A 72,089-nucleotide genomic window follows, 5' to 3' on the forward strand; every position below is an offset into this window, starting at 1 on the left:
AATTGCACCTAGATTCTTCTTCTTCTCAACACCTCCCCCCCCCCGTTGCCCCCTGAAATTTACTTACTTAAAAATTCCATAGTTTGAGAATTTCGTATGTGAAGATAATGCTTTTTGGTGAGATACACCCCGATCTCCACCCCTCCTCTCTTACTTTTCCATTTTTATGGTTGTGGGGTTTGAAGCCAGGGCATGGCAAATGCTCTTCTGTGGAGCTACCCCTCCTCCTTATACCAGTTTCTGAACTGTAATTCAGTTCTTTGTGTATGCTTTAATATTTAAACTTGAAATACATTTTGCCCTATGGTTCATTTGATTTGAAATTTTATTCAAGTGTGCAATGTGTATTTGTAAATCCTATTATGTAGTTGGTACTCAGCTGAGCATTGGGAGAAAAATGAGGCATGGAAGCTTGATCTTCCTGAGTAGATGTTCTCTGTGTCTATTTAGCAAGATCCCTGGGGCAGTTGCTAGCAAGGAGAATTAAGGTGCTGTCTGGGCTCTTCTAAGCAAATTAAAGTGAATACAATTCAAACAGTGCCCCCTATCAGGTCTGTATCTGGATTTTATTTTTATTCTTTGATCTTTGGAGGCCCACCTCCCAAATATATAGATGGAGCTATATTCTTACTTATGAATGTCTGGCCTTAGCTTGGCTTATTTCTAGCCAGCTTTTCTTAACTTAAATTATCCCATCTCCCTTTTCCCTCTGGGCTTTTTCTTTCTCTATTCTACATACCTTTCTTATTTCTTACTCCAAGGATGGCTATTTCGCTGGTCCCTGGAGTCCTCTCCTTTTCCTTTTCTTACTCCTCCCTCTTTACTCATTATTCTTTCTTATTTATTCTCTCTGCCCATCAGCCCTGCCTATTTCTCTCTCCTGCCTAGTTACAGCCATTCATCTCCTTATTGGACCAACCAGGTGTTTTAGACAGGCAAAGTAACACAACTTTACAAAGTTAAACAAATGCAACATAAAATAATGTAACACATCTTTACATCATTGAAAAAATCCTACAGCATAAAAGAACATAACACATCAATAATCCACAATGCAAGTCTCAGGATGCAGAATCCAAGCAAGGGAGAGATATGTACATATTGATATGAAAAGGACATTTAGAACTCTGGGGTTCAGAAATCACCCAGACAGAGATTGGTTGGCTAAGTCAAGGCGAGTAGCTGCAGGCAGGCTGAGTGTGGAGAGGGCATGTTTATAGAAGGGGGAATCACTGCTCTCCGTGCTCAAGATGGGGTGTGGCAGAAGCCTGCCAGGGTAGACACTTGAGGGGAATTTTTGACCCACACTAGCCTTTCTGCTGTTGCCTATGGACACTTTCCTATGTCTTGTAGATTTCTGGCAAGCAGATGTCTCTCTTGGGTGTGCTTTAATATCCATGCCATCACTCCGTGCTTCCCAAATTGGCAGATTACAAAGTTTCCCACCACAAGCATTAACTGGAAGGGCTAGTTGTAGACACATGTGTCAGAGTCAATCCTGGATGTGCTGATCTCAGGAGGGACTTAGGATTCCAGGTCCTCATCAAGATGTCCAGGAAATCTTTAAAATTACAGTCCAGGGTTTGTGAAATGGCTCAGCGCTTAAGGGCACCTGCTGTCAAGACTGATGACCCAAATTCACCAGAACCGGTGTAGAGGAAGGAATCAATTCCTGAGAGTTGCCCTCTGACCTCTGTAGTTGAATGCTTTTCTTTGTCCCACTGGTTCCCCTGGATTAGTTTCTCTCCCATTTGTGGGTTTGCAATCATTTATGAAATAATCACTCAGAGGCTAATATTATATATAATTGTTTGGCCAATGGTTCAGACATACTACTGGCTGGCTCTCTCTTATTCATTAACCCATTTCTATTAATCTGTGCATTGCTATGAGGCTGTGGCTTACTGGTAATGCTCTGACATATTACTCCTTTGGTGGCTACATGGAATCTCTCTGGCTCTGCTTTCTTTATCTCGGTAACTCTGTATTTCCCTCCTAACTATATTCTGCCTGACCATTGGTCAAAACAGCTTTATTCATCAACCATACAAACAACACATATTCAGGGTATACAGAAGGGCATCCCATATTAGACCACCACAGGTGTGCTGTGGGATGACACCTCCAAAATAAAAATAAATAAATGAATAAAAAAAATTATATCCATGTTTGAGAAAATGACTGCAATCCTGTTACCAACTTCAAAGCTGCACACTGGGAATCTTGAAAGAAAAACAAATCCCAAATTGTTTGTTAGACCCTAGTCACAGTGACCTAATCAAACAAAGAAAAACAAAGTAACAATAAATGTAAGCTAGCAATCATTAGGACACTATGATAAATAATTCAAACATTATAAAACTCTTGGACATTTACTTGCCCTTTCAACAGCACCATATTCTCTATAGCCTCAGAATATTGATTCCACTGGGAAATCATAGCTGACCTCATTGCTGTTGTTTCCCTAGTTTTAAGATGCATGCCCAGAACATGGTGTTAGAGCAAGGGGTATGATTAGTGATGCTGGAGGAGGAGGTGAATGACAGCTTGCTGGTCGGGAGGGGGCCGCATGCTCTTGTTTCGTTGGGGCTGTGTTTACCAGTTCATGGCCAAGTTAAGAGTAATCCACTGAGATCAATTGGAAAATGGAGCTCTAGGCTCCCCTTAGCTGGAAACTTTGAAAGACTGGAGATAGACAATTCACACCAGGGCTCTTATTTGTTCCAGGAACTTCCTGAGCAAATGTGAAGTCCTTGTTTTTGATCCCACAGGAAAAACAGTTCACTTTTACTGGAGAAAGTGGCTCCTCAGTTTGTCAAATTATGGATACCACATTTTGGGGATCATTGAGCTAGAAGGTATCAGAGATACTAGCTGTCTCACCCTCTTTCTGTTTGTCCTAACTCAGCCTGTTCTGGGAACTAGCACACATGAGCTTTGAGATGCCTCTGGAGATCATACTTTTTATCCTCGGGTGTGAATGATGGCTTGCCTCTGCCCCACAGAGATGTGTTTTGTGAAATGCATTTCCCAGGTTTGATCTTTCTGTGCAAGTCACTGGCATGGATCAAGAATATTCGGGCTCTCTGTAAGGGTAGTTTCCTAGTACAAGGAACAGTTGGCCTCTTCTTGCCTCCTTTTCCAGCCACAGTCCTTAACATTGATCAGTAATGGCAAGGGCTCCAAGTTGCCACAGGCAGTTAGGTGTCAGACCTGGGATCAAGACTTTGGATCAGACCTGGTCCTTTATCTTCTTATTTCCTGTCAGACCTAATATGGGTCACCTGCCCCATTGGCAAATGGTCCTACGAACAGGCACTTTAGAATGTGTGTGTAACTCTGTACAACAGGCTGTATTGTATGTCAGGGATTCTGGGTCACATAAGTAAAAAACAAGTTGTGAGTCACTGTTCTGGACCCGTGGCAGCTGCACATCTAACCCTAGATACCTTCCATTGTGTGGTGTGGCGCAACTCACCCACCCATGGAAATATGAAGGAGCCTTGAGCAAGTTTCCTCTTGCAGAGGGTTGCCACCATTTTCTAGGTCTGTCACTTTCCAATGGGTCACAGGATCTTCTGGATGTTCTCCACTAGAATCTAATGACCCTTTCTCCTGTTTGGAGAGGCTAAGGACATCAGTTGATGTCTGTGCATATGGCTGGGGGATGTTTGCCAATATCTTCTATTTCAGCTTGATTTCTGCTGAAGACAAAAGCCAAGGCAAGGGTGAGATGAGATGTTTTTCTAGAAGCCTATCTTTGGGAACAGAAGAGTAGGAAGGGACAAAAGCCTCCAAAGAGTGTGCTGTTAAATTGGTCATTCTGTGGGCAGCAGGACATTTATTCTCTTTGGGGACCCTTTGTAAATACAAGGAGTTTGATGGGTTCAGTACAGAGTATTTGATTAGACAAGGTATGGAATTTTTTTTTTTTTTTTGGTCAAAACAGGGAGATATCAGCATCAGGGCCAGACATTGTGGTAAACGTCTCATAAAATTAACTTGCTTACTGTCAAAAGCTGAATGGGCAAAGAATATGTGATAGATACACATACAAGTGTTATTCAGCTATGAAAAAGAATGAAGTGGTATTTTCAGGACAATGGATCAAATAGGAAACTGTCATGTTAGGTCTTACAATCCAGACAGAGCTAAAAGAAAGCTGTTGGATGATTTCTTTCATATGTGGAAGAAAGAAGATAAGGGAGGAAGAGGGAAGGAAGAAAGGAAGGAAGGAGAAAGGAAGAAAGAAGGATGGCCTGAATGTTGAAGATGGGCCAAAGGTAAGGGAACTGGGGAGACAGAAAGATAAGGGATGTAACAACCATGATAAAAGTATGTATAGGAATGCCATTAATTCGAGCCTAGGGAGATATCACAGTGGCAAAGTATTTGACACATAACCACGAGGACTTTGAGTCCTGATCCCCAGAATTCATGAAAGCTTGACACAGCAGCTTGCGTCTGTTATCTGAATGTTCCTATTGCAAGATGGGAGGTGGAGGCAGGAGAATCCCTGGAGATAAGCGAAAGACCCTCCTTCAGACAAAGTGGAAAGTACAACCAACCCCTGAGATTGTTCTCTGGCCTCCATGTGTGCTATGGCATGTGTTCGCTTCCCCCTCACACCTTTTTCTCCCCCTCACTCTTTTACAAACGCACACATGCATGCACACACGCACACACACACACACACACACACACACACACACAGAGAGAGAGAGAGAGAGAGAGAGAGAGAGAGAGAACATATATACACAATAAGGCAAAAGAAATACTGATTTTCGCAATTAATGTACATTAAAATTATAATGGAATTACATGGTCTAAAATATCTACTGTGCTAAGTCTGAGAAACCTAGAGAGTATGCCTTAGAATTGTTGCCCTGATGGACCATGATAGAGGAGCATCAATCAAGTCTCACCCACCTTCGATAAGAGTCCACTCTGAGGATGAAGATGAGTGCATATAGCTAGGCTGCACTTGTATTATAGCCAAGCGGGCTTCTGTGGTATTGAAAAATTCAATTGAGACAGAAAAGCAGAGACACTACAACACGTTTCAATAGGACAATGCTTGCTTTAGTGTCAGTGCCAAGTGGGTGTGGCAAGTTATAGTTTTCTTAGTTGAGTAATGATTCTGGGATTCTGTAGAATTTTGGTATAACTGAAAATTCTGTGGAACAAAATTAGCTGTAATTTAACTCTGGCTATGGATATAGCTAAAGACTGGAAATAGGGTGGGGTTGCTATCTGACTCAAAAGTCCAAAGCCCTATCTCTACACCAAGATCAAATCCAGCCTTCAGTACTTGCCTTTACTAAGATAATGGACCTTTTCTGACTTATCTAATGCAGATGTGTGCGTGCGTGCATGCGTGTGTGTGTTGTAACATTAGTAGTTCATGACATTTAGTGAGCATTAGTTGATTGGCAATTGTCATCAGCCAGGGGATTTTGTAACATTAGTCTACCTCGTTTCCCCCTCTTTCATTGGTACCAGGCACAGGAGTTTCAGTTCAGTTAAAAAATATTTATTGAGCTCATGTTGTAAGGTGCTGTGGCTGGCTCTTGACCAAGATCTCAGTAATAATAGGAGTCTTCTATTTCCTCTGTCACCTTCTCTGTTTTTGCACTGGCTATTTGTATGTTTTTGAAATGTAAGTAATGGATACAAGGATATATGCTTGTAACTCCAGAACTTGAGGGCTTCTATTTTATTTTTTTCACTTTTAAATTTAAATTTACTTGTCAATCCCAGTTTCCTCTCCCTCCTATCCTTCTCTGCCCCCCATGATGCCGTAACCCATCCCCTTTCTGCTCCTCAGGGAGGGTGAGGCCTTCCATGGGGGATCTTCAAAGTCAGAGGGCTTCATATATATATATATATATATATATATATATATATATATATGTGTGTGTGTGTGTGTGTGTGTGTGTGTGTGTGTGTGTGTGTGTGTGTGTCCTGTGTGTCCTGTGTGTCCTGTGTGTCCTGTGTGTATGTGTACCTGAATGCAGGTACCTGTAGAAGTCAGAATAAGGCATCAAATACCTTGGAGTAACAGGTAGTTTTGAGCCATCATGCGGGTGCTGGGAATCAAATTCTGGTTCTCTGCAAGAATACTTTCAACCATTGAAAATCATCTCAGCCACTACATGATATTTTTATTGCCTAACACTTTTGTAGATGATATTCTTTCCAATGTATTATAAAAAAGTAAAAAGAATAATAATACCTAAACTTCATGTAGGAATTGTAAACTGTGCATTTAAAACTTTTTGTGACAAAGAAAAAGTAAATTGGTGATAGAGGTGAATATAGTGTGCTGGCTAGTTTTATGTCAACTTGACACAAGGTATCCAAGAGGAGGGAACCTCAATTAAGAAAATGCCCCCATGAGAGCAGGCTGTAGTCAGTATAGAGCATATTCTTAATTAGGGATTGATGGGAGAGGACAGAGTCCATTTTGGATAGTGCCATCTCTAGCTTGGTAGTCCTGGTTTCTATAACAAAGAAGGCTGAGAAAGCAATGAGAAGCAAAGCAGTAAGTGTCACCCCCTCCATGGCCTCTGCATCAGCTCCTATTTCTATGTTCATGCCATGTTTGAGTTCCTGTCCTGACTTTAATTATGAACTACAATTTGGATGTTTAAGCCAAATAAATACTTTCCTCCACAACTTGCTCATGGTGTTTCATTGCAACAATAGAAACTCTATCTAAGACAAGTTGGTTACAGGAGTGGGGTATTGCTGTGATAGACTTGACTATGTTAGTTTTTGGAGGACTATGGAAGGACTGTAATGTTGAGCTAGAAAAGTCATGGAGTGTTGAGAACTCAGTGAGAAGTTCTGTAGGTGCATGGAAGATGAGAATGTTGAGAGCATTGGAGAAGATGGAAGCCTGACTTGAAATTTCGGAGGGAAACAAAGACTCCACTGGGCCTCTTTTGTGAAGAATCTGTGTATCTAGTCAGTTGGAGGTAAAAACAAAACTGGCAGCAATTACCAAGAAACCAAGAACTTCTGTTTATCCTCCTTAGAGTCTCCTGGCCTGGGGACTGGGTGTACGATGACCCGCCACAGCAGACCAAGCCATCTAGAGTCTGCCAACATAGCAGTGCTAGTCCTGCATCCACCCACTGGGAGAGGGTGTGTCTTAGACCTGCCTACACACACCAGAAGAACCATCAGAGTATTGTACCTGCTTGCACCCACCTGAAGAGAACCTTGAACCTGAACCTACTAGGAGAGGGAGAGACCCCACCTGCACCCACTGGAAGAAGGGATGATGGAATGACAATAAAAGAACACATTCAACAACAGAAAGACCAATATGATGCCACCAGAGCTGAGGGACTCTATACCAGCAAGACCTAAACATCCCAACACAGGTGAAGCAAAAGAGAATGACTTTAAAAACAACTTTATGAAGATGAGAGAGAACCTCAAAGAGGAAATGAGGAAATCCCTTAAAGAAATGGAAAGAAAAAAAGACAAACAAAAAAGAAGGAAATGGAGGAAAAGACAAATCAAAAAAATACAAGAAATATACAAATCTCTTAAAGAATGCAAGGAAAGCCAAGAAAACAAAACAAAACAAAACAAAAAAACCAAACAAGTGAAAGGAAGAATTCAAATCATTCAAGGCTTGAAAGCTGAAATAGAGACAAAAACAAAAACAAAACAAAACAACAACACACAGTCTGAGGAAATTCTTGAAATAGAAAAGCTGGACAAATGATCAGGAACTATAGATGCAAGCATAACCAACAGAATACAAGAGATGGAAGAGGGAATCTCTGGCTTTGGAGATACACTAGGAGATCAACCAAAGAAAATCTTAAGTTCAATAAATCCCTAACACAAAATATTCAGGACATATGGGACACCATGAAAAAATGCCAAACCTAGGAATAATAAGTATAGAGGAAGGTGGGCACCATCTGTAAGGCGTACGGTTTTTCTGCCCGCCGCCTGCTCTTGTTCCGCCACCAAGCCAGCCCCAGCCTGCTCTTGTTCCGCCACCAAGCCAGCCCCAAATAACACACTGAGACTCTGTATTTGATACAATACTGTTGGCCCGGTTACTTGTTTCTTATCGGCTAGCTCTGCCTTAAGTATTAACCCATTTCTGCTGATCTATGTACTTCTCTTACCGGGGAGCCGGCGGCATACTGCTTTCTCCAGACTCTCCATCTTGACTCCTCCTTACTATTTCCTATTTCCTCCTTGTCTCCTAGTACCTCCTATCTTCCTTTCCTATTGGCCAACAGTGCTTTATTATTAACCAGTATGAGAAACATATACAGAATGACATCTCCCATCACCAGATGACCAGCATCAATTGTCCCACTGATGGCTTGGACTATATACTGGCATTAGGCACGAAGAAGAGGAAAAATATGAGATGATACCATGAGGGAACACCACACTTACTTGTTGTTTGAGTGTTGGGTATTAGTGAAGATGAGATTCCTGGCTTCATTAGTAAAACTGATGGTCATAAAAGTTAGTAAGGAAGTCCAGAAAAAGGGAGGCAAGGGAAATATTCCAAAGTAATGAGTTATAGACAGTTTAAATTTGAAATGGCAAGAAGAAAATATTCCATCCCCATTTGGAAGTTCCTCAGGGAGTTAATGGTTAAAAAGAACTTCCAAAGAACCCTAAATTGGAGTAGGAGAGGGAGGGACTAGGATACTAGTCATATGGATATTGAAACTAGGGATGTTGGTAAGAGCTAAGTCACTGAGAAAGATGTCTAACTTCACTTACGTGGGTGCAAAAGGCCAGATTATTTTAGAGTTATAGAAGCTGAGAGTGATGCATTCGGGAGACAGACACTGAAAGGCTGAGAAATGAGGACAGGTGATGGTAACTGGTTTAGAAGCATGGCGTTTGTTGGCTGATGGCATGAAGAAAAGTTTTGGTGGGGTGGTGAGGCAACAGCTAGAGTAATTGAGAGTAAAACGTGACCCTGAAGTCTCCTTTTGTTCCATACTTCTAGTTGTGTTATGATCAGTTCCACTGCAGGTCCCCCTGCTGTGTATTTTGTATGTGTGTTTTTAATGAATTAAGACACAGGTAACCCTAATTGTCCATTTCTCTGCATTTTTAAAATTTCTTAGTATGGAACACTATATTAAGGAAATGAACATTAATGGAAATGGGTTTAAAAACAGAGCAAATGATGTTGAGAGGGGAAGTGGTGAAGTGTTAGGGAAGGAATTAGAAAAGAAGGGTTAGGGGATTCATTCAATCTAAATCCACTGCTGCATGTGTAATTCTCAAATACCAAGAACGTAGGTATGGAAACATGTTTACCTACTGATGAGAATGATTTAGAAGAAGTGAGAGGGAAACCAACCATGTTTAAGGAAAGAAATAAAGAAAATACAATACAGTTCTTTAGAAGGCAGGGAGGAGCCATTGAAAGGGATTTCAAATCCCAAAGGACATCTGATCTTTATTTGGCCTAAAGGACTCCATCACACATGATAAAAGAAGGAAGAAATGGACAGATATCATGGGCTTGAACATGGTAGGTGAGATGTTGAGAGTTTGATTCTGATAATTTTTATTTTTCTTAAGTAATGAGGCAAGGTCATCAGTTGTACTAGTGGAGGGGGTGGTGTGAGAAATGTGGGGGGGGGGGAAGAAAGGTCACTTACCCAGTAAGTGGAAAAAAAGAGCCTGTCAAAGAAAAATGGTCATCTTCCTGGTGACAGTGAGAGGTTAGGTTTAGGGATCCTTAGGCCATTATGCTGATGGAAACCACATCATCTCAGTTGTAGAGTTGTTTCCTGTATTTATCTAGCACCTTGTGATTGCTCTGTTTCTTTGCAAGCCTGATTAGTGAATAGTTCTAAATATTTAGATTTTCCAAAGCCTCTCCTGTCTCGTAGAAATCCATTCACAGGGCTCAGTCAAGACACTAAAACTCCATACTTGTTTTGAGGCTCCTGGTGAATCAACTGGTTTTTAAACTCGCCTGTGAATATGATGCTACCTAGTCCAGCAAACATCAAATACTGCCTCTCTCATTCCAAGATCCCCCAGTAATGCTATCTTTCCCCTGTTGTCATCTTTGTTCCTGATATTGCTGGGAATCATAACCATGTATCCCCAGTCATTCATATAAACCAGTTCACCGTGACCAGATTTTCCTTACATTACTTCAGTTTACACATCCATTATCTCTAGGAGGGACAAGAAATTACATTGCTCAATTTCTCTGCATCCACAGCACTCAGATTGATTCCAACTGCACCTATGTCCTTCAGACACTTACACCAGGGCAATAGGAGGCTCCTTCATTGCTGGAGTAAAAGTCTTTACCAATTCAAGTAGTTCAGATGCTAAGCAAACCCTGATTATCTCAGTGCCTGCTAAATTCCAGACTGCCCTTCTTTTGTACTAAAGGTCAGACTTGTGTAGGACTTCTATGAGCCCTACTACATTATCTTCATCACCAGGAAACCATTCTCATGGGTTTCAACTTTTTTGGTTCACAGTAAGGACTCCTTAGTATAAATGTAATTTACATTAAACTTTCCGTTGTATTTGACCTCAGCTGGGTAGTGGTGGCTCATGCCTTTAATCCTAGTACTCCAGAGACAGAGGCCAGCCTGGTCTACAGAGTGAGTTCCAGGACAGTCAGGGCTATACAGAGAAACCTTGTCTTGAAACAAAAAGAAAGGAAGGAAGGAAGGATGAAAAAGATTGGCAAGCCAACACCTCATCTCATCCTCTTATTCCTTTATCCCTGCTTCTGCAAATGAGAGACCAATATACAGGATAGTATGCACATGTCTCTCCCCCATTTTACTCTCCCACTTACTCAGGTATGTTCTTTTGGGGAAACAGGCATCTGTTCCTGTCTTACCACCTAGAATAAGGATTCATAACTAACACCACAACTTGCTACTTTTAACACCACAACTTGCTACTTTGTTTGTGCTACTTTCAAAGATTCTCTAGTCAACTGGAAATTCTGGAGGAATCTCCATAATTGCATGATGACCATCACTTTCAAGGATGCATGCTACTCCTTACCAAGTAGAGGAAGATGGGCATCTTAGGAGTCCCACCAAGTATGCTCCACTATTAGGTGGATTTTTCTTGGTTGTATCTGTTGTCATGCATCACAGTATCTCTACAGCAGGAAAGCATGTTGTCCCTTATCACATAGGACAAATAGCTTTGTTGGGTCAACTCACATGGATCAGCTTCCTCATAACCCATTGCACTAGCTATGTAACTACTCCTCCCCAGCTCATCTTTGATGTTTTTGGATCCTATTTGAATATCAATCATGTTGCTTGAACAAACAAGTGTCTTGTCATTCCAGATAAGACACTGATGATCTTATCCAATTCTATCCAATTATGGCTTAGTGAAACAGTTAGTTTACTGGGGTTACCAACAAGACAGGGAATGTGAGTTACTTATGGATAATGGGTGAGCCAAAGACAGCTGAATCACTAAAAAAAAAAAAAAAGCCCATTTATTGTAGCACAAAACCTGGCTACCTAGAGCTATTTGCAGGATTTGTAGGCAGCTAGGCAGTTAGGCAGTTCGGCTGGCTAGAGACTCCTCTCAGCAGCAATTGTTGCTACTTACATTACTGTAGGGAAGGCTTGTGAAAATTGTGAACTTCATTTACTTCTCAAGCCTTTCAAGTTTAATTTACTTCCTGAGTCTTATGAGGCCCTTTCCTCCCCCCCACCCCCCAAGTAGAAATTTTAGTTTTTAGGAAATAGCTATATAACTAAGAGGATGTGAGTTTACAAGAGACTTATTATGGATAATGGAGAGGAGTGATGTACGTCTTAGTTACTTTTCTATTGCCATGATAAGTGACCATGACCAAGGAAACCTGTAGAAGAGAGTTTATTTTATTTGGGGCTTATGCTTTCAGAGGTTGAGAATATGACCACCATGGAGAGGAGCATAGCAACAGACAGGCAGGCATGACTGGAGTAGTAGCTAAGAGCTTACATCCTGAGGCCTCAACAGGAAGAGGAGGATAAAAGAATGAGGGAGGGAGAGAGAAAGAGAGACACACAGATGCGGACACATACACAGACACACACACACACACACACAGAGAGAGAGAGAGAGAGAGAGAGAGAGAGAGAGAGAGAGAGGGAGGGAGGAACATTAACTGGGAATGGTGTAAGCATATGAAACCTGAAGGCCTACTCTCAGTGACACACCTCAGCCAAACCTCCTAATGCTTCCTAAACAGTTCCACCGGCTGGAGTCCAAGCACTCAAATATATGAATCTATGGGGGACTTTCTCACTCAAACCACAACAGCATGGAAGAAGAAATGGCATGCAACAAGGATACCTACCCCATCTCAAGTCTTGTGGCTGTGGAGGACAAGAAAACAAAACTATCTGAGAAGGCAATAGCCACAATGGTGCCTCAGATACCAATGAGAGTACACTGAAGCAAAACTGTAAAAAGAACTCATAAAACCACTGAACCATTTTGCAAAGCAGTTTTCTATGTCCACAGCTTGATGCTTTGCCCTGGCAATTTGAACATTTCTAATCTTCTACTAAGGTTTTCAATCCACTTTGAGTTAATTTTTGTGCTAAGTAAGCAACATGGATCTAGCCTCATTCTTCTGCACATGATACAGTTTTCCCAGGACCATTTGTTGAAGAAGCTTTCTCTCATCTGATGTGTATTCTTGACACTTTATCAAATGTTAGGTGGCTAGAGTTGTGTCACTCTATTTCCGGATCCTCTGTTCTAAACAATGCTTTGTGTGTCTTTTTTTTTTTTTTTTTTTTTTTTTTTTATGTCTGGGATCGTACCATTCTCCAATTTACAATGAATATAGACTTAGATGTAATGAGTAGCAGATGAGTAGAGAGACGTAAAGTTTAAGGCCTTAGTTTTGCTTAGAGTTTGAGTGTAGAGTCTACCATGGTGTGGTAGCCAACAGCAGGAAATTCAGGCAGATGGCTACAGTGTGTCAAGAGACAAACTCATTTGTGCCCAGCTTACTTTCTCCTTTTAATTCAGCCAAGGATTCCAGCTAAGGAGATTCTGCCACCCTCAGTTAAGGTGGATCTTTAGGTAGTTGACCCCAACCTAGAAGCACCCTTCACAGGCATGACCAGAGATTTGTCTTTAAGGTGACCATAGATATTGTTATGTTGACAATCGATCTTACCCATCACAGGACCATTAGGGATGAAGCCGGTATAAGCACCCCTGTACCTGTTCCTTTGTGTTCATATGACTTGATTTCTCTGTGAAATGGGCCTAGTTGTAGAGTAGTTGGGTCGCAAAACAAGCATTTGCTTTAGTGACTATTGCTAGACAGTGCTACCAAATGACAGCACTACTTTCACTTCCCCCCAGCAGTGAATGAGATTTCCTGTTGCTTCACATTCTCAACAGCCAGCACTTAGTGTTGGCAGTAGCTTGATTTCATTCATTTGGTGGGAGCGGAGTTATATCACATTGTGGTTTCCATCCTCATTTCCTTGATACCCTACTAACACTATCAGGGAATTATTAACACACTGGACACACAGCAATCTCTTTGTTAAAGCTCTGTTCAAATCATTAACTCAATAAACATTTGAATGGATTACGATCTATCCATTTGAAGATGATTTGCCATTTTAATGGATGAGTAGGGATTTTCATGCTGTGGGTATTACTCTTTTGCTACATAGCAGGGGTCTTCCCAATCTATGAATTTTTCAATTCACTTGCATAGGGACAAACAAAAGCGCTTCCTTTTAGTATGTGCTAGGTTAAAAGATTTGTTCTCTTATAGCTAATGCTTTTCATATTTTGTATTCTGTATGCTTGTTCTCAATATCATAAAGATGTTCAATATGTTATCTTAAAGGCTTTGTTGTCTTACTGTTTACATTCAGGACTGTAATCTGATTCTAATTTTTAGTGTATGGTACCAAGTGCAGGAACCAACAATATGTGCTTGTGTAGATAACCAGTTGCTCCAACATGGTTTATGAAGGAGAATGTTGACATCGTTTTGCTGCTATTCAAATACTCCTAAGTATTTGAGTTCATTCCATTTAATCAATCATTTTTCTATTCCTGTGTGAACACCACACTTTTAATTTTCTTTGTAGTAAGTCAAGCTCTGATGATTTGTGGCCCGATTTGCTCATTTTCTTCAGGGCTATTTGGTTATTTTAAGTACTATGTATTTCCAAACAGATTTCAGTGTGTCAACTTCCTTTCTTCCACTTTTTTTTTTGGATGGGGGGGGTGACTGGGGATGAGACCCAGGTTTTCACACATTCTAGGTGAAAATTTGCAACAGCAGCATCTTCAATTCGGTTCATCAAGTTCTTTTATTTTCTTTGTTTGTGATCATATTCATCTGTCTGGTATTACCTGCTGGTATCCCCTTTTCATTTCCTGCTGTATATATGTATATTATCATTTTCTTTCAACTTAGTCCCTCAATGGCTATACTAGAGAAAAATGACACCGTGTCTTATTTACTTTTCTATTATTTTGACAAAACACTATGAGAGAGAACATAAAAGAGGGAGCCATTATTGGTTTGAAGAGAAAAACTGAACCTAAAGAACCAGAGACCTACAAGACTGCCGCCAACTAACAATTTGAGCTTCAGTGGAAAGGCTACCATAAATGCCCTTCCCTGATAGTGAGATCAATAACTAACTTATCCACCATCAAGGAGCCCTCATTTAGTACCTGTTGGAAACAGAAGCAAATGCCCACAACTAAACACTGAGCAGAGAGGGAGGACAAGACTAGGCTGCAGAAACACATAGAGACAGCTGACCTGAACAAGGAGCAGCTAACGGGCTGATAGCTGGGAATCCAGCATGGGACTGACTCAGACCCCCTGAACATGTGTCTCAGTTAGAAGGCCTGAACAGTCTAAGGGTCCTCATACAGTGGAACCAGGATGTATTCCTGGTGTACAAAAGGACTTTGGGGGAACATCCCCCATGGAGGGATACTCCCTTAATCTAGAGACAGGAGACAAGTTCTAGTCCCTACTCCAAATGACTTGATAGATTTAGATGGGCATCACCCTACAAGTGGATTTGGGGGGGGATGGGATGGGAGGGTGGTCAGGTTGCATGTGAGGGTGGGAGAGAGAGAAAGAGGGAGGGAGGAAGGGAAGGAGGGAGCGGGAACTGGGATCCATATGTAAAATAAAGATAAAAAATAATATAAACAAACGATGAGAAAATAAATATTTATGTCAATTAAAAAAAAAAAAAACACTATGGCCAAGGAACGTATAAAAGAAAACATTTAATTTGTGTTACGTTTCCGAAGGTTTAGAGTGCATGATGGCAGAACAAAGGCAGAGAAGCAGGAAGAACTGAGAGCTCACGTTTTGATCTGCAAGGAGGAGGCAGAGAACACCAGGGGAATGACCAGGATCCTTTAAAAACTCTTAGAGTACCCCTTGTAACTTGCCACCAACAAGGCCATGCCTCCTAATCCCTCCCAACATCTCTACCAACTGGGATCAAGTTTTCAAATATATGAAGCTTTGGGGGCCATTCTCATTCAAGCTCCCACATACCTCCTCCTCCACCAGCCATTTGCAGTCATTGTCTCCTACAGAATGGATGGGCCACATGGGTACTGCCCCTACTTTTTTCATTGTTTTCTCATTTCTATTAAAAACTCACACCTATAGGAATTTTAGCTGGCATGGCATTGTTTTCAGGGATAAATTAAGTATACTTTTTTACTCATACTTTCAATGTCTCTCTCTTCCTCTCTCTCTCTCTCTGTAAGGTCTTCATCTTCTCTCAGAACCATTTTAGAGTTTTCATCAGTCTGAAGAACTTTTATAACTTTCATTAGAAATTATTTTTAAAATTATTTATTTTTATTTTATTTTGCATGCATATATGTCTCTGTGAGGATGCCAGGTCCCCTGGAATTGGAATTACAGACAGTTGTGAACTGTCATATGGGTGCTAGGAACTGAACCCAGGTCCTCTGGAAGAGTAGCCAGTGCTCTTAACGATTGAACCATCTCTCCAGCCCTTTAGTAATTATTTTTATGTCTGTGAAATTTTAAGTATTATTATAATTGTTAGCATCCATTCATACCTTGCCCCCCCCCTTGGGGACCTGAAAGAGTGTATGCATGGTAAGCAATACCCTGTCTGTGCACAGGCACAAAAAAGTCCCTTTAAAAGACAAGCTCTGCCTACTTTCTCTTTCTGCAATTTCTCTGAAGAGGCAGGCACATCTTGTCTGTCTCTCTCTCTCTCTCTCTCTCTCTCTCTCTCTCTCTCTCTCTCTCTCTCTGTCTGTGTGTGTGTGTGTGTGTGTGTGTGTGTGTCTTTACCTATCTCTTTCTTTCTCCCTTCTTTTCCCTCAGTTCCTTTTATTCCTCCAATAAACTTCCTACATAAATTCTGTCCCATGATGTGTTTACCCCTCACCAGGCCTGGGGCCCACAGCATATCATAAGAATAATTGCTATGCTTTCATGAATTTTGTTTTCCAATTTCCTGTTGACAGTTTAAGGGGTAGACTTTATTTGTAGATATCCACACTTTATGTAGCAACTAGTTAAATAAGAAAGAGGACTGGAGGAAGAAGGACATTAGTGGGAGGTGAGAAAACACAAATATGGGGGATTAAGATGAGCAAATGAGAAGGAAGTAAATACTGTCAAAGGATTTGATGTGCATAAGAAACTTTATGAAATGTAATGCCATGAACAATGAATAGACACCAATACAATTGTGTATAAATCTATTATTTTAAAACTATTTATATAATATAATGCAATATTTTATTACCTATCTGTATCTTACTTGTTTTGGTTTTTTGAAACAATATTTCTCTGTGTAGCCTTGTCTGTCCTGAAACTCACTCTGTAGCTCAGGCTGGCCTCAAACTCACAGAGAACCACCTGCCTCTGCCTCCCGAGTGCTGGGATTAAAAAACATGTGCCATCAACCTCCTGACTTATTTTACTTTTTAAACTCTGGCCAGACCTTCACTTTGGTATTGGATAGAGTGGGTAAGAATGGGCAATCCTCAGTACTTTACCATGGAGTATCCTTCCAATTATATGATTTTATAAATATGGTTTATAACAGACATCGTTTTAAAGGGCAATGGATGTAGGAGGACCACTCCCATTCTTTAGACATTTCTTTCACATGAAAGAAGTGAAATGCAGGCTTTTCCGTGTTTCCTTTGGCTTGTTCATTCTGCCACAGGGAGGGCTGACATACTTAACCTGATTGGTGCCTGTGCTGTCAGGTGGAATATCAACTTGACACAAGCTGGAGTCATCTGAGAGGGGGGAACCACAACTTAGAACATTTCCGTAAGATCTGGCTACAGGCAAAGCTGTAGGGAATTTTCTCATTGATTGATGTGGGAGAGCTCAGCTCATTGTGGGTACTAGTGCCCTGGGCTGGTGGTCTGGGATTGTAAAAGGAAGCCAGCTGAGTAAATCAGTAAGCAGCATCTATGGTCACTGCATCAGATTCCTGCTCCATCTGAGTTACTGTCCTCACTTCTTTCAATGAGATGGTCAGTAGTCTAGAAGACAAATAAACCCCCTTTTCCTCAAGTTGTTTCTGGTCATGGGATTTTATCCCAGCAACAGTGACACTTTCTAAGACTGTGCCACTGGGAGCAGTGAGAAATTTTCTTCCAATTTTATGATGTTACTTCTTAGTATTTAAAAATTTTAAAAATTGTTATTATTATTATTATTATTATTAAAGGGTGGGTGGATGGTTGGTGCTTCCATGCCACAGTGTGCATAGAGAAGATGACTTTATTATTGTCTCTGTAAAGTTTACAGCTTTATTTACATGGATTTGGGGATCAAACTCAGATTACCAGGCAAATACCTTTAGCCTACTGAGTCATCTCAGCAGCCCCTCTCAGTAAGTTTTTTTTTTTTTAATTAAAACAAGATTATTACAAGGAATTTAAAAAATAATTTTGTCTGAGTAAGATGTTTTCAGAGTGTGCTCTTCAGGGGCCATTGAATTCTTCTTCCTCTTCTTCTGACCCTTTCCCTCTTTCATTTCTTCTCCCGTGCTCTTCCTAGTATACTTTTATTTCCAGGCTTCTCACCTTCCCTCCCTCAATCTGCACGACTATGGTGGGATCTTCCCTAGCTGGTGGAATCAACAGAGTTGCTTCTGCTTCTTGAGCTACTTCAGGCCCACCCCTCAATCAGACAACACCACCGTGTGCACTGAATTAGTCTCTCAGGGCCTTGAATGCTTCTCTCAAAATAGCGATAATAATAGGACCAACCATACAGAAATAAGATGAAATAAGCTCTTTGGATCTAAAGGTTCTTAGAAAAGGGGCTGCTGATAGTATTGCACATTGCCTATTGGCATTGGCTGATGTTACATTTGTGAGCTTTAACAGACATCACCATATACTTTAATCAGAATGCTTCGTGCACACATGACCTATTTTCCAAATTAGTTTCCAAGATCCATAAAAGCACATCTGGGTCTCACACTTCTCTTTCATTTCCATTGTCAAATGTACTAGTCACAAGGAAAATAACAGATTTGAGCTTAGGGTTTTTAAAATCCGTATTTCTGATAATATCATTAACCCAATCTTTTCCTAAGCTCTGATGTAGATGGCAGCTATGCCTCTCTATGCAGACCTTTTGTTCTTTTGAGTAGTCATGGGAAGAGATGAAGAAAGCTTCTCAAAAATTGTATGAAAATGAATTTGACCTCTGAAAACGTGGGTTGGAGCCCTGTGGAAGCACTTCTCAGTGAGGTGTCCCGTGTCTCAGCCTCAGCATCCATACCTTCATGATTCCCTTTTAATGCTGTATTTAGTTTTCTCCAATATTCAGACTTAAAACTACTCACATAGTCACATGTCTTCAGTAAGAATAGTCCTCAAAAGTAGATGAACCACCAGGATACAGTGTGAATTTTGCAATCATGCATGTGAGTGTAAATTGTGTGTACTCTAACACAACATTGTTTGAATTGACAACAGCTGAAAAGAAAGAAGACCAAATTACCAAGGATGGTTTTCCTACAGATACTAACAGTTTGGGTGGAGCAGGTTTAAAAATAGACAAAACATTTTTGAATAAGCATAAATTTGAATGTACAATAACCACAGAGGAAAAATCAGTTATATTGTCTAGGACATAAATTATGTTTTTATGGGTAAGACTTATGTGTATTGCTACCAATTTTCATCATCTTTCAGGATTATAACAATTTAGAGACAATGGAAGCTTGAAATAACTCTTTGTCATAAAATAATGCCCCCAGGAAACTTGTGTTTCAGAATTTCCTTCTTTCCCTCATATTTTTGCAAATGGAAGAACATTCTTGTTCATACTTTATGGTCATCTGCTATGTGTTTCCATGATGTGCTTTGGTACAAGTTTTAGCAAGTCTTCATGTCTGATATAATTCTAGAGGGCTGAGTAGTTCAATCTAAAATATAGGCATAAGACAATTTTTAAATCCACACAGGCTTCATTAAATGTCCCTTACTAGTATAAATGGAAATTATTTTCATTTCCCTCCAAGTCACCACCTGGTCTCTGCTTCCTTTGGTAGGCAGCTACCTGAAAACCAAAACAAAGACCCACAGACCAAAACCATGTGATGATTTTCCTGAAGCATTTCTTTTGTATATCTTTCTTAAAGAGACTTTAACAAATTCTCTTAGGGTTTTTTTATTTTTTGAGCTGAGGTGTCAACATGTGGTCCAGGCTTTCTTTGAATTTACTATGTCCTCAAATTCTCTTCCTGCCTTGATACTCCACCCTCACAATGCTGGCATTCTAGATGTGCACCATATGTCCAGCTCAGAAGCCCTCCTCATTACTGTAAAGAAGTTTACATACTTTACAGAAGCCTCCTAATCTTAGAACACAGTCTTTGCTTTTGTAACCCAGAGACACACTAATGCACTTTTTAAAAACCCAAATGAACCCTTGGTCTTTAAGGTCTAATTCAAAGTGTTGATAGTATGAAGCTCTCAGACGCTGGATCTCTAACTCAAAACATCAAGATTTAAAATGAAATTAAAAAAAAAAAACAATAATGCAACAACAAAATAAAAACATTGTTAAATCATAGTGTTATGGTAGACTTATCTATGCAAGAATGGATGGGACTTAACCTCTATTTAAAGGGTCTATGTTGCTATCTTTTTCTTCTTTCTGCTTTTGGTAGATTTGTGCCAAAGGCCTCTCTTCCTCTATCTTCCCTCTCTTTCTCTACAGTCCTTCCTTCCCTCCCTCCCTTCATCCCTCCATTCTTCCTTCCCTCTCTCTCCCTCCTTTAACTCTTATGGTCAGTCATTGTCAGAGGCTGCCCCTTGCTGACCCTTATACAGTGTAGTACTGAGTCAAAGTATCAATACACGGGGCCCCAAGTCTTTATGAGTGGACAGCATTACTTAGTTTTCTCATCTGTCATTTGAAGAAATTGTTTTGTAAACCCCAAAGTATGATGTAGACATCGAAGATGACTTTTGTTCCATATTTTATTTATTGAAAAAATATGCATCAAATACCCACTGTGTGTCAGATCACAATGACGATAGATACAGATGAGTCACATAAGGTTTAGAACAGGTATTAATATTGGAGTATTGGGTGTTTGTCAGGTTGGGCTCAGCACAAGATGACAGACTAATGGTGAGGGTGGGGTTTTGCCCCAGAAGGAATTAGTTCTCATGCAGGCACTCATGAAGGGAAGTGGTTCATCCTGGGCAGGAAATGAGTACATAGTTTGGGATGGGGTGGCCAAACTTCTTCCTCTCTCTGGTACCCAGAAAAGTTGTGCCAAGTCTCCAAATTACAGAAAGATCTGGGTGATTCTGTATGGGGGAGTGAACTGTTTCCTGGCTATTCTGGGGTTGGCTTAGGGTGATTGGTATTATCCAGTTCATGATTTTCCAATCCCCAGTGTCAGTGGCAAAAAGGAGAGGTAATCCATTTCTGGAGCAACAAACATCAAAATTCAAGGTTCTACAGAGGCTCAAATGAGCAAGTCCTCTTCTGGAGCCCAGAGTAGAGTGTGAATGGTAGGGAATCAGGACAGAACAACTAAAGGAAGAATGGTTCTACTTTGTAGACATAAGAGGGAGTGCATTCTGCATTTAAATGTTCTTACAGGACAAGAGCAAATACATAGGCTGCAGAATGTGAGTGGTTTGGTGGTGAGGCCATCAGGATCATGTTGGCTGTCTAATTTAGCCTGAGAGTGGTTCTTGATAAATGATTTGAGATTTTAGTCAAGTACACTAAGCTGAAGGGGGTAGGGGTGGGACAAAAATCATTGTAGATGATGCTTGCACAAGGTCAAGTGGCTTACTGTCTACTCACAGCACTGTGGGGCTAGATGATATTCTGGAGGCAGATGGAGAATATTTACTTCTGGTACTTCAGCTAAGAAGTTGCTTATGCTTGGATGTGCTTTTACATTCCTTTCAATCCCTGTTTTTCCAATAATCTCATGTGATTATTGGGAGAGTGACTATTGGCCTACAGTCTCTGGAAGTTTCAGCATACTTCCTGGAACCTGGTGAGCAAGGATTCAGTAAGAATTAGCAATCGGGTTTACGTGCTATAGAGTGTATTAAATAAATACGTCATGACTGACATCAGAGGAACATGAACAGATATATCACAGTTGAGGTCTGTGTATTTATGGATATGCTTCAGTAGCAGTAATGAAGTCTTTTTCAGTGTTTGCTTGCTGGTTCCTTAATTTCACTGTCCATCCTGGAATGGGTTAGACATTTTTTCTCTCTCTTGGCTGCAGAGCTTCTGCTGACTATATGAGGACAGCTAATAAAAGGAAACCAGAGAGACAGGAGAGGGCAGAGGAATGAGAAAGTCACCACAGTTATGTCATCTGTGGTCCTATCCACGGGAATAGAATGGTGAATTACTTAGGCTGGGTGTCTCTTGGAGCCAGACTGACCTTCCTCTCAGTGGTCCTGAGACACTTTAGTCAATAACTCGTACTGGTAGTGCCATCATTCTACTGACAGAGTTTCGTCTATACCAGACATCTGTCTCTATGCTGCCTCCAACATGGATGCTTGTTTCATTTCTGTGCTGTGTCTGGGGTTGCCTCAAGGGATAATTAAGGGGAGATCCCTGGGCACTCTGCCTCCATAAGTAGCCAGTAGCCTTACACAAGGAGCTTTCTGTATAGTAGGGATTATGAAAAGTGTTTGTTTCATAGGGATCTTTGCTGAGCCAAAGGCTGCTTTCTCCTGATGCAGAAGGGAACACCTTTGTGTGTGCATAATAGACCTTTATTTCTTTCAAACCTTCATTGTCATATTCTTCTGCTCTGCTCTACACAAGCCCAGGTCATTCAGAGACAGCATCCATAATAAAATGCCCCAGTTGCATGTTTTGGAATCATTGTATGTTTTAAAAACATAATCATTTCCTTAATCATCATGCCACCAAACAACAGAAAGGCAAATACCAATAACTTTGTTTGTAGTTCTTTATACTCTTCTAATAAACCTGGGAAATAAGTTTATGATCTCAGGTGCTAGAGTCAGGAAAAGAAGTGAGTGGGACAGTTTAAACTCAGCACAGTGTTTTTTTTTTTTTTTTTTGTTATTGTTTTTGGTTTTTTTTTTTAGAGTCTGGGCACCAGGAGTGAGTACAGTAATCCTATCTCTTTATGGATTCTTCCTTTATTCCTTCCTGAAACACATGCAGAATATCTTAAAACACACACACACACACACACACACACACACACACACACACACACACGTAACACAAGACAATGCTACACACTGGTTTTTAAAGTAAAATTTTTTTTGAGAAACTTATACAGTGTGTTTTAATCATATTTACCCTCTCCTTCAAATCATTCCAGATTCGTTCCCCTTCCTACCTGCCCAATTTTGTGGTCTCTAAGTCCATTGACTCTATTTTGAAATATGTTTTATCTATCTTTGAGAATCCATACATGTATAAAATGCATTTTGATTATTTCTGATTCCTGCTTCCAAATCTCCCCAACCCAATTTCATGTCTTCCTCCTCCTTTCTCCCCACCCCCCTCCCTGTCCTTTTCCATGTCTCTATCTCTATTTCTCTTTCTTTGTAATATCTCACTGAGTGAAGTCAGTGCTATTCATGTGCTCATAGGCATGGGGCTGTAACTGGAGCATGGGTGACCTACTAGTGGTTACACTCCCCTCCCCCCAGTGATTCTTCATCAAATGAGAATAGATCTTCAGCCAGGAGTATGGCTTTGTGAGTCCCACCTCCATCCATGTTGGAATTTTGGTTGGCTTGATCTTGTGCAGGTCTTATATGGTAGCCATAGTTAGTGTGAGTTCATAAGCACAATGGCCATCTTGTATCTTCTAGAAGGAAGTATTTCACAGCATTTATCCCCATCCTCTAGGTCTTACATTTTAAAATTCCTCCTCTTTTGGTAAGTACTGGAGAGACTTTATAATTGTTTCATTTGGAGATGAGCTCTCATAGTCACTTATTGTAAACCAGTTGTGACTGCTGCCCACTGCAAAAAGAAATTTCTCTGACCATTTGAGTGTAGCACAGATCTATGGGTATAAACATAAATATTTAGAAGCTAGTTTGACAAACTGATTATTCATCAAAATAACACCAGTAGGATCCTCCCTAGGGCCAATGATCTTCCCAGCCATTGACTTTTGACTATGTCTATGGAATCAGGCATGAGCTCTGTCCTGGGGAGTAGAACTCAAATTCAACCAGACAACAGTTTGTTATTCCCATAACATCCATATCACCATTGCACCAGCGGGCATATCTTATCTGGCAGACAAGTATTATAGCTTGCAGGGTCTAGACCTAAGTAAGATCACTGATGTCTCTTATCTTCCATTAGCCAGTGTAGAAGAAGTTTCCTGGATAATTTGACATTGTTTACTCTGTATTTTGCAGCCTAAGTGTGTGACATCTTCATTAGTTCTTATTATCTAGTTATGATTGGAAACTCAGAACAATAACAATAGATGATGTTGTTTGTGAGACTCTGGGGCCTCCCTGACCAATAACTCATAGAGAAATATCCCATGCCGAGCACTGAGATTTTTATGTAATAATTCATGTCTTCTAGGAGCAGCATTGTCCACCCATGCAGGGTGCTCTGCTCAAGATTAAAAATGTGTTTTGTAATTATCTTACAAATATGGAGCAGGTCTCCATAAAGTTTTTCCATACATCCTTAGTTTTGGTTAATCTACTCCCTAACTCTCCTTATTCCTATCCTCTAAAGCTATCAACTCTTGAACTTGTTATAAAAATTGGGAACTTGCTGGGCGGTGGTGGCAAATGCCTTTAATCCAAGCACTTGGGAGGCAGAGGCAGGCGGGTCTTTGTGAGTTTGAGACCAGCCTGGTCTACAGGAGCTAGTTCCAGGACAGCTTCCAAAGCCACAGAGAAACCTTGTCTTGAAAAACAAAACAAAAGAGAAATGGGAACTTAAAATAGTTCTGATGCTTAAATTCTAAGCTTAATTGCTATTGCATGGAGCTTAGGATTTTACTATTAAACAAAACAAAACAAAACAAAAAACCTTTCTTTTATGGTACACCAAAAGTTAATGAAAACTCTACAAGGTTGATATCCCCACTAATTATTTCTACATCAATATGATGAAAACATGAAATCTTTACCTCAGAGTAAGAAGAAGGGGCACACATTATTACACAGTATATACACTACTGTTTGCCTATAAGAGCCATCTAGGAAAGGCAAGGAAGAATTCTCCTTTCCTTGTCCAAATTCCCAGATAGCACAGGTAAATGCTATCTTCTATATACACCATCTTTATTTAACAGGCATTCCCTTGAGTGTTAAAAACCATTCATTAAAAAAACAGCACACGCAAGTTACATTTCTATATTTTGGGCTTATTTTTAAATGTTTAGATGGAAACAGGATGTCTTAAGCAATGTCCTTTTCATAAAATGGACTTGAGTTTTAAATGGATTTCTTTAATATTCATTTATAAAATATTCAGTAGTCATCTGCATGCCAGGAACTGTGCTGAGTGTGCAGCCCCAGTGCTAAATAAGTCAGTGGGGGGATGTCAGTGGGGATGTCCATAGAGAGAACCAAGGGATGCAATGAAGAGTGATGTCACTGAGGACATAGGAAGGGTTGGAAGACTCCCATCAGGAGGAAATATGGAAAGAGAGTGATGAAAAGGAAAATGTGAAATAAGCTTTCCACTTGGATGAAAAAATCAGAACCTGGTGACAGGGGAAATATGGAAGGCTGGAGGAACAGGAAGGAGCTAAAAGTGACGAGCAAAGGTAGCAAGAGAAGGAGCAGACAGAAAGGAGAGATACGTGTGGCTCCTGAATTAAACTCACTGGCTGTGAGATGTTGTCCATGGCACTCAGAGGCTTGGACTCTGAGTGTCATTATGGGGAACATAATGTCTATCTCTTAAGGCTGATTTAAGGATGAAATAAATGAGTGTATGAAAAATGCCAAACAAGTGAGAGCTTGATAAATGACTGCCACTACTCTCAATTATTAATGATGTCTGGAGATGGGCTTGTAAGGAGTGAGACTGACAAAGATGTGAGTTGGGAAGGATTTTGAATAATGTGAGTGATTTGATGGTATTTGGCATGAGATTATTGGGGGAATGGTCAAATGCTGACTGGGTAGGAAATAAGAAGAATCATAAAAAGATTGCCAGGAAGAAGACTACAGCTAAGTGCAGTCAGTTTGAATGTATTGAGATTGTATCCAATAGGAATCCAGGGGAGGGAACAGATTTCATTCTAGCACATTACCAAGGCTAACTAGAGATTGATCACAGTGCTTTAAATAGGACTGACAAAACAGACTAAGCCTTTACAGGGTCAACTTCTTTTTCTTTTTCTTTTTTCTTTATTTATTTTAAATTTTTCATTTATTTTATATACCAACCACAGGCCCCCCCCCCCTTATATCCTCCTGCTCCACCTCTCACCTGCAATCCACTCCTCAGAGAGGGTAAGGCCTCCCATAGGGAGTCAACTAAGCCTGGCATATCCTGTTTAGGCAGGAGCCAGTCCTTCCCCCCTTGAATCAAGGCTGAGCAAGGCATCCTACCATAGGGATTGGGCTCCAAAAAGCCAGTTCATGCACCAGTGATAGATCTTGGTCTTACAACCAATGTTCTCACAAACAGAACAAGCCACACAACTGTTACCCACATGCAGAGTGTTTAGGTTGGTCCCATGCAGACTTCCCAGCTGTCAGTCCACAGTCCATGATCTCCTAATAGCTGGGCCAGTAGTCTCTGTGGGTTTCCCTATCATGATCTATACCTATTCCTTGTCCCTACCTCTCTCCAACTAGACTCCAGGATTTCAGCCCAAGCACAGTTTGGCTATGGATCTCAGCATCCCCTTTCATCAGTTACTTTATGAAGATCTGTGATGACAATTAGGTTAGTCACCAATCTGATTAAAGGGGGAAGACCTGTTTAGATACCCTCTCCACTATTGCTAAAAGCCTTAGCTGGAGTTATCCTTGTGGATTTCTGGGAGTCTTAGCTGGGGTCATCCTTGTGGATTCCTGGGAATTTCCCTAGCACCAGGTTTCTCCCTAACCCCATAAAGGCTCCCTCTGTCAAGATATCTCTTTCATTGCTCTCCTTCTCTGTCCTCCCCCAATTTGCCCATCCCATCCCATTCCCTCATGTTCTCATCCCTCATCCTCTTCCCTCTTCCCCCCAACCTCCAGTTTACCCAGGAGGTCTTATCTATTTCTGCCCCCTAGGGTAATCCATGCACGTGTCTCTTAGGGTCCTTCTTATTACCTAGCTTCTTTAGATTTTTAGCCTGATTATCATTTGCTTTACGTCTAATATTCATCTAATATGAGTGAGTGCCCATTGTGTTTATCTTTCTGGGTCTGGGTTACCTTACTCAGGGTGACATTTACTTCTAGTTCCATTTGTTTGCCTGCAAATTTCATGATCAGGGAAATGCAACTCAAAACAACTCTGAGATACTATCTTATACTTATCAGAATGGCCAAGAGCAAAAAAAAAAAAAAAAAAAAAAAAAAAAAAAAAATTCAGTGACAACTTTTGTTGGAGAGGATGTGGAGTAAGGGAAACAAGTATTCTTCCACTGCTGGTGGGAGTACAAACTTGTACAGCTACTTTGGAAATCAGTATGGCTGTTTCTCAGAAAACTGTCAATCAATCTACCTCAAGACCCAGAAATACCATTCTTGGGCATATATCTGAAGGATGGTCAATAATACCACAAGGACATTTGCTCAGCTATATTCATAACAGCATTATTCATAATTACCAGAACTTTGAAATAACCTAAATGCCTCTTAACCAAAGAATAGATAAAGAAAATGTGGTTCATTTACACAATTGAGTATTACTCAGCAGTGAAATATTAATGACATATAGAGGTAAGTTCTACAGCCACTCCCAGGAAGTTAGATGCCACAGTAGCAGTCACCCCTTCAATAATCTGGCAACCAGAAGACTGGACCCTCTAGAACCATAGCACTATTGTCACAAACAGGAAACCAACACAATCAGAGAGTTTCTCCCCTGCTGTAGACAACATTACATTACCAGAGTGGATGTTTGCTCTGCTCTATCCAATCTCTCTATGACATATTCTGCTTGACTGGGACTTCTGCCAATACAACTGTAGAGTAAAACCAAGTGCCTCTTCACAGCTGTGCTTGCTGACTGAGTGGACAAACATTCCCAAGTTATGCCTGTCTCAGACTCCATTGCGCTGCAGTCCTAGCTACTCTGGAGTAAGGGAAGTATATTTTAGCTTTGAAACATCTGGATTGCTTACTAAGATAATGGCTTACAAAATATGGTATGTGACTAATGAGATCATCATACAGTCAAGATGATAAGTACAATATTTTTTATCTTGATCCTTGCTGGCAATGTGGGATATTCCTTCTGGATTGGAAAGATGAAATTCTGGGCAAAACTCTGTACCAACTGGTGCATGCCAGTCTTCATTATAAAGTCTCAGGAGAGAACCATGGGTAGAGTCCAATGGCTACTGAAGGCATGTGGCTGGATTTAAAAATAAAAGCAAGCTAAGGATATATTTTTTACAGGAATTTGAAGAAAGCTATTACTCAAGCACACAAAAGTGGATTATCACCCCATGAGATACTGGGGAAATTTTTAAATAAAAGTGGCTTGGAGCAGACACAAGGAATGAAGACATTTGATCTTGGGAGAAGAACATTTTCCTGGGACATTTCTTTGTCCTTTTGCATGCTGGTACTTTTCAATTATTGTCCAGAAAAAGAACCTAATCCAGACCACCTTGGAAAGACATGGTGTAAATATAATCACAATGATGGATCATACTCTGGCACCTAGCATGGGGCTTTCTGTACACTGACACTCAGAACAGGAGTATTGAATACAGGTAAAGAGAAGGGCAATTCTCATGAGATAGGAAGAGTACTTCAGATTCCCTGAACTAAGGTCCAGTTCTCAGACATGGTCATAAGATGTTTATGTTCTCATAGCCAAGGTGAACCAGTAGCTGTGGGGAACCACCATTTTCTTTTGTATAAAAATGTATAGTATGTAAGAGGTGGGAGCTACACACACAGATACACACACACTCATACATATTTACACAAGCACTCACACACTCACATACACACACTCACACAGACACACACCCACTCACATACTCATACAGTCACACACACATTCACACACACATACACACACACACACATTCACACACACATACACACACACAAAGAGAGAGAGAGAAAAGTGTATAACAGTCATGTGTGAAATAAGTAGTGAAAACTTGAAAGTGAAATACATGCTTTCCTTATGAGAATGGGCAAAAATATGTTGAAACCATGAAATAAATAACTCATGTTTAAGTGAATGAACTAGATTTACATGTATCAGTCATAGTAAACCTCAAAACTTTACTATTACTTTAAAATGCAAATCACAAAATGTCATATAAAGTATATTTTATTAAAAAATGTAAAAGCACATAGGATTGTACTATATATCCTTAGAAAACAAATACAAATTTATGTACATGAAAGGCAGGCACAGACTTCCAGACAGCAGTTATGATTCTATGGAAAGAGACTGAGGGATGGGAGAGTGGGGCTAAACTCTATCTGCATTTTTTTTAATTTTAGAAGAAGCAAATGTAAACATGGCAAAATATTAATAATTATTAAATAAGCTGATGAAGCCTAGGAGAAATATTATTTTTACTTCTCTTCTTAATTAAAAATAAATATAAACATATATAAACTTTGCAATTCTCAAAGCAAAGTCAGGCTTCCTTTCCTGAGCCAGACTAAGCAGATGATATGTAAAACATGACTGGAAAAATGTACACACAAACATGTGTGTGCGTATATGAGCATACATGTACACTTGCATGCACACCAATATATGTGCATAAGTTCAAATTAAGAAATAAGCCTTATCATTCCAATAAAAAATAATATTGGCTTGATCACAAACGTCTTTAGTTCTGGGGTCATAGCTCTAACTCTTTTCTGTGACTCAGCCATGGACCAAATCTAAAGAAGATGGAGATGGCTGGGGTCAAGAGAGAAGGGCAAAGGATTCTCTGGATGCTGTGGACCACTTTAGTGTGGGTCTGGAAAGACATGACCTGAAGTTTTTCACAAGGATACAGAAGACCCAGTAAAATCTGATGAGAACAGCAGGCAGGAATCAGGGTGACTCTCCTAGAGGGCTGGATAAGTGTAGGTGCTCCTCTGGTTTTCTACATTATAGGAACTCCACCAGGCTAACTGACCTCATTATAGAGATGACCTGGTTGTATTCTTTACCTTTTTAATTGGAAAGGTTTGTCTATTTTGTAATAATCAGTGATATTATGCTGAATGTGGATCTTTGTTCATTAAACTCTCACCAAATTCTATCTCTGTATTTTGTCTGATCACCTTTTTTGGACACTGAATGTTTCTCCAAGCCATTTTTAAATGTGGCTGGGGATTCTGAAAAAGTATCAGGTCTTGCAGTTTGCAGAGGACACACTTGTAGGCTCTGGAGAGCAGGTGAAAACAATTTATGAATGTAGAGAAACACATACAGCTTTTTTTCAGTCTCTCTAAACATCAGGGAGACTTTTTTTGTTTGCACACTAAAGGTGGAACATTTCATCAACTTATACATGATCATCCTTACACATGATGTTCATTAAGTTCTGTAAAGGTACCTGTGTGTGTGTGTGTGTGTGTGTGTGTGTGTGTGTGTGTGTGATATTCCATCCACAGCATCCACAGCGCGCGCGCGCACACACACACACACGCTGTGGATGCTGTGGATGGAGTATAAGAGGAACCCATGAGTGCATAGTGTGAAAACTCACTAAATTTTCACTAAATAAGCATACGTCTCAGTCAGCCTCAGTATCAAGTTAGAAAAATGTGCTCACTTACATATGTGTGGTGATGAATCATTGTCAAGTTGACCGAGTTTGGTTTCTCTGAGGAGACACACATTTGACTGATTTTGTGAGAGTGTCTCTAGAGATACTTACCTAGGGATTGGAGACCCATCCCAAATGTGGGAAGCACTATCCTATAGAATCCCAGACTGAATAATGGGAAAAAAGAAGGAAATAAGATGGGCACCAGCATCCATCTCTCTCTATTTCTTGACCCAATGCTCTCATATTCCTGTTGCTGTGCCTTCTGGCTGAAGTGGGCCTTTTAAATCTTTTATAGCCTTTTTCTGAAAAACATTATTCTTCTCTTTTCCTTTAGATAAACTCATCTTACTCCATTCTTTCATCCAGCACTGGCAAGAGTTTCTTTTCTTACTGAAGCATACCTCCCAGGGGCTCACACATCAATTCAAATGATCTATCAAACTCTGTCTCCCGCAATGGTATAGAAATCTCAAGCTTATGGAGGCTAGGGGAACTGAATGGCCTCTCAGGTCAGAAGAGGCTCCTGATGTCTGTTGCCCAGAAGGTCTCCCCTTTTTCAGCATCTTCATTGTCTGTCAACAACTTTTTTTTTCAAGGATTTAAAAACCACAGGAAGAATGTACTGAGAGGTGTTTGCAGCAGGGAATACCACATGTACATCCCAGGAGATGGCAGCAGCTGCTCCATGGGTAAGGAACAGCATCACCTTGGGCATTACAAGCTGGTGGAGTATCATTCCACAAGGCAGCATGGAAGTCCCTATGACCTGCTGAGATGACAAGCAGACAGGATTTCCTAGTGGTATCAGTTTCATTGTGACATGTGGAGCCTTCTTCTGCTTGGGACCTTCCAGAACTCTATCTGGAATCTCAGTTCACAAATGTCATCTTCTGAGATGAAGGAAACATTGGAGAGACACAAAGCTCATCTCCTACTCTTTCAGATTCAGTCCCTGATATCCAGGGGGAGAAAAAATGGCCCCAGGTCAAACAGTGATTAGTAGTTAGACTGGGGCTATCCAACCCCTTCTAGTGCCCATGTGGGTCTCTGTCCACATACTACATTAATTCCTTGCTATCCTCTGAAATAGACTTCCCCTTTTAAGCCCTGGGGCCATATCTTTCCAAAGGACAGAGGGAGAGTAAACTAATTCATACATGTAGTTTTAGTTGTCCTAACATTTCCCTTTTGCCCAAGTTTGGAAGGATGAAGTACTGTGTGGTAGATAGCATTTTTCTATGTAAAGGTCTAGAGCAACTATTCAGTCTGAACTACTATATAAGAAGACAGACAGCACATTTTCAAGAGGAAATGTGTTTGTATCCACATACTGGAAATTATCCACCATGACTGATATGGTAGAGTTGACCTGTAAGTAATACAGCAAGAACTGAGAGAGATTTTGGTAGATGTTCTTGGTTTGAATTCCAGACTTGCACACTGTTACCAGTGCCTGCTTCTTGACCTTAGTATTGATGAGGAGCCTCAAAGTCAGGTCCACAGAATGATTTGAGCACTGCACGAAAAACTGCAGTTGACAAATGATGAAGTACCAGCCTGGGAACTGGATTACCAGGTTCCCATCCTGGTATCCAACTCCATGGATGATACCATCTTGGTTCCATGACAGTTTGGTATTGTTGAGATGTTTTGACACTGAAAAGGTAGAAGAAGAATTATTGCTCACAGGTTAGTTACAGGTTGGAAAACTGTTTTTCAATGTTCCCATTCAGGAGCCCCGTTTTCTAGAATACTGCCCACTGTCCCAAATATTTAAACATCTTCTGTAGTACTCTTTCTGTTTCTTCTTAGGAAGGCATAAAAATAAATCCATCTGTCTTTTTTGTTTGTTTGTTTGTTTGTTTAATGCTCAAAGCTAGAGGATTGAATTACACACAACACTCCACTGGAAAAGGAAAGAACTTGCAGGAGTGTTTTCTAATGGAAGACAGTACCTAAAGATGTTTTTTTCTTATTTATCACATATAATTGTTAATATTTTCTTTTTTCAGTCTCTCTGTCTCTCTCTGTCTCTCTTTGTATCTCTCTCTCTCTCTCTCTCTCTCTCTCTCTCTGTGTGTGTATGTGTGTTAGACTGATGAATGTGTACAGGTGGAGGAACACACATGCACATGTGTGTATTTAGCCCAGAGGACAACCTTGGGTATCAGCCTTTACACACATCTTGTTTCTTGAGTTTTAGCCTGAAGGTTTATTTTTATTTATGTGTATGTATACGAATATTTAGTCTGTGTGTGTGTGTGTGTGTGTGTGTGTGTGTGTGTGTGTGTGTGTGTATGCTTATGGAGGCTAAAAGAGGGCTTAAGATACCCTGGAGATGGAAATCAAAGCTGACAGTTTTGAGATACCTGATGTGAATCAGGAGAATCTCAGTTAACTTTTGCATTTAAGATAAAATCAAAGTATGTTTTGTGCATGGATGAAAACATCAACAATGAAACCCATTATCACAAACAATTGACATATTATAATAAAATTTAAGAACACCCTTTAACTTGGTCTGAAGTTTTGAATGTCTCCTTTCCTTAAAGGGTATTCAAGCATCCTTGCAAGGGCCTCTTGTATGCACAGTAAGGGGCCTGCCACCCAGGACTGTTAAAAAGGCAGAGAATTAACAGAGCCTCCAAGTTAAAATGTTTGTGTGAAAGTCAATTCTCTGAATCCTAACAAAAGAAAATTAGCACTGACTGGTAAAAGTGCTTCCAGAACTAGGAAGCTGGCCTAGTGGTTTCAATTGATTCAGTGCTGTCTCTTTAAACCTTTTTTGCAATTCAGCTGAAAGGCATGAAGTAATCTAACTGCAAAACTGGACTTTTTTGAAATAAACAAAATGGCTATTCAGAAAATTTTGGCTATCTCTTCCTTAGCTCATTCTTTCCTGCTCTAAGAGCCTCTTATTGCTTCATTTACAAGGGACTCTTACCTGAAGCACACTGCAATATGTAAATAGGTCCTGAGCCAAGGAGCTCATTAAGCTGTCAGTCTGGGAACCAGGCAATTTTTGTAGTTCCCCCGTGAATAATTTGGTACAGGTAGTGATGGAGGCTGTTCATTCATTCATTCTTTTTTTTTTTTTTTTTTTTTTTTTTTTTTTTTTGCATTAGGAAAAAACTTGATCCAAATGAGTTGGTACGTGCACAAGAGTGGTGGGGATAATGGAAGAAGGCAGAGGTGGTGTAGTGAGGGACAGAAGTGTCTTCAAAGGCCAGGTGAGAAACACAAAGAAGTTGGTGCAGTGATTCCCACCTGCTGAGGGAGCTTTGGAACATCCCTTTATCTTTCTCTGGCCACATTCACTCCCAATATGGCCCCCAATACAGATTAGATTACAGATTTCTCTGAGTTCATTTTTTTAAAGGCTGATTGATGTTTATTCAGCAGGGATTGGGGGGGGGGAATCACAGCAAAAACAGATGACCACCATGGATTCCTGCTCCAAGGATGCCCCCAGATGCTCTCTTTCTGACCAGGTAGTAAGAGAGTGAGCTGGGGTCTGGGGTCCCAGACCTGGGCCCCACAGGTCACATCCCCCCTATCCCCACACCCCCAATGGGTGTGGTCAGTGCAACAGGTGCTGGTGGCTCGATCTCTCACTACAATTCCCCTTTTAGTCTAAAGAAAAGATTTAGACTTGGTACAAAGCTATATACAAAGACAGTAAATATCAAGTATGCTCTAGGAGAAGTTAAAGTAAGACCTATAGCCAGCATGGTAACAAGAGCAAATGGAAAGAACTACATATTCAGTACTAAAGTTCATGGCTTTTATTTTTTTTTTAAATTGTGCTACTTCTAAACCCACAACTAAAAGTTTTTATTTTGTTTTGTTTTGTTTCACCAGATAGGACTGAGGAATGAAGAGCCTTGTGGCTTTGGGCTTTGGAGAGAAATACTCTCATCTTCTTCCTCTAAGACATTCAGATTCAATTTATAAAAAGTATGATGTTGGCTAAGAGCACAGGTGTAGGTCATGCTTAGCCAGTGGTCTCTAACTGGGTCTTCTGGGTTAGAAATGGGCCCAGGACACGGCTTTCCCGGGGTTAGATTTTTCTGGTTGTGGTTACTGACCTTGGAGGTAGGCCCATGACTTCTTGAATGGAGTTCTTTTCAGGGTATATAAGAGGTCCTCTGAAAAATTTCCTAAAAATAAGATCAGGCATGAGTCATCTTGTGCTCCTCTGGGGACTGCAGAAAAACTAGACCATTTTCTGTGACCCTCTGAGACGACAGACATTTACTATTCTGTTTCTGTCTGAGGTGTTAAATAAAACACCACAACCACCACTACCACCAACAACAATCATAAGCTATTGTTTTCATTTTACTGTTAAAAGGCTTAGGATTTTCACATTTCCAAAGGTTTTTTTTTTTATTATTATTACTACTACTTGGACTGTTTTAGAAGACTGTAGAAGTTAAACAAATATGATTTAAGTGTCTAAACAAATATGATCCCACAGTGTAGTGGGCACCATTACTGACAGTTGTTTTTGAAAAGTGTTATTAAGTACCCCTAATATGTCAAGGGAGACTGGGAATTTCATGTCATTCAGCCCAAACATTGGTCTCCCCAACAGCAACATTGATGGAGTCATTGCTACCCATCATGTTGTGTGAACACCAGGCTATGCTTTTACCTGCATTAGCTAATCTGGTTTTCAGACTAACTCAGGATCAACTTTTATGAAGACACCCAAGGACATACTCAAGGCTAAGTAACCATGTGGAAATGTTAGGATTCCCTACATATGCCTCATTCCAGAGGATGGAATTCCTTCTTTAGGCCACCCTGCAACAAAGATAAGAACAACAAAGATAAAAGCTTCCCACTCAATTTGAAGAGGACAAAGCATTAATAGCATCTTTGCAGGAAGCTTCCAATCTGGAGCTTCTTTGGTAGAGGCAAGCAAAGTATTTGTGTCATTATAGCACAAGAGAAATAAAAATATTTTTAGTATCTTCACAAAGGATGGCAGCTCTTTCTTATTATAACAAACCATTTTGCATGCATACATTTTCTGTAATGACACATGGATTCAATTTATTTGGAGCAAATCTCCTTTTTTCTTTGGGCTTTGGCTCCCCTGTCTGTAAACTGGAAGCTCTCCAACCTCATGTTGATGCCTTTTTGATGGTGTCACCAGATATAACCACTCAGGCCATCCATTAGAGACTAACAGGCATAAACTCTTGCACCAGGGGCTATGCCCGGTTGTGTTTACTTACTGTCTCTTTGAATATTATGAGCACCGTACTATCCCATTGCTTTCTCTGCACAGATTTGAGAAGGTCCTTGGAGACTGAGTGTGGTTCAAAGCTGAGTGAAGAGTTCCCTCTGCTGTCTGAGTAAGTTCACTACTAGAGGAACCCTAGCAGAAGTGAGGGCAATAGTCATCCCTAGCTGCTCTTGATCTGCAAAGACCTTCTGGCTCATCAAGGGCTGAAGGCCAGCTCCCACTCTCTAGATATTATCCCATTACTTAAGTAACGATAATGTGAGGCCTGCTGCTGTCCTTCATATTCTCATGGGAACTCTGATCCCAAAATGCGATATTTTAATGGAGTGTGACTACATTAGACTTCCTGTTGTCCAGTCTCATTTTTGAAGTTATAGAACATCAACCAGAAGAAAAGAAAGAGATGTAAATTTGTCTCTTTGCTGGCAATCATTCTCTGATTCCTGTTACCTACAGCTTCTATAGGTAGCATTCATGACTTCTGGTGTTCTAACTCTACCCGATATCTGTAGTCTCAGCCCATTCCATCTCTCCTTCCCTTTTACTCTATGTCTTAATAGTAATCAATGTCTCCATCAATACCACCATATAACAAATGTTGACTATTTTTGTGGTACTTTGCTTAACATGCTAGAGCCATGATGATTTCATTTCATGTTCACTACTGCCCTGTGAGAGACAGTTATTTCTATCATGTCTATAGGACACCGTAGTCTTTAAAATGTTAACTGGTTTGTTCTCAGCTAAACAGATAGTTTCTGGTGAGGTACAATTAAGACTCAGCCAATGAGATTCTAATGTCCAAATAGATTTTTGTCCTCATACTAGAGATCTTTAATTGCAGTTCCTCTAATCAATGGATATGCTTCTGCCTTAAAACTTTCCATTCCTGACCCTTACAACCTCTTCCTCCATCCAGCAAGTTATTCTTTGAAACACACCCTGGAAGAGACTGCTGTTTAGTCTCTCCTACTGATCAACCATGAAGATGTGTCATAAACATTTGCTGAATGCAGTAATCTAGTCCAGCTCTCTTATTTCCTTCAGTAGGGGCTTACTCAGTACCTAGAGCACCAGTGTTGAGTAGGGATGCTTGCCCACCACATTCAAGAATATTGGCCTCATTTTCACAGATTCTGACAAAGTTAGTTGGGAAAGTAGGACTCATGCCCTTGACCAGGGCGAGGATATCACATAAAATACAGACTCTATCTCTCTTGTCCAAAGGCCTCTTTGTATCAGGTGGCTTGTGGTGACATCTGCAAGAGCTAAGCATCTACAAACAGATGGTGGTAAAGTACAAGCCTAATCTTGCCTCTCACACATGCAGGCTTTTTTTTTTTTTTTTTTTTTTTTTTTTTTACTTCTGCTGTTTTTCCCCTTTGGTCTTCATGTATATAGTGGGGTAACCTCAGTTGTAATTCTGAGAAACCTAATGATGGAAAAAATACAATCTTATTTTGAAGTATTTGCATTTCCTGAAGTCAAATGGCAGATATATTTTTACTTTTTCTTAAAGAATCTATTAGATGGTTTCATGCTAAAGCAGAAACATGAGCTTCTCCTTCTAAGAATGGTGTTGCTAGAGCTGGTTCAAGGATCTGATTATTGAGTAGCACTGTTGAGCTTGAAGAAGACCCCAGAGGCACCATCTGTGTTCTTTCATGTTTGGATATATTGTCAGAGTAGAAGGGTAACAGTTGCTTGGTGAGAACCAAACATCAAGGATCTCAGTCATTTCTGACAGATTAAAAAGTCCTCAGCCAAAAGCTAACACTATGACCTCCTTTCTCCCACATGGTGAATGGTGATGTCAAGACCTACACCAAAGACACCCAAGTTATAACCCAAGTCACAGAGACAAAAGCCTGAATATTTGGCCAGTGCTGATCAAGGAGTGGGTGTGCTACTTAGAAAGTCACAGGGTTCTTATTATGATCTAGACAATATTATGTGGAGTACAAGCTATGTAGCTCAAGTCTCATCAGCTTGTAAATCCATGATAAGGCATTCTATTGTGGATATGAATACTCCTACTGCATGGCAGTAGGAGCCATGCAGTGGCCCTAGAGCTTTGAGTATTAGGTGCCTAGAGTGAATTCTCTCTCTCTCTCTCTCTCTCTCTCTCTCTCTCTCTCTCTCTCTCTCTCACTGCTTTCTGTTTTCCCAACAAATATGAGTCTGGAGGGCCTTAGTTTGAGAAATGGAATATGAACTATCTGGAGATGGAGAATAAATTGCTGTGTTGGATGTTAGGATTCTAGGAGTTTCTCTTAGATTTTAGTGTTCCTATCTAGTTGTAGAGCACTGTAGACTGAGATGTGGAAGTGTCTTTCTAGATTATTCTAGCATACTGACCTGATGTATCTCTGCACTGCCAGTACTTGTGTGTGTGTGTGGGGGGGAGGGTTGAAAGCTGGGACCAGGAAGATTCCAACTTTTGCTTTTATGTGTCTGCTGCTCTACCCCAGGTAGGAAACTATATTTGCACATGTGGAGATATTCTGAGACCCAGGGGACAAAAGAGAAACTTTGCATCTCAGTGGCAATCTAAGTTATGAGCATCCTGCCTCTGTAAGAATTTGTATGACTTTTGAAATAGAAGCTGCCTTCAAGAATCCCTGTCCAAGCATGGAAAACCACTTTCATGCTCCCAATGTTGCCCCCATTGCAAATTTGTCCTAGGTCACAGAGAGAGTTAGTGGCATAGACAGGACAAGAGTCTAAAGCTCCAGATTCTCTGGCAGGCCAGTTTGTCTTCAGATTATAGTGGACTCCATGAATGTCACTGAACATCAGAACTTTCAGACTGGTAGAGTTGGTGCTGTGTGTTTTGTTGACAAGCTCTGGCTTCTAGAAGGAGGGTGGATTATTCTTTTACTTTGGAAAACTGGAGAGAAAGGTATGCCAGTGGTGTCCCAGAGACCAGTTTCCCAGAGAGGAGGGGAGAGAAAGGGGCAGGGATCCAGATTGCTGAAAGTTATTGAAAGGACCATGCATTAGACAGTAAGGATTGTGGCAAACTTAAAACTAAACTCCCCCTCCTTGAGATTTTATAATATTGGACCCAGAGGGTCATGGGAATGGAGATTATGGATTTTATTAGTGGGAAGATTGAGCCCAAAGGCCCCACAGCAGGTAAAAGAGTAGCAAACCTGGGTTCAGAACACTTTCTCCTCACTCCTATTGCTGCACTCTGTCACTCATTTTTCATTCTCCTGTGGATCCATGAGTGTTAAATGCAGGAAGAAATGAGTCTTTAGCCATTTCACACACTGCAGCTGAAATCTCAAGGCAAAGCTGGAGTGAGAGGATGGGAAAGCAGCCCAGGAGTCTTCCTGATCCTGCAGAGTGTGGAAGAGTGTCAAAAGATAACTTCAAGTCTATGTTCGGAACTGGGCCAAGGCAAAGGTTGGGACAACTGGGCCTTCTCATCAGATGATAAGTGATCTAAATGCTAGTCAACTTGTGTGCTGCAGAACCTCTCTTGTAAGGACCTGGCAGATGATGCTTCTCAGAGAGCATGTGTTTCTAGTGAAGGCTTTGAACTCATCATTTCCTCTCCTGGAATTTCAGCTACTGTACCAGTAAGAGAGGACAGTAACAATCAACACAGATGTGTAGCTGATGTGACACATGTCAAGATTAAAGATGTTAAATAACTGACCCAACATATGGCTATCAGAGACACTGAAACTGTGAGGTCCATTCTTTTCTAGTCTCTTTGTCTTATTGGCTTGGACAGCTCTGTGACACCACCCAGCAGAGAGGTTTGGCTAATGGGATGCTCATTAAAATGAAACCCATGTTATTTATTACCTGTCAGAGTGTGAACACAATTGTGTGAGGTTCTCTAATACTTTTAGGGAAGGATGAAGACTTCTTGGAAATATTTTAATCTTTCGAGAAATAGTGGGGCCTATATTTTGATTTCATCTCCTTTGGACAATACCCAGGAAAGTCCCAACAGTGACATGTAGAGGAGTCTCCACTCTCAGCAGCATTGAGGGACAAAGTGAACCCTTAACCTGGTGGTGTCAGGTTGGTGGGGGGTAGAGGGTGGATCATTTCACAGGCCTTCAAATCTAAGAATTTTCTTGATGCCTCCAGGCCAAGGGCATTTAAGATGCAAACGTATAGGGCCATTTGTAAAAGGACAAATGGGTGACTCTGAATTCACGACAGTATTTAGGACACCCCAGACAGATTGTTATTGCTAACAAAGAGAAAACAATGCATAAAAATTGGTTGAAATCAAGTTGGAATTCACATAAATCTTGAGGAAGGTTTTGGGAGCTGGAAGCTTTTGAGTCCTGATCTGTTGTGGTATGTAAGATGAATATATATGGCTCTAATAGTACTTCTTTGGAGTAAGTGTATGTTAAAGGCAAGGTGAACTGGCATTGTTGGTGGGTGGTAGGTATTTCTAACATTCTAAATAACCTTTACAATTCCCCAGCTAATTTGCAATGTGGAAGTTTGGAAGCACCCTCAGAAAGCTAGGCTTTGGCTCAGACACAGGCATCTGAATCTTACCCTAGCTACTTACTAACTGTATGGTTTAGCACAGGCATGTAGGCCTCTTTGAACTGTTCTTTCTTCTTCAACATGAAAATAATATATACCTCCAGCTGACCAGAGGATTAAGTGAAATAAGGCACTGCACTGAGCCTGCTATATACCACACAAACAATAACAAATTGTTGGTCCCCCTCTCTGGCATGTGGCCTGGGCTACCTGGCTGCCCACAGATTCTGTGTCTTGAGTTTGAACTGGATATAAAAAGGAACCAGTTTGAGGTCTAGGACTATCTGCCTTTCTTCCTTTTCCTCTGTGTCTCTCTCCCCTTACCCTGTTAAAATGTCTAGACAGCAGGGAAAGATGACATCGCCTCTGGAGTTAGAGACTTGCAAATTGTATCTGCCAATTCTAGTATCAAATCTAAGCCTTGTCATCTTTGTGTTCTCTCCTCTGCCCTGTACCACCTCTTTTCTCCTCCCTCCTTGTTCTTTTTGGGTGTGAGGACTAGGAACAGTGGCCTCTCCAAAACCCCATTGCACTTCAGTCTGAAGGGCTCACTTCCTAGATATTTAGCAGAGAGATTTCTGATTCCTGTTAGCTCGGTCTTGAGGAAGAGAAAGTGGGTTTAAGAGTGGGTTTTAGTGAGTGTGTTCAGAGCGATTGGAGGAACAATTAGGTTTCTTGCAGCCAGTGAAGTAATGGGCTGAAAAAGCAATTCACCACTGTCACCACCCAACCTTACCATGCTGAGGAAAGCATCCGACAATGCTGCAAAGGAGAAAGGAGTAAATGGGAACTAAAAGTAACAAACTGGAGACTTGGGCATTCTGGATACAGCTCTGTGCCTAAGACAGTATGAAGCTCTACCTGCCTATGGTTGTTCTTTGGAGGGGAAGGGGTTGTGAGGAAAAGGAAGGCTGGCACTCTGTGTCATTTGAGCCTCTGCCATATGGCACATGGCCGTGGATTATTTGGGTCATTGGTGTACTAAGGAGAAACTGGTCTCCTTGGCTATTCAGTTTTCTCATCCTCTATATTTTATTATAGAACCCACCAAATTTAGTCTCTATTTATGCCTGTGCTTTCCTTTTAGTTGTAGAGGCAGCAGATGGCATCTTGCCAAAATGTGTAAAAAATCAACATAATAAAATGGTTAGAGATTCTAGGATAGTCATTCAATTCATGGATTTTTATATTGGAAGCTGAATCCATTCATCCCAGGCTTCAGCCATTTGGTTCGGCTCTGAGATAAACTCTCAGTAATAGGAAACTGAAGACTCTAGGAGGAAAACAGAGTTGCTTTAAGTTTCAAGACTGGGCTACAAGAATGACATGTTCCAGTCTTGTTCTTTGTCTTTGGGGTCCATTTTCAGCTAGAGGTAGCATTTAAGTCAGGCTGGATAGTGAGTAGAAGGGGTCCCAAGAACCTGCATTTAATGTCTAAGTTTCTTTGGGGGCTTCTAGGACCTCTGAGTCCCATGAACCATATAGAATTTGCAGAGAAATAAATATCTTTTTCTACAGACAGGACATGAAATCAGCCCAGGTCACATGACCTCCTTAAACCTGTTCTAAAGCTGAAGTGGTCTTCTGTGTTTCAGTACTCAGTGATAGAGTATGTTAGCCTTTGAGAACTTCCTAGTGGCTGGAATAGCTCTTGCCTTACAAGAGAGAGTCTCAGAAGTCTGTACAGGGAGACATTGTGCTGTACCTTGCTACCATGCTAGCTCTTCTTTATGTCTCAAATCTTTCTGCAGGCATTGCATACAAAGAAGCAAGGTTCTGTTGGGACTCCTGGAAAATCCATGTGAAGGGGGCTGCAATCTGAGATTTGAACAAATAAAGCCAGAGTGCAAGCATGGTAAGAGATTCAAAATTCCATGGAAGCAGATCATTAGAAAAATGAACTGATGAGGATATTCAGGAGCCTTGTTATTGGAGGAGGTGGGATTATTTCATGGAACACGGGAGAACAAAGTAGACCAGATGGATGGTCTGAGTTTCAGTCAAGAAGGAAAATGAAGATATGTTTTTGGTTCTATTTCGTGTTCATGGTGGGCTCCCCGTAGAGGGCAAGTTACCTCTGTCTGCTAGAGGAGAGACTAAAACCCAGCAAGAAGAGTATGGGAAAGTTTTGCCTCCCAACATTTCTACTTATCCATGAATCCAACTGAACTGTCAGTGGAGTGAGTGCAGTTTGGCAGTTGCCTGGGGCCTTTTCTGACTAGGAATGGCAAGTTTGTGTTAGGACTCATTATCAACATGGGTGTGGTTTTCTGTGGTTTCCTTGTAGCTAAGGATATCCTGTGCTGGGCTACTTCGGCATGTGTGCAGAGCCTGCATCCCAGGCCCTGGTCATTGCTGCTTTCCTGGAGGTGGCAGATTTACAACAGCTGTCATGGATGTGAGCTCCCATCTTTGTGGCTTCTATTCTTTTGACAAACATCGTGCCACCCCTAGTATTTTCTCCCAGGAATTTCTGGAAATTAGGTCTGCCCTGCTTGGCATCACTTGTTAATAGTGTTCTCTTTTCCCCCAGTTCCTTCTTTCCATTTCAAAGAAGGCAATTTGCTTCTTGCTTAAACTTAAGATCAGCTTGTTGGTGAAAGAGGTTGTAGCTTCAGATTTTCTTCAGACAAGAGTCAGGCTGTTTTTTTCTGTCTTTATATACACAGGACAAGAGAATTCCAGTCTTTAGAAGTTTCAAAGAACTCTGCTGTTTATATATATATGTACATTCATGTGTGTATATGTGTTTAGAGGCCAGAGGTCAACACTGAAAGTTTTCCTCAATTGTTGGCTGTCTTATATTTTTAAGATGAGGTCAATCACTGAACCTGGAGCTTTTCATTTTGGCTAGACTGGCTGGCCAGGGAGCCCTAGAGATCTTCCTATCTCTACCTTCTCAATGTTGGATTACAGGTATACATAGCTGCTCCTGGCTTTTTCTGTGGATGATGGGATTTGATATAGGCTTTCACTCTGTGCAGTTGGCACTTTCCCTAACTTACAAGTCTGTGCATTGAACACTCTTCCCTACCACAATTTCAAATCCATTTAGAATATTTAGTAGTGATGTTTAGAGAGGAGAAAAGATATCCCTGGTTTGAGGACCCAGGTTTTGCCCTAAGATGTTATTCATTCTTCTTCATCCTGCTACAATGTCCAGAGTTTCTGGAGCTAAGGCAAGTGTAGCTGTGCATTCAAAGTGAGAGTGGGCACACACAGTGGGGTGCTATCTCCTCAGAGCTGAAGCATATTGTGTAGGGCTAACAGAGGGAGACTCAGATTCCACACTGTTGCCTCCAGCATAACCCCTGGCTAGTCACTCTGACTTCTTGGATCTCAACAATTTATCAGCAAATAGGAATCAATGGGAATTTGCCCCACCCCTCCATGCCTGTACTGCTAGCTCTTGGGGCTGGTACTCAGACCAACCCAAAGGAAGCAGAGAAAAGGGAAGGATATTATCGACAAACAGAATCGACAAACATTAAACAGAAGCTATTATTTTGTTGTTGGTAGTTTTTGTTCTGATATTCTGAGTTATGAGCCAGGTATGGAGGGGACTGACAATTGGTCAAATCCACACTTACCCACATTTGGGATTTCATGAACAAAAGAAATTTCTCCCCAAAATGAAAAGCTGGAGAACAACATGGTGGAGACAAATTATTTCTTGCTTTGTATTATCATTAAGTCAAAGTAAGTGACAGAGCAAACAATCTAGCATCTATCTATATTAATTTCTTGCTGTGAAGGCAGGGTCATTTTCACCAAAATACAGGAGGGTGTGCATGCCAAGAAAGAATGTTTTCACCTTAAGTGTAACTGACTAGCTGGCAAGAGGACAACTTCCTTTTTTATTTCCTATTCCATGTAGTCTGGTACTAATTTTAATCCACTAGTTAGCATGCATTTTTGTTCTTGGCAACTTATGATTAATATGTTCGCAAACAGAAAAGAAGAGCTCGTCAGCTGGGGTCCTGATGCCCAATCAAGGCTATCTTTGTCATTGACACTATGTCCATGGGAGGTTGCTACTGCCCCTCATCAAATGTAAACCTCCAATCTTATGGAGAAATATCGAATGGAGGTAATGGTAGAACAATGGAAGCATAGATGAGGAGAATCACATTTAATCAGTGCTGATTGTTCCTTGCAAAGTTCCATGGGAACATATGCAACAAGGTAGCAGGATGTCTAACTATACTGCCTCTACCACAAGAGTCTGCTAGTCTGGTCTACGGGCCAAATCCAACCACTGCTCATTCTGTAAATGAATTCTAACGGGGTGCAATAATGCATGTACATTTGTGTGTTGTTTGGCTGTCCTAATCATGGCAAACTGCAGAACTGATTTCAGTCAAGATGAAAAGGCACACAAAGCCTAGAATATTTACAATCTAGAGTTTTGTAGACAATGTCTGTGGCCTCTACATTTTGCCTAACATAACTGGTTATCTACACAGGCATGGGAAATGAGACCACATACTATGGGTTAACTGACTTTAGCCAATATTGAGATATTGTTCATCAAGCTAAAGTTATTTATCTGTTTTAAAAGGTTCAGAAGGCCTATCCAACCAGGGCTCCTTGCCTATGCTTTCTAAGTCTCCAGTAGGATGTTCTGAAGGAAAGATACTACAAGTGCAATGCTCATAGTGTAAAGACCTGTATCACTTTCTGTGTGTCCTCTGGTCCCAAGATGCCCAGCATCTCTATTCTGGTGTCCCTGAAGGTCTGCCTAAGTTCTGAAAATCTTGGGTGGGACTTAAGTGGTAATTGATGTTTGGAATGTAAAGATACTGAATCAGAGTCAATGACTTTTTTATTTAGCCCATATGATATTGAGCAAGACACTTTCTCTATAAGTCCAATTTTTCATTCTCTTAGACATGACAACATTAGATGATCTTGAATTTAATCTTCAATATTAACTGAACTCTGCATTTGTCCCCTTAGGGACTAGTAGGGGCAATACATTAATCAATAACTTCTGTAACTGGTAATGTGGAGACAGTGAGTCTGTTTTCATAGGTCTTCAACTTCATTAGGTATTTTGGCTATTGCCACTTATTTGATGGTTTCTATGTGCTGGTTGTTATGCCAAGCAATTACGAACTTGCCCTGATTGGCTCCTCTAGAACCACAGTGAGGTAAGCACTGTGATTCCTGTTTAAGGGATGTGTAACTGAGAGTTTCAGGTGGGAAGTGGAGTCATTTTAAAATGTGTTCAATTTAGGATTTCCAGCTCTAAATGCAAGGTTTCCTTGTGTCCCTGCTAGGTCCACAGTATGGCTACACCACTGGTGAGTGTTGTTAGTGAGAGTGTTACAGGCAAGTGGGTGGTTTGTGTGGATCAATCAGCACTGTGATCAGGGGCTACCCAGATGAGTCAGAAGCATCAGCTTTCCCCTATCAGCCCCCACCTCCATCTGCCCCACTCTTATTGAGGACAGTCACAGCATTTCAGGTTGATAAGTAGGCACTGCACCTGGTGGTATCATCTGCATGATTCACTATATGTTTAGTCCTAAATCTGAAATCTTACCTCCTTTAAGGGCAACCTTGTCACTTGTTCTGGGAGTAGAGTCCTGGAAGGAAAGAGAAGAGCAGGGTCACCGTCTACATTTTACAAACAAGACACAGGACAAAATGCCTTGTCCAGGGAGGCAACACAAGTTCATGGGACTCAGGAGCACAGTTGGAACTTCCACCTCTAGGTCAAGAGCCTTCTTTCCCTCCACATGTGCTGTTTTTCCCCTCATATGTCAATGTAAGATCAAATGAAGTGAATAAATGCATGCATTTTTTCCTTTCCATATTTGGATCACCTATAAATGTTACAAACATACATGAAGATGTCTTGTTGAACAGTGTGAATGCATTAGTATTTATATTCCAAAGATTATGATGCTATTGCAAATAAACTGGTTCTCTGACTGCATGGATTTATTGTGAGTTTATGCCCAGATATAATTATCAAGTATTTATAAATGTGTAGCACAAACAGAAGTGTATTTGTTTATACATTATATTACATATGATGCTTTCTATAATAATCACAAATGTCTATACAGACTTTTATATAAATGAGGAAGAAGTTGATGGAAATGTCTGCTGGCAAGGAAACTGTTGAGGGTCAGAGGGGATTGAAGAGTAAGGTAGTTACAGTGTACTGAGAAGGTGGCCCGCAGAGATGGAGGAGTACTAGTTTCCAACAGAGTCCTTAAAGACTGGCGTTCCAGTGTCCTTCACTTCTTCCCATGTTAGCCTAGAAAGGCATGCAAGAGACTTTCCACAATGAAATGGAATGTCACATTTGCCTTTTGACTAATAGGTCACAGTCACCTCTAGTGCACTTAACTGAAATAATAATAAAGAGTAGAAAAAGAAAGTTTCACAACATCTACCAAAGCTGACAACTGACTCCATCTGACTTTCTTAATGTTCTATGCAAGTGCTGATGACCACCTCCAGGTACCATTTTAGTTTATATCCTCAAGAACCCTGCCACTCTCCTGTGGACACATTGTTATCTGAGAAGTAAGTTTCTTTCTAGTCCAAGAGGTGGAACCCATCTTGGAAGGCCTTGGAAATACAAGCCTTGGTGTCAACTAATCTAGAGAGAATCTATAAAATATGGGCCTAAGTTTTTCCGGGGAAGGGATGTGAAATTGTTTTGGAAGATCTTTTCTCCCCTGCTTGTTTCTGGTTGTGTGTGTGTGTGTGTGTGTGTGTGTGTGTGTGTGTGTGTGTGTGTGTGTGTTTCCTCTGAGAGTTCTTAATGTGGGTAATAATGCTTTACATTCATGATTATACGATTACCCACATGCTTCTTAGGAAAATCTGACATCACAAAATTCCCCTTTATGTTGCCTCTGTGAGACAACAGCCAACACTTCACAGTTTATTAAGCAGCTGACTTAATGCCAAGCATGACTTTTGATTAGCATGAAATGCAAACACACGAAGAAAGGTATTTCCATTTAGATGAAGCCTAACATGACTGAATGCAACAAATGCCCTGTATTCCCCTAGATACCTAGAGTGAATAGTAAAAGAAGAAACACCATCAGAGCCATCCCAGTGGCAGAAATGTTAGAGAATCAGTCATTCAGCTTTGGGTGATGTGTGGTGTGCATTGGATCACTCACTGGAAGATATGCTTGGACCTAGTTAATCAAAACAGCCATTTAAGAACTACAAATAAGATGGAATCATAATGGTGAGTTGTGGCACAAGCTATGAAAAGATCAGAGTGCTTAAGGACAGAATTTCTGAAGCTTTAAAGCTGGGGATCTTGAGCTGTAAATTCCTGTTGCACAGGTTTGGGAAGAACTTGACTTGCCATTATTGCCCCCAAGCTCCCAAGTGATGCTGATGCTCTTGGTCTCCAGAACATCTTGAGCACCAAGGGTATAAGCAGTGTATCTAGGAGAAGGACCAATTGTATGAGATGGGAATGCAGTCATGGAAAGGAAGGCCTTCCTTTTGCCTGTTAACTAAGAGTTATTTCTTTCTCTTTAGGTAGGGAGATACCAAAAAAAAAAAAAAAAAAAAAAAAACACTGCCTGGAGGTCTGTAGCTTCATCCTTTACCCAGGGTCCAGGGAATTTAGGACAGAAGTGCGACTGCTCCTATGTTAAAGAACAAGGTCTCTACAGTTTCCTCTAGCTACCTATAGCAAATGTAATGCCATAGTCAATCAAAGTGAGAGACAAGCCCAGACATCTTTCAGACTTTCAAGTTGATTTTTAAGGAAGGGTGCCAAGATACTCTAGTCAAGGGCCAATTATGGGCTAAAATTCTTCAGTGAACTTTCCACTGGCCAAGGAAGAGCAGTTCATTATTCTGTCCTCCTTATTCTGCAAGCAGCTCTTGTATTTCAGGATGGAGAAGCAAAACCTAAGGACATGATGACTGCTTACATTTATCAGACATGATGGTGACTGTTATAATTTGTCAGAGGTTGTTTAGACCCCAGGCACTATGCTGAATGCTATCTGTAAACTGTTTTAATAAACCTTGCCCAGGAATTTGAGACCTTAGCTGGAGGAAATGAGAACTCTCCTCCTCAGTGACTTGGCTTTGAGTAAGGTAGGACACAGACTTGACCTAGATGCAAACAAATGGGTACCCCCCCCCCCGGGTCTGTCATCTCAGCTTCATAGAGTGGCTCAAGAAAAAAATAAATAAAAAAGAATCACCATGGTTCTGATACATTCTTTAAGCATACTTCCTTTTTTTTTTTCTTTTATCCTCTGTGAACATCTGATGGATGTTCCAAAAGTACTAGAGTTCTTCATGTGTGATGGAAAGAATGATCTTAGTCTGTCCCCAGGTGAAATGACCCCTATTTCAATCATTAGTGTAGAAATGTTTTCTTCTCTCCTTTAATTACTGTTATTAGAGGGCCAACGATTCGTACTCTGGGCTGTTGGAGTTATGCCAAGTTGTAAATTATTAGCAATTGTTTGAAAACAGTAGCTATTTGAGAGGGGCTTCTTTGAGCATTATAATGTGTTTAATTTGTCATAATTCTCTGAAAGGTTTATTTATTTTCAGAGTGGTGTTGTGGAGGGCATGGAACAAATGTTTATAAATGCCCTTGGCCCCCAAATTTGCTTTTCAAACAAAATCCTTGGTTAGTGAAATGATTAAAGGCAACTAATATATGGAATACTCTAGAAAGAATTCCATAGCCTCTTCCTTTCTGACTCTCACTGTCTTCTAAGGTAGTCTCTGGCTCACAGAACACAGAAATCTCTGTTATCCTTAAATTAAGATGATTAAACATTTAATGTAGGTTACTCTGGGAGCCAAATCCTTTCTGGGTCTTGTGATATTGGCCTTTATCTGGACTCTAAGAATAAGGATTTGTCTAAGACACAGAGAAGTTACTTAAGGATTATAAAAGGTCCCACAGATGAGAAATATGATCATACTGGCTGGGAAAGCAAATGCTCTTCAGTGTTGTCTCTCTAGATTACAGCACACAAAACAGTATCATGTTCTCCTGAAACCCATGGGGAGACTGAAGAGACTGAATGACATCCATCAAAGACCCCCAGGGACAGCATTTTTTGTTGAAGGTCTGAAATTTGGACCACAGTGGCTTAAACAGCATTTCTATCACTTTCAAGTGATGTCCTGTAAGATATTCATGAAAATAAGAATTCTGATTCAGTGGGTCTGAGATAGGTTTTGAGTTCTAGTCAGTCTTCTGGCTATATCAGAATGTCCTGGCCACAGGCTTCTCTGAGCATCACTGGCTTCAAGACATGGCACAAGAAGCAAGTATCAATTCTTATGGTCTTGAAAGGTGGCTGCAAGGAGTTGGAGTCAGATGTGAGATTAGGAAATCTTCCTTCTCTAAAAATGGAGTTGGTACTTTGCCCTCTTGGCTTCATCTATCAATGTGTTTTGTCATCTAGTCCCACTTCCTACTTTGTCTTTGTACTGGAGGATGGCCATTATTCATACCACAGTAACAATTCAGTTTGTCTTCCTCTGAGCCATGCCTTAACTCACTGTCTAGCTTGCTGGGTCCCACCTCTACTTGCTTCCATTCTGCTAATGGAGAGCTCATCTTTATAGAACATAGTGAGTGAGTGGAAAGAATGACAGCATCTAATAATCTTTCACCATTAATCCTCAGGGTGGTAAAGGATTCAGATAAGGATCATGAAGAAATGCCAAACTGCTGAGCAGAAGACAGTCACATCTTCAGAATGTTATCCTATAGACTAGGGTAACATGAGAAAGAGTAAATGAAAAAGAGTTTTTGACAAGCCAGGTTGTTGCTAGTTGTCCCCTTAATGAAGTGACTAAACATACAACCGTATGTAAATAGACATATGTTGCTAACTATGCTATAATAACACCAAGTATGGATAAACCTCAGGCAGAACCAGAATATAAAATGTTCTACTGAGGAACTGGCCTGCCTCTTGCAGAATAGTCGTAACACAACGTCAACATTTGAGGGTGGGTGTAATGGTTAGTTCAGGACTTCTTAAATTTTATTGTTTTTACAGCTGTTCTGGGAAGATTATTAAAATGCAGGTTTGACCTACTAGCTCTGAGATGGAGCTAGGAAGTCTTAATTTCTCTCCCTGTCATGTTTCTTTATGTGTGTATATGTGTATGTATTATGTATGCATGTGCATATTCATGGGTCTGAGTGTGGATGTATATATGCAATGATGCACTTGTAGGAGTCAAAAAACAGCCACAGGTACCAATTCTTAGATTTGTCATATTTGTCTCTTTGTTGGTCACGACTATGTTTACTATGAACTAACTGGCTGAGAAGATAGTGATTCTTCTGTGTCTATCTTCTATCTTATTCTAGGAGCAATGGGTTTATGGTTGTGCACCTGGACTTTGAACACTCGTTTTGGTCCTCATGCTTGGTAGCAAGGGATTTAACCACTGAACCATCTCTCAAGCCAAGTGTGTATTTCTAACAACCTCTCAGGACAATTTATTTATTGGTTTACTTCTTTGTTTTCCTTGTGGTATTAGGGATTGAATCCAAGCTTTGCCTACACTAGTCAAGCACGCTAGCATTGAACTTCCTCCCTAAGCCTTTAAACACAGTCTCATTAAATACCCCAGGAAGATTTGGAATGTTTGATCTTTTTGCCTTAGCTTTGAGAGTAGCTAAGATCACAAGCATGTGGTGCATAATCAGGTAGGGATACCCATTAAATCACAATGTTTAGATTAAAACATATGTAGTTATCACACCTAAGGCAGTGTGTGAGTTTAGGTCGGATTAGACCCCCAAATAGCAACAAACAAAACAACTGCAGAAGACATGAGGAAATGAAACATGGACTGTACTTGATTGTATGTTATTAGGCAATATTGCTGAGTTAACTTGAACTTTCTTGGCTATAGTGACAGTATTGCAGTAGATGTATAACAGAACATGGATGAGTAAAGCCACACTGCCTACAACTTGCTTTCATATACTTACAGAGGCAGCATGACTGTCAAGGATACTTGATCGATTTAGGTAGAAGGTTATGTGGGTTTTATCATTCCATTTTCAAACATTTTTCAAAGACAATTTCAAAATTTTATCAGGTTCAGCTTATACTGCAGTTACTACACAAAACCCTCCCTATCCTAAGCAGAGGACACCCACTCTTTGTTTGGGCTGGAGCATTCTGCCTGAAGTTCAAGTTCATAGGCTTCATTTTCTCAAGTAAGAAGAGTTCCCAGAATCCACATGTGTCTTCCCTTCAAAGCTCTGCTTAGGGTTTGATCCTTAGAAAATTTTTCAGCTATCAGGAAAAGCTTAATTAATTAATTACACAAATTCCTAAATAGAATGAAAGCCAGATGCAGGGAGTCCCTTGAGAAGAAGGAAGTGTCCTGGGGCACTTAAATTCACTTATATCTGAGTTTGAAAAATAAGCTACCTCCCAAATAGCCTCATCCTATACTACTACATTTATCAATAATCATCTTACTGAAGTCTGAGCTCTGCTTCACTCTCGACCCAGACCCCAAGAGAAAGGTAGACTTAGCTGCTTTCACTTTCTGGAAACAGTGTACAATATGTGAAACACACACACACACACACACACACACACACACACACACAAAAGCTGAAGCCTTGCTATACCACTTGGACTGTGTGTGTTCTTGCCTTGGTTTAGGAAGCAAAGACATGACTAAGGTTGAGGGTCCAGAGACTTTATTAAAATGCAAGCACCTATCTGTAAAGTGATTGGGAAACCAGTGCTATCACGGATTCCTCTTTCCCAGGGGGAGATAAGAGATGCTCAATTGTGTTTTTGTCTTTTGCTTTGCTCTGTGTGTTGACAGTTCATCATGGCTGTGGTGTTTCCCACACGATAGGAAAAGTATCCATACACTTGAATTACTCAACTTTCCCTTTCTTCCTTCCTTCCTTCCTTCTTTTCTTCCTTCCTTCCTTCCTTCCTTCCTTCCTTCCTTCCTTTCTTTCTTTCTTCCTATAGTGATGTAGAGATGTGCCTTTGATGGTGGACTTTTCCTTCTCTGGGCAGGCTGATAGATAATATTTATTCAAGTAAAAAATACACATTTTATTCACATTTCTAAGGATTTATTTACACATATAGGTTTGTAGAAATGCACAAATGGCAAAATGTCCTAGAGGGAAATTTTACAGCCTCCTACAAGTCACAGATAAATCCTGAAGCATCCATACAACAGAAAAAGATATGACTCTACAGTGGCACAGAGTAGACTTCTACATATAGACATGGAGTGATCTCTAAGATACACCACCAAGCAAATAGAATGGAGTTGATAATGACAGGTGTGCTATGTATTTGTAGATATACAGATTTATGTAAGAGCTTGCAGGAATTTGCTCATGGTAGCCATCTCAGCAAAGACAGGTTTGCTGCTAAGGGGACAGGGTATGAGAAATGTTTAGTTTCTTTCCCCTTATTTGTTGGTTAGTTTTCCCAAACATTGTAAATGTATTTCATAATAAATGTTTTGTTTTGTTAAATGTAAATAAGAATACGGATGTTTCAGAAGTCTTCAAAGACATTATGAGAAAGCTGTGTAAGCAGTGCAAGGGCAGGCTAAAGGTTGTAGCTAAAACTATATACTCAGTGTCTATAACAGTGTCCTGCACAAAGCAGATACTCAATAAATACTAATACTACTGTTTCTTCTTTGTCTTTCCTATGGAGTTTTCACTTGGAGTTATTTGGTGCTCTAAGCCAAGTCTCAAAGATGACATCTTTAACTGCCACTTCTCCATCTCTTTTCTCAGACTCTGCCAGACGGAGCTCTCTCCTCTCACCTCCTTCACTGCTTGAAAACTATTCTTATTTTTCACTCTGACCAGACACGCTAGTTTTCAATGATGTTTTTCTTCAGTTTGCTGGGGAAACACTCCTTCATTGGTGGTCTCAAGGTGGTTCCACATATGTCAGTAAAGTGACTCGATTCTCACAGTTCTCCAAATCCAGTCCCATTGGTACACAGAGAATGCTATCTGGCCACCTCCCATCCCATGTTGAATACTAGTATATGAATCTGAACTCTTTGGACCCTCTCTTTGATTTCTTTGACAGACTTCACCCTGAGCCTCTTCAATGGTCAAGTTCACATGTTTCTAACAGCTGTCATCCTTGTTTCTGCTGAATACATCCCTGATAACCTGGGCCCAGGGAACTCACATTTCCCTAGTTCTCACCACAGCTAAAGCCTGAGAGTGTACTCGAAATGATATGTGCAAAGCCTTCAATTCTCTGTATTAAGATAGAAAGTCCTAGCCTGTGAGCAAGTACCTGACATTTAGGGAATTACAGCACATCAAAGCATAACTCAGACTGTGAGATGCATCTCTCCATACCCACGCATGGAGAAAAGAAAAATAGATGCAACAGAGGATCAGTCCTCTAAAAAAGAGTGGAAACCAAGGCTCTCCACTCTTCTACCAGCCTCAGTGCAAGCAAAGGGAGCAGCATTCTCATAGAGCAATGAAAAGCAACCAAGCAGTCCCCTTACCACTTGCCGAGGGTGGTTGACTTCAAGCCCTGTCCCCTACGTAGGTTTCATTTTCTGCACGTACAGAAACAGGGCAGAAAAAGACATGTCTAGCTTTCATAGAAGGGATCATTTCAACAACAGACTAAAATTGCATGATGACTCTTGTGGAGTTCTCTCTGGTTCTGCCCAGCACCATCATCACGCCTCTCCATCTTGGTCTCTCCCTCACACCCAGCAGTTCTACCTGTAGCCTTTAACTGAAGAACTTCTTAAGGCCCATTCCAATCTATCTTATCTGGCCATTGCTATAAAATAACACATTTATGACATACTGCAAATCACAGTGACAGAATATGGAGAATGTGTATAGAAGAAAATGTGCCCAAAGTTTTGTCTAAGGTAGTCATTCTCAGGAGATGCAGTTGAGTCCCATCAGCTCTGACAAAGCAAGTGTGAATAAATCCCTTCCTACACTCTCAGGGAATAAGGAGCTTCAAAGCTTCCTTTAAATGTCAATACTTGATGACACTTGTAAGGCCCTAGACCTCTCTCAGCATCTAGTTAATTGCAGAGCCTAAGGTTTAAGACAAAGAAGGAAAACCAGAAAAAAATCTGGGAGATGATCCTGTGAGTGAGAATAATGAAATAATAACAGATGCATTCACATTTGGCCAGGGTATTGCATATGTGGGTGCAATTTATACAGGACCCAAATAATGATGACTGGATCTAACCCCAAGCCTATGAGTCATGTGTGCTGATGGTACAGTATTTTCTAGACAGTGTGTAACAGTTGGTTCTCTCGCAATGCTAATTTTCTACATTTTGGCTTTTTCCTTCAACTCTTCTGTCTTATTCCTACCCCATTTCAAACAAGTAAATCTCCCAAGGCAGCATGACCCTGAATGTTGTGTGTGCTTCTCAGAGGGTAGAGGTGAAAAAAAAAAAAAAACATTGCTATGTTCTGTTCCTTAGAGCTATTTCTTTCAACACCCTGGGCTCTTCAAAGCTAGTGGCTCGTGAGGAAGCTTTCAATTTCTTTTGTGGGTTTTAACACTGAAATACCCAGAGCTCTGGGGAGGGAACCTTGGCGTCTCTTGCTTTTTTTTTTTTTTTTTTTTTTTTTTTTTTTCTATACCACAGTCTCTGTAACTTATCTCCTTGCTAAAAACAAGCAACAAACAAAACCAACAGCAACATCTTGTCAATAGAGAGGTCTTGGAATTCTTGGGAGTATGGATTGGGGACATAACCATAGATATAGGCTGAGAGCTTCACAGAGAACCTCTCTCCATAATGTGAGGAACTTCCTCAGCTGGGCTTAAATAATCATTTCTCAAGGCCAGTAGTAGTTCCTCTCTGTTCTTTTGGCTCAAGAACATCTGGAAATTTTTTGAGCTCATGCCCAGTTACAGTCCTCTACAACAATTACAAATTCTGCAGGGAGTTAATCTCAATTTTTGTCTTCCAGTTCTCTGTTATGACATCAGTATATGTGCATAGTTTTATTTATTTGCAGTTCTTACTTTTTTTTTTCTCCCAATTTATCTATTCATTAGCTCCCAGAGCTACTCTCTAGAGGGACACAGATTATAAATAAGAAAAGAGAAGCAAAGTAAAGACGTTTACTCACCTTCTTCTGAACTACCACCACCAGGATGATCGCCATTGCCACAACGAGGCACACCAGTGCGGTGGTGCTGAGGTAGAAGTAGCTGTGGTTTGTGGTTCTCCAGGGCCTCGTGCTTCTCCAGGGACTCGCCACCGATTCGGGTGGTATCTGCATGGCTGGGTCAGGGGAAGGGGCCCCGCGGCTGCTTGCTTGCTGCAGCCCTGGCTCCATGCTTTATATAGTCTGCCCCACATCACACCTTATCTCCCCCATCTGATTCGATTCTGCCCTCAGCTCTGTTCCAAGGAGGATTCTCCCCCTGCATCCTGGATCATGTGACTTGGAAAAAAGCCTTCACCAGTTGTCGGTTGGAGAAACTCTTCTCTGGGGGCGTGAAGCGAAGGGTGGCTGCAAGGGTGGGGGAGAGGTTCATTTTTCATCGTCCGAGATTAATTTGAGTGCAGGGAAATTGTAGCGAGAGATGATGGCTGATGTCAGAGGGCGGTAGGAAGGAGATAGTTCCGCGTGTGTGCACCAACCACTTCTGTTTCCTTTAGGCTCAGTCACAGAACGACTTCCCGCGGAGACCCTGCACACTTATTTCCCCAGGCTGGTGGCACAGAATAGCTTCCAGATTAGTCTCTTTGCTGAGTCTCTGGGAGACAACAATCCTTTGTCAGCAGTACAATGACTGCTAGGGTTGTCTGATTGTCAAGGCCTGCTGTAAACTGGAAATATACCTTTTCTTGGGAAAGAAGAGCCCACAGTATGGACATTCACCTACCTGGTGACAAGCTTGTGGCTCTGGGAAATTTGAGAACAGTTTCAAAGATACGGTGAGAGAACAGGAATTTGGAAACAATTTCCTTTTGAATTAAAGCTCCTAAAACTCTTGCTGTATGGTTTTGGGATCTGTTATATTTGTGGATGAAGGTGGATTGCTATAACGTTCATATAAGAGGAAGACAATGTTGAGGAGTCAAGATGAGGAAGCTGAAGATATGAAATGTGTGTGCATGTGTGTGAGGTGTCTGTGGGGTGTGCCAGAGTACAAATAGTGCTCGGTGTATTTATGATGAGTTCCTGCATGACTGTTCTAGAATTCCATATTCTAGTTCAGGCACAGTCTTAGGAAGCTGGTGTAGTGGCTGACTCCACACTTACCACCACAGTCAGGTAACATTTCTTCTTTATAGAATGGAAAACAGAGGCCCAACAAGCATAAAAGCTTTCTTTTTTAAACATAGCCATGCTAATCTAATGGCAGAACTTGGTGCATGCAAACTAGCATGGCCTCAAAACTCTGCAGGAAGCTTCCCTTACAGGCTGAAAACCTCATGTCCCGTGTTAGCCTTGAAAAGCTCACCAGAGCTCTTGCTTTAAACCCCTCTGCCTTACAGTCATTGAGAAGATCAAACAAAATGATGTAACAGTGCTTCCTGAATGGGAATTAGCTTGGCAGCTGCTGTTGAACAATTCCTGTTAAACAGCCCAAGCTGCCCTCTGGGCCATGTCTGGAATTTAATATAATAAATAAAGTCCCTGGGACACAGAGCTGGATCACATCTGTGGATATGAATGATTTTCATTTCAGAATACCTCTAAAAGCACTTATCACTGTTTCATAATTCCCTCTAGATGTGGCCTTCAGAAACCTTATTTTCTATTTCCCTGTGTGTTGACAACATACTTCCTTTTGGTTGTAGTCTATCTCTGGGAGCCATGGGAGATACCAAAGAAATGTCATGCCCAAAGCCAACCTTGGGTTATGTTCCTTTCTGTCTCTGTGTACATCTCTCTTTGAGGCAGCTTAGACTTAGAAGATGGTCTACAGACCCTTTCTGGTGAGTTCATAAAATCACAATCCATGGAGGTTGGAGAGGCAGTGAGGAATGAACTTGTGAACAGTGTTCTTGTCAGGCAGGATCTCCATTTGACTGTCAAGGAAGCTGAACCCCTTTGGTCCTAAGCTGAGCTTGGGTTTGGAAGGCATATGTGTCCACACTTGTTTGCCTGCTGGTTTATACAGAGTGAGGTAAGCTAGTAGCTTTTGGGGTGCCACTTGGTTGACTGGGGGAGAAGACCTTGTCCTTTGCTGGGTAGGGTCAAGGAGTGGGTGGCAATCTGCTCAGGGCTGCTGAGAACTGGCTGCTCATTTGGCCCTCTCTATTGAGTCCCTTTGATCAAAATGGAAAACTTCTGATTGCTGAATGGAAGCTGTGGGTGTTGAAAAATAAAAAGGCTTTGCTTAAAGTTCAGGTCTTCCTGAAGGCCTGTGGGGTTGAGGAGGCAGTGGAAAAAAATGTTTGTCTTATACTTACAGTTTTGCATACTGTACAATGTCCTGGGAGGGAAGGCTGACAAGGGGAAAAATCACCCTTTGTTCTTAGAACCTTCTGAACAGTTGAGATTTTCAGATCAGTCACTAACAGTTTGTGAGCCAAATTTCACTTCTTTTGCTGTTGTACTCCTCTGCTCATGACATTTCAATGGCTCCCTTTTCCCTACTCCCATTGTTCTCAACTACACTATTCTTTCTACTTGTAGAATTTGGTTCAGCCACCTAGCAGTCAATTCCCTGTGTCAACAGGCTCCTTTCTATTTCTACTTAAGCCACATGATATGCAAATGGAAGGATCCTACAGAGTTCCTTGTTGAGTGATTTTCAAATCCTTCCTGGAAATAAAACTGCAGAGGAAAAGTAAAATGTAAAAGGAAAACAAAACAAAGCAGAACTTGCTGGTTGGAGCAGAGGAGGGCCAGGCAGAAAAACTGATCCTAGCTGATAGCTTGCTTTATCAGAACCAGAGTGATTACAAGATAAACAAAACACGGAGCTTTGTGATTATTTAGCTCAAATTACTCATTTCACGAAGAAGGAAATGGAAACACTGAAATGAAGTGACTTGAAGGGTTGAGAGCTTGCTTAATAATCAAGCATGAGCACCCAAGTTTGATTCCCCAAAACATACATCTAAAAGCTGGGCACAGTAGCATTTGTTTATAAATAATTCCAGTGTTGGGGAGACAAGGGCAGGTAGATTGGGATTTGCTGACCAGTCAACCGAGCCCAATCAGTGAGTTTCAGGCTACTGAAAGACCCCATCTCAAAAAACAAGGCCAGAGGTTCTTGGGGAATTATCCTGGAAGTTGACCTATAGCCTCTATTGTGTACTTACACACACACACACACACACACACACACACACCTGCAATGCAGTTGTACCCCTCACATGAACATGTATACTACACACCTGTTTCTTGAAATGGACTTACTTGTTCCACATGGGGGGTGATAGAAACAGGCTTCTTTCCCCCTCTACTTGTTCTCCAGTTGTCTATGCTGGGCCCATTCAGGCTTCCTTGAATATTTTTCTCACCTTCTCTGCTCTGCCTTTCTTGTCTCTCTGAACTCTGGCCATATGGATTCATCTCCTCAGGTAAAACCTGCCTCCATCTCAGTAGCCCACCAATACACTCTGTATATCCAAGTCAAGGCCATGTATCCTAATTATCTAATTATCTTCCTGCCTCTACTTATTTACAAGTGTATAAACATGTATGAATCTTGCCTATCTTGTGAGATGATAAAAATCTCAAAGCCACTATGTACATTCTCACTCTTTATCTGCATGATTTAGGGCTATTCCTGTGAATGGTCAACCTTCAATCAATGACTGTCTTGACTTGGTGTTTAGGGAATAAGAAAGTTCTAGAAGCAGGGCATTGGTGGCACATGCCTTTATTCCCAGCATTTGGGAGGCAGAGGCAGGTGGATCTCTGTGAGTTCAAGGCCAGCCTGGTTTAAAGAGCTAGTTCCAGGACAGGCTCCAAAGCAATACAGAAAACCCTGTCTCAAAAAACAAAACAAAAACAAAAACAAACAAACAAAAAACCCCCAAACAAACAAAAAATAGCAAGAAGAAGAAAAAGAGAAAGTTCTAGAGGGTTGGGTATACAAAAGAATTGTGTGATGGTATTTCTGTCTCTCTTGCTTTTCAACTGTGTTGTATGTCCCCATCTTCCTTCCTTACCTACCTAGCAGCATATCCATTCTAGTGTGCCCTAGGGAGATTGTCCATTGGTGTCCCTTTAGTGTAGTGGTAGTTGCTAAGATGTGGTTCCAGTACCTGATACTGAATTAAACCAAAATAATCTCTCATATTTGATGAGTAAATCTCATTTTGAAAAAAGTAGGAAGGGCAAAGCTGTAGCTTCCCCACCTTCCATTGCTTCTGAGTAGCATGGGCTTTGGGAACTCCATCCTGCAACCAGCAGCACTTAAGGGGTATTTCTCTAGCTCAGCACTATCAACATTAGCATTACTAGGAGGAGAGTGAAGTTTAAAACCTTGAGGCACTATTGAAGCAGATGCTCAGGTTGGGATTGGGGAAGCCATATTTGAGAAAGGACCTCATAGCATCCTGGGTGTATTTGACTAACAATGGTATAATGAATAAGAAAGAACCTCTAAGGTAAGCTTTGGTTGGGTATACTACTATTCTACTATGTGGCTGAGGAAATTGAAGAAGAATAAAGTTATACAGAGTTGTGTGGTTGGGAAGTGCTGATTTGAGGACTATTTTTCTGGTGTCTTTGTGATCTCTTTATCAAATCTCAGTTAAAATTGTGGGATCTAAAGCTACTATTGGTCATGGAGATGGAGATATATCTAGACAAAATGGAGATGATTTTCGCATCTATAGTTCTCTTGAATTATCACTACATAATAAAGTTTTTTAAATTATGTAGTATATATGAGAGGTGATGAACTTACCTAAGGTATATTTTAAGCAACAAAGTATAGAACTAAACTAACTTTTGAGAAGGAGGTGTTTGTCCACTTAATTTGAGAGCCTTCAATCTTGCTGGGGCTAACTTGGGAAACTCGGACATTAGTCTTCTGTCACAATAATACTTTACTAAGAGTCATTGTGAGTGAGACAGTGGAAGGTTAGGAGCAAGGTCAATGAAATACGGTCCATGGTTAAGTCTGGTAGTTGCCTTTTTAGTCAATAAGGTTTTATTGAAATAATCATGAACATTTGCTTATGCACTTCTGTAGCTCTGTTTTCTATAATGGTAGAGATGAGTAGCTGCAATAAGGACATTGCAGTTCATACAATTTAAATATTTACTATTTAGCTCTTTATAGAGTTTTCTCACCCCTGATTTAGAATACTAAAATGAACTCAAAGCAAAGCAATCAAGAAGGCTTGGGGGGGGGAATAACAGGCAGGTTTAAGTTTTCCTTGTAAATGTTTATCTTTCTCCAATAGTTTCTTATGATTCTTTTGAAGATTCTGCCATTGTGGAGAAGCTATGAGTACTGATTGGTTGATTACAAAAGCTGACTGTTGAGACAGATATCACATCTGAAAAAAAGTGGAGTGAAGAACATCTGGGGGACACACACAAAGATACCATGCATTTGCTTATAAATTACCCATGAAACTTATAAGACAGTTTTAAATTTACAGGCAATAATGGGAATGATTAACATAAAGCCAGAGATTTGAAGGGAGGGAATAAAGTTAATGTATTGAGAAATGCATTTGAGTATGGCAGATATATCTACAAGCTTCTTGGTCATGAGGGCAAGGAAAGAAGCACACTGGATTATATCACTCTCATTGCTTGTGAAAAGTAGAAGAGTTCAAAAGTAGAAATGCACAATTAGTGGTTATGAAGACACTTTAAAATATATAAAAAATTGAAAAGACTGAGGATTGTTTAAAACAGAATGTTATCCCATTCTGGAGAATTGGGATAACAGCCAACTTTAACAAGGGGAAATATTGAAACGTGTTCTAAAAACGAATGTAGTTTTAGTCAGACATGGTTGGGCATGCCTAAAATCCTAATGCCTGGAAAACAAGGACAGGAGGATGTGGAGTTTTGGACTAGTCTATAATACCTAGTGAGACCTTGCCCCAATAAAGAAAACCAACCATAGAAGTAAGAGATTAAAAATATATTAATTCCCTGACCTCTTCCAGTAAAGTTGGTATGGAAAACTCAAATGCTTGAAATTGTCCTTTAGAATATTGTTGACACTGCATTTGAGCACTAAGCTGAGGAAAGGGTCTTCTTTGCTGATAAAGGTACAGGGAGAGGCATCATCACTGAGCATGGAGAGTCTATGTGCAGGACACTGTCAAGGTAACAATGAGGGAGGCAAGCATCATCCTTTGTTGCATGGAGCTTATGGACAGGCTGTTACAAAGTTCATTCAAACAAGTAGCTGTAACATAATAGCATGGATGGTGATTCACAGAGTGCTATGTGCACACACTGGGAACTCGTGCTGATATATAATACTTTAGGGTTCATTTGTGGGGGTGAGGAGGCAGTATCCTCTTTGACTTCTTATAAAATTATTAACAAGAAGGAATCTATCACCAACTCTTAGTAAGCCACCCAACATCTTTCCCCTTCCTGGCTGAAATTTGTCAGCATCTGCTGTTGCCTGCAGAATCCTGGCTGGATCATTTTGCAAGGCTTCTCTTACCCCCCCCCCCCCACTTCTAACTTTCAGCCTTGGATTCTACTGAATCATTCCATTACTAGAGGTGCATTGCTTTATTCCAACCTACATACCTGGTAACTTCTTCGATGATACCTCTTTTGTAAGGCAGCATCCTTCTTGCAATATCAGAAGCTCTTTCTGGCTTCTGTCACTCTTGAGGTTCATCACATTTTTAATTTCAGTGTTTGAAGCCCTCATTCTAATTCATGACTCCCTTCTTAAAACATAGATTTATTAATTTTATTATATATATTTATGTGTTTTGCCTGCATGCATGTTTTCACATCACATATGTAACTGGTACCCGAGGAGGTCAGAAGAGAGCATTGGATTACCTCAGATTTGAGTTGCAGATGTTCCTAAGTTGCTATGTTGGTATGAGAAATTGAACCCAGGTCCTCTGCAAGAGCAACAGTTGCCTTTAAACACTAGAAAATTGTCCAAGCCTATGGCCTTTTTCTTTAAATGTTGCTACACACACACACACACACACACACACACACACACACACTCCTAAATACACCGATATAACCTTCTCAGCCCATGTAATGTTACTTATAGATACATGTTTTAAGTTGCTGTTCAAATATTGTCCATTTTTCTTCACTTCCAGCCATCAATGAAACCCTCTTCTCTGTTGGGTTTTACAAGCAGGCTTCTTTCTCTGATTACAAGAGATGATTAAAGTAAGAACAATTATTTTATGGATTAAACAATTTGTCTGCATTTTGGTAAACTTCAATTTTGTGTCATTCACTCATGAACCTATTTGTTCACTGTTTCTAATTTTACAGCAATCTCCCGAGTTTCAGCTTTTATGTATACTCCCCAGTGCTGTCCTGTGGTAGCTCTTCATTTACGTATAAGCAAACATGCATGTCTTCTTAACAGAGCAGGATGAAACTCTCACACTACTGACAGAATAGATGCCTGAGAACTACTGTGCAAAGAGTATGGACAAACCAGTGTCATTTGCAGAGAGGGAGAAGTGAGGGGGTGGAAGGGGAAGAGCTACATTTTGGAAGTTTGGGGTCTGAGGGTTGTTTTATTTATTATTATTACTAATAGTAGCAGTCTTTATTATTATTAGGCAGGATTCACTTTGTAGTTTAGACTGGCCTCAAACTTATGATCCCCTTGCCTCAGCTACGTGAGTGCTAGGATCATATGCTTACACAACCACACCCGGTTGAAGCCTGTTGGTTGTTTTTATCAAAATGGCTCATTTATGTGCCAAAAAATGAAATATTTCTTGAAAGAAATCTGGCTTGCACATTGTGTTGGATTAGTAGCACATTATGGGAGGTGGGAGTAGACACCGATGTCCTACAGAACTGTTTTCTAAAGCAAGCAGAATCAGGAAGTGACATTTTTTTTTCTCTTTAAAGTGGGCTAAATTTTATTCTTTCAACTTCTAGGAAATGTGTAAGCTCAGCAGTCATGACTTTGAAGTGAAAATCAATTTATCTCCAGATGGTTAGGGCAACCCAGTAAAGCCTTGGTTGGTTATGCTAGCTGTGCCAAGGGCACAAATTTCCAGCTGGGAAGGACAAGCCACGGAGAAGCAGGTGAACCACAACAGATTACACCCATGCATTTTGCACAGTGTTTATTTTTACTGAGGACAAAAACAACCTGACCTAACTTTGCCTTTCTTATTATTGAGCTTTCAGCTATGGAATCCGGGCTACACTGGAGGCTAAAAATGCCCAAATGTACATATCTACTTGATATCTGTGGATTGTGGGGTTACAGGGACCACTTTGGTGGAACCAAAATTGGAAAACTTGAGTGGAGTGTCTCGTTGGGAAATCCTGCCTTAACGGAGTGAAAGAAGATGGTGAGTATTCAAAAACCACTCATAAAGGAACAGGGAATATAGATCTGCACTCAAGTCCCCTTCTGTTCCTTCCATTTCAAAACAAACACTTGATGAGAGCCCAAAGTGGGGTGAGTACTTACAGCCTTTGAGCTGTGGAAGCATTTAGTCACCCCAAATCTTGGTTGCTTTTATTGGTAAAAAGTGATTCTTTCTACTTGTAGTATGGCTCAGAGGGGGATGCTGAGGACTGAAAAAACCTTGGGGTGCCCCAGGTAAAACTGTGTACTTGATTTACATATTTCAGAATGTACCTGCACTTTTTTTTTTGTCTTTGATTTGAAGTGCTAGACACATTAGACGATCATCCCATCTAAGTAGGCTACATATTTAGACAGTTAAATTCCCTCTCCTCCCTCCCCCTTCTCTAGTTAGGCCACAAATTTGCCCTTTTCTCTTTTCTCCTTTTGCTTCCTTCTGGGCTTCCATATTCTTCCCTTTTTGCCTTACTGATCTCATTCCCTTCTGGTTCCTACAATACACCTGGTAACTCCCCAGCTCAGTTTTACCAAATATATTCATTACTTATTTTTTGTATTTCATTTAGTTTAAAATGTTTGGAATGATTAGGTGTTGCTTTTTTTTTATGACTAAGGTTCTAGAAACAACCCATAATCCCTACACTTAGGGAAGGATACAGATAACATCTTGGAATCATACTGAATAGTACTTGTTCCTTTCCTGATACATGCAGTTTCCTATGTGTCATAGGAAAATCTAGGGTTTCCTTGTTTGAATACCATGTACCACTTTTCACTACCTCTTTCCAGAGAACGAGAATAAGTAGAAATAGAATTAAGCTTTTCTCTCTAAACCTAGTGCACAAAGTGGTTTATCCAACCCTGTGCATCCTTTCTCCTTTATCATTAAAGTGACTTTCCCAGGTAGCCCTTTCATTCTTTAGCTCATGAACTGTTGGCATAGCTGACAAGTAACTGGACAAGCCACAAACTGTGAGGAAATGGAGAGATGATACTTTGCCAGGAATATGGTCTTGCCAGTTTGGTCAAACCCTAAAAGATAGTTCTGTCCTTGGAGAGCTGGAGCTAAGCAAGGCTGGCCAAGGGCATCTTGGCCTCATGCTCTCTCTGTGAAGTCCAGCTTTGGTTTCTGTATATGTCCATTGGAGAGTACAGGAGAACAAAACTGACTCAGCTTCCCAGGGTTCCTCTGGAGCAGCTGGACTGTCTGGCTTTGCTTTTATTCTTTTCCTTCTTTTGATGTGATGAAGCTTGACCAGCAATGTTTAAGCAAAAATGAAGCCTCAATGTGAGTACACTTAAAACATCAGGAACATTGTGATGCACTGAGACTATGAGCTAAATGATTAGTTGTAGGTTAAAATAGGACTTAATTTCTTTGTTTACTGAGTCTGCTAGAGAATATTAGTAAGGCTGTGATTAGGAATTAAAGATGGAAGCTGCTGGGCTAACTCATCTTGCCCCAAGATGGAGTCACCTAAGACACCAAGATGGATACCCATGTGGGAGCTAACTCTTTCAGGGACATGAACAATGAACATTCTATACATCTCAGTAGCTTGCTGGCTCTTGTCTCAGCACAACATCTTGACCACAGCCTCCTGCTGTCCTAATGGACAGAGAACCCTGGTAAATTTTACTTACTGTAGTCCCCTTTGCCTGTGATAGGTCCTTTTATTCTTAATGTTTTCCTGTCACACTCCAGCTCAAGTAAAACACCCTATAAAACCCTAAACTTTTGTTTTAGGTGGGGTTACATTCCCCTCTCTTGGGTGCATCCTGGAAATTTGTACTCTGAGTAGAGTTTGCCTTTTGGCCTCAGCATGGCTCTCCTGGTGTTCACTGCTGTGCCTTGTCTATGTGACTGTTGATTTGGGCACTGGTTTATATGTACTCCTTGGGCTTCCAGCCACAATGGTGCATGAGAATTGTCCAGATTCTAACCAACCCAGGCTGGGTGGAGGTGGCTGCATTTCTAAGAAATTCCTGGGACATGATGATACTGCTTTATCAAGGGCCACACAAAACTTTCTCCTTTCACACAGGGAGAAAATCAAACTCTCATACAGTGACATGTTTCATTTGAAAGAATAAGACAGAGGAAACATAGCAGGCTAACAAGATAACATTCTGCACATCTCTTCAGTAGGAGTCTTTAAAGCATTTCTCACTCTTCCTGGTGACAAAGGTATGGTGTTGTCATGAGACTATTTAAGGTGTACACCACATTCCACTTAAAAGTTTAAAATTCTATAGAAACCAAAATCTATCTCAATAGCTTCCAGGCCCTGTTCTGTGGGAAATTCAAATCTATTCCTTCCCACCAGCTATTCCTAGCTCATTTGCAGTATATTGATTAAAGCAATTCTCCCCCTTAATGATGCTGTTGTACTTGTACCAAGAAATAGCTTCTAGGGAATGGGCTATGCTGTATAACTAACCCATAGTCATTTTCCACAGAGATGAAGGATGAATTTTGCTAACACTGCAACAGAGCACACAATCCCAACAAAAAGTCTATAATCACTGTAAGAGAAAAGGTCGATAAGGACTTTCAGGAAGCTTGAAGCCACAGACTCTAATGCACTGTGATACGGATCTATGAGTTCAATCTGTAAAGAGCTTCTAACTAGCTGATTGGGTGTGGAAGATCCAGTAAAGGAGTCAAGGGATGATTCTGGGGAAGTGTGGGGCTGCAAGGTGAAGGAAGGACAACATTCTGAGCAGAGTGTGACAGGGTGTTTTTGGATGCCGTGTGTACTATAATTAGTATAGTTCTACGAGTTATTGTCTAAACCAGGATGCCTAAGAAGCAAGGGGGCTGTTGTGTAGCTACTTCTTTTGAATCGGGTATTGCTTATGGTTGGTGACATTGGGGACTGAGGTTTACAGACATGCCCTGCACCCTTGAGGTTTCTTCCCTCCCTGGCATGTCTGTATACAGGGATAGAAAACTAACAAGTCTCAACTGCTGCCTTCAAGACATATATGAATTTGTAAGTGATTCTTTATTCATACTCCTGTAAATATCATCAGTGCTTTCAGTGATTAACTAAGCTCAATTTCAGTCTGTGGACAGTACTGTATCTGGAGTAAGTGGATATTCATTTGTATCTTCCCAAGAGAAGGCATGCAACAGGGCTCTGTTAGTAACCACATTGAATCACACCAGCAATGTAAGTATAAATGTGACCTGTTCTAGTCAAACTGTAGGACATGTATGGCCACTCTAGGTATAGTCTATTTTTGTTTCAACAAAAACAACATGACTCACTAGTGCATATAGAGCCTTGCCTCGGTGTGGGAGGGAAGGCTGTAATGAAACATTGCCTTCAGCTTCCAAATAGAGATGGGGGAAATTGGAGACCATTTATGATAATCTCCTCATGTGTGAGTAACACAGGTGAGTAATTTGGGGCTAGAGAGGTTGTGACTTTCTAGTCTCACTCTATAAACTGAAGGAAAGGTGGGCCTAAACTTTTTTTTTATCTTTTCCTTTCTTTTTTCTAGTGTTTTGACCCACGTCTTCAAATGCATTGAGACAGTGCAAGAATAAGCACCCACAGAACTCTTAACTTTTAACTATCAGGGACTTATAAAAATATCCATTTATTTCTCACTTCTATAAGACATAATTGGTGGCAGGTAGCTTTGGTAACCTCAAAAGCAGCCCAGAAACATTTCTTTTATGACTCAAGTGGAGTTCCAGATTCTAATGGCAGGGAAATTATAGTAGTGCAAACTGTTCTCCCCGGAGACAAGAGGCCAAAGAAGAAGAAGGGAATGGATCACAGTCTCCTTTTGGAGGATGCTGCCAGTGACCTCAAAATCTCTCACTTGGTCCTAATTTCTAAAAATTCTATTGCTTCCCAGTAGCACCAACCTAGGAACCAAGCCTTTGGCACATGAATAGTGGGGCAACATCAATGTCCAAACCCTAGCAGTAAGAATATCACACATGGGATATTCTCTGGGAACATTCAGGAGTTGATCATATAACTGTTGCCAGTACTCCATAGGCTGGAACTCAGTCTGACCTAAATCCAACTACAAGTGAGGCTGGGAAATGCAATGTGTGGATGTGTGTTATTCTGTGTGTGTGTGTGTGTGTGTGTGTGTGTGTGTGTGTGTATTAGAGCACACACATGTGAATGTGTTGTATCCTGCAAATGGAAATACTGTGATAATCATAAAGCATTTTTTTCTCTCTGAAAATTATGCTTTGCTGGGTCCAGTGGCTCATGCCTTTAATCCAAGTACTCAGGAGGCAGAGGCAGGCAGATATTCTTGAGTTTGAGGTCAGTCTGGTCTGTAGAGTGAATTCCAGGACAGCCAGAGCTGTTACATGGGGAAACCCAGTCTGAAAAAATTCATAAAAGAGAAAAATAAAAGAAAAATATGCTTTAAGACCTGGCCTTATTTTTATAGTAAATTCTCTAACAATACTGACATTCTCAAGGTCATATACTTACAATAAAGAATATCTCACTCCAGTTTTCAATAGGAGACATGAACGTGCTTGGGTTATTGTAATAAATGCCATGGTATAGATGAATTAAACATCAGACATTTATTTCTATCCTGTCTTGTGCTAGTGTGTTTGACTTCTGAGGGCCTTTTCTGTCTTGAGGACAACTATCCTTTTGCTGTACTCACAGAGCAGGGAAAGGGCTTATCACATTCTCACCACGAGGTCCCCTTCCCCACAACATCATGCAAACCCAAGTACCTCTAGATCCTTTACCTCTGAATGACAGCACACTGGGACACAAATTTGGAGAAGACATACATATTTACTTCATAACATACTTTCTTCCTTTTTTTTCTACCCTTCCCAGGAAGCTTCATGATTTGAAATATGCTTCCTTGGGCTCTGGCTCTCCTGTGGTTTTGAGAATTGGAATTTCTACTCAGGTGGCTTCTTGATGCATCAGTCCCTGAACTGTCTATTTTCCAAGGGTCTTCAAAGAGTGATCAGGTATGAGATTAATGTGAAGGTTGTGGTTATCATGGCACAGGCAGAGAAAGAAAATCGATTGTTCATCTCTTGTTTTGATATCTTCTGAGCACTACAGCACTACATCCAAAAAAAAAAAAAAATTCCTAGAAACTTGATATAGTTGTGACCAATAATTGGTGCACTTGCTGAACAATCCTCATGGAATTGTCTTCCTTAGAGATCTGTATTATTTTTGTGACTTTTGGTTAATGATGTAGTCTGATGTAGAAAAGGAAACAGGTCATATACATGACTATGATAAGGGCAACTGGTCCCCTTTGATAGGGGACATAGAGACTTTATGGGGTGAGAATAACACTTGCACAGAGACTTAGAGGGTGTATTTATTACACTTCTCATTGTTGTGACAAAATACCTGATAAAAGCAACTGAGGGAAGAAAGGGTTTATTGTGGCTAACAACTGGAAGGCATGACAGCAGGAGGCAGCTGCTCTCATTGCATTTGCAGTCAGGGAACAGAAAGATGAATGTTGGTAATGTTTTCTTCTTTTTACCTTTTATTTAGTTTAGGACTCCTGGACCATGAGATGGTACCATGTACATTCAAGGCCATTCTTCACTATTCATTAAACTTTTCAAGAAACTCCCTCAGTGGCATAATGCATGCTCTTGGTGATTTCAAATGTAGTCAACTTGACACTGAGGATTTGTTATTGAAAAGGATAACTTAAAATAAAGTAATAATTGATGATGATAATAATAGCACTACTTGAGCCCTTACTATGGTCTGAACTCTATACTATGTGATTTTTATGTATTGTTTAAGTCATTTCTCTAGTCTAGTCACTGCCTAGTTATTAAATTTTTTTGAGAAAGAAAGGCACATTTTACAATAAGAAGGAGGAAGTGAAGAGTTCCTGTGGTTTCAAAGATCATGGTTCATGAGTCATTTGAGGAACTGAAGGGACGTATCTGGAATCATACTGTATAAAATACTAAAGGAAAAAACATTTATTATCCATTAAAATATGGTTATGTTGGGGAAAGAAGCAAAGAAAAAATGTGGAAGTTTGTGTTTATATGTCAAATACAAATGTATAGAAATGCATTGACACATGTGCTTGTTATATTTAACTGTCAATTTGACACAACCCAGACTCACCTGTGAAGAGAGTCTTCATAGGAAATTCTTAGGTCAAGATTATCTGTAGGGTATTATCCTGACTTTTAATGGATATAGGAAGACTCTGCCCACTTAGGGTGACATCATTCCCTAGGCTTATCTCCAAGTGAAGAAAGTGAAGAAGAAAGCAAGGATGTTTGCTTTTTTGTTATTATATGTGGAAGTTTGAGTCCCAACCTTGATTGATAGACTATAACCTGAAATTGTAAGCCAAACCAAATGAATCCTTTCCTTTCCTGGTTGCTTTTAGTCAGTCAGGGTAGTTTATGCCACCAATTTAAGTGAAACCAGGATGCAAAGTAACATGGAATTAAGGAGAATGTAATTAGGAAATGTTATGTGCAGATTCCTCACAACAATACTAGGATCCAGGGAAATATAGGTTTGGGGAAGATGCATAGAACTGTTATGAATAGACTTTTCCAGTACCTTTCTTCATTTGAAGTTGTAGGAGTGATAGAGGTGTTATAAAGGTCAGAATTCAACGTGGATTGCTTTCCTTTGCCTGAAATCTGCACTGAAGACTGAAGAAGATAATGATTTAGTATAATGTGATGTGTCATAGCTCATCTAGCTTGGTGTTTTCATGGGAAGGTGATAAGAAATTTTTTCCCATTAGTTTTAGAATATAGTCCATTTGTTTGAAGTTAAAGTTTAAGCCTTTGCACTAGACAGCATTTTTCTCCATTGACTTTACTGAAGGATGAAATGTCTGGTATTTCTTAATTTCATCTATGAGGTTTATTCCTTTGAAGCTTTGATGTCTAAATGTATGATTAAATATACATTACACAACTGATGATGACACGTGTCAATATTACAGGTAAATCCACTCCATGGCAAATAAGCCATGATGTTCCCATGAAAGAAGGCTCATGTCCACAAGATTCACACCTGGAATGCGCTTATAAAATAATCCAAAAGGGCAAGTAAAGAAGTGGAAATTTTACTGATTACTAAGGAGAAAAGGAATGAGCTTCTGGGAGACAAACACACACATATACAAAATCAGTCTGTCTAGACTGAGTAATGTGCTGGATAGCTTTTTGTGCTGGTCTCTTTTGCTCATCCCTCTTTAGCCCTGGGAGCCTGATCATCATGGGAGAATAGCTGGGTATTACCTTTTAGATCTTTGTGAGGTCTTTCTGCTTGAGGGAAATCCTGTACTAAATGCTACTGATTTTTTTTTTGTTGTTTGTTTGTTTGAGACAGAGTCTACAGATGACCTGGGTTTCATTATGTAGATCAGGGTAACCTCAAATTCACAGAGATCTGCATGCTTCTGCCTCTCAAATGCTAGAATTAATGGTGTGAGCCACTATGCTTTAGGTTCATGGATATGATCCATTCCTTCCTACTTCAGGTCTCTTCCTGATATCACTAGCTATGGGCAACTGAGTTGTTGCTGCTTCTTCTTGGTGTCTCTAAATACTATCTTTACTGTTTATAGCCCTTTATGAACATTTTACTCCATTTGTCTACAACACCTGGATCCTGACGTTACCCCAATGGATGTAAACTTCAAAGGGGCTTTTGAGGATGTGGCTTTTTGTATTGAAACCTGAAATGTCAGAATGTGTAGATCATTTATTTAATGAGAGGAAGTGAGTTTTAAAAATACATAAAATATGTATGGAGATCTTGAGGCTGGACAATTTTCTATGTTCATGAGACATATCAAGGAGGTATGTTTGGGTAGGGACAAAGAGGAGGTAGTGCTAGATGAGGCTGAAAAATGGACAGTGACAGTAGAAAGAGTTTGTTTTCATTCTGAGTGAAGTAAATGGCATTGAAGGAATTTAAGAAGAAGGGGGTTATTATCAGCTTGAATTCATCATCCTATTAATTTAAGTGTCCAAAGTTACCAATGAACACTACTTGTATGCTGGAATCTAATATAGATTAACAGGGAAGGGAGGGTGTCTACACAGGCATTGAAGGCGTAGCCCTTCCTAGCAGAATCCTGGAACCATAGGGCTATAGATGCATATGTTGTTAACAGGTGAAAGGGAGCAAAACAGTGTCTAACACAACCACAGCTGGAGTGAATATAGAGGGTTTGGTCAGGGTGACAGCACTTGACTGGGACTTTGTCAGTTTGAGAGTTAGGTCTCAGCTACTGACAATGGGAAGACAGTCCAGAGAAAGGAAAGCTGTGCTGAACATTGGCAATCAA

General features: G+C 40.5%; 1 protein-coding gene across 1 annotated transcript; it reads right to left on the minus strand.

The window, feature by feature from the left end:
• Nucleotides 1–31,644: 31,644 nt before the first annotated feature.
• Nucleotides 31,645–55,871, minus strand: Tnfsf8 (TNF superfamily member 8). The gene is made up of 4 exons (XM_051187986.1): nucleotides 55,403–55,871; nucleotides 45,809–45,851; nucleotides 34,565–34,636; nucleotides 31,645–32,132 (listed from the first exon to the last, which is right to left on the minus strand). The coding sequence occupies exons 1-4, from the start codon at nucleotides 55,610–55,612 to the stop codon at nucleotides 31,738–31,740; spliced, it is 720 nt and encodes a 239-aa protein (XP_051043943.1). The 5' UTR covers nucleotides 55,613–55,871; the 3' UTR covers nucleotides 31,645–31,737.
• Between the last annotated feature and the right edge of the window lie 16,218 nt (nucleotides 55,872–72,089).

This window comes from Phodopus roborovskii, unplaced genomic scaffold (genome assembly GCF_943737965.1).
Source record: "Phodopus roborovskii unplaced genomic scaffold, PHOROB, whole genome shotgun sequence".
NCBI lineage: Eukaryota > Metazoa > Chordata > Mammalia > Rodentia > Cricetidae > Phodopus > Phodopus roborovskii.

Coding starts and splice junctions, on each gene's coding strand:
- Tnfsf8 (XM_051187986.1), bottom strand. CDS start 55,612: ATGGAGCCAGGGCTGCAGCAAGCAAGCAGCCGCGGGGCCCCTTCCCCT. Junction 45,852..55,402: donor TGGTGGTAGTTCAGAAGAAG/GTGAGTAAACGT, acceptor CTTTCCTTCCAG/GACTCTACTCCCAGAACAAG. Junction 32,133..34,564: donor GTCATGGGCCTACCTCCAAG/GTCAGTAACCAC, acceptor CTACCTTTTCAG/TGTCAAAACATCTCAACAAT.